This window comes from Puntigrus tetrazona, chromosome 23 (genome assembly GCF_018831695.1).
Source record: "Puntigrus tetrazona isolate hp1 chromosome 23, ASM1883169v1, whole genome shotgun sequence".
Lineage (NCBI taxonomy): Eukaryota > Metazoa > Chordata > Actinopteri > Cypriniformes > Cyprinidae > Puntigrus > Puntigrus tetrazona.
In genome coordinates this window covers 7,447,339-7,519,427 of record NC_056721.1, presented here as the reverse complement: position 1 = coordinate 7,519,427, position 72,089 = coordinate 7,447,339, and the positions used below count along the sequence as shown (strand labels likewise).

At 36.1% G+C, this 72,089-nt stretch overlaps 1 protein-coding gene across 1 annotated transcript; it reads right to left on the bottom strand.

Annotated features, from left to right (window-relative positions):
* Positions 1-31,891: 31,891 nt before the first annotated feature.
* Positions 31,892-59,930, bottom strand: oprl1 (opiate receptor-like 1). The gene is made up of 4 exons (XM_043224105.1): positions 59,642-59,930; positions 58,285-58,501; positions 39,400-39,752; positions 31,892-34,415 (listed from the first exon to the last, which is right to left on the bottom strand). The coding sequence occupies exons 2-4, from the start codon at positions 58,491-58,493 to the stop codon at positions 33,892-33,894; spliced, it is 1,086 nt and encodes a 361-aa protein (XP_043080040.1). The 5' UTR covers positions 58,494-58,501; positions 59,642-59,930; the 3' UTR covers positions 31,892-33,891.
* Positions 59,931-72,089: the final 12,159 nt, after the last annotated feature.

Sequence of the window (72,089 nt, the reverse complement as noted above, 5' to 3'; positions counted from 1 at the left end):
GACTGACTCATGTTGCCCACATGCAGATGCGGTTTTAACAAGCTCCCAGCCTGTCTGGCTGGCGTCCATTCACGGCAATTAACATTTCTGTAATGTGGCATTGATTCAGCTGTAAACAAGGCATATTCTCCTCTAGGCGGAGGACAAAAACATTAGACGCATAATGCAAAATTTGCAACACAGGCTCTTTGGAAATAAGACAGACTCTGGCTACATTTCTGTAAAAATGCTCCCACGCTCTTGAAGATTAAGGGTATTTGGTATTGATGGTTCATGCAATCTTTCTATTACTCAAAATGTTCTTTATAGTGGAGAAATGAGTAACACTATACGACGTACAAGTCAACTAACTCTCATTAGAATATTAGTACACCGTCTGATCTCAATATTATGATGGTTTCCCAACAGATATTCCACTACTAACTTTGCAAGTAAATGTCAACTCATTCTAACCCTAACCCTAGCCGTCTACAAATACTCTGCGGACACCCTAATGAAAATGTAAATATGTAAGTGCAAAATTACTTATAGTCAACAGAATGTGTTAAAGGGACCATCAAAATAAAGTGACACCAGAAAAAGATTATTAAATGTTTTTCACACCAATCTTCGTCATTCAGAATTGGAAGGAATTTTAGTTGTAGCTACACCGTGCTAGTAGAAGAGTGCTTCACAAGATAACCAAGGCACATAAAAAATGCTTCATTTTGTGGACAGTGATCACAATTAGCTATGAAAGCTAACAGCGGTCAAAACTTAGTGTACGGCCCTTGCTTTGAATGGCTTCAGCACATGGGGCCAAAGGACATGACTACTGTAGTTTCTTCTGCACTCTTCTAACAGTCTGCTCCACAGTTCGGTGTCTGTAGTGGGTTTCTTAGCAATAACTTTGTCACTAAGGAGTTTCCGGAGATAGGGTATAGATAAGGACTCTGGGCTGGCCATTTATTATTTTATTGTTTCCAGCCTCAAGAAAGCGCTTCGTGATGGGGCTTTGTCTTGCTTGAACGTTGCAGGCAGGAGGTTAAAGTAAATGCGAAAGATAAACACTTGCATTCACGCTGCCATGTAGCTGCACAAGAGACCCAACTCATGACGTAGAAAACATCCCTCAATCCATGACACATCCTCCTTCACCTTTCACCGACTTCTTTATGCAATCTTTTCCCAGTTTGATGACAAACATGTTTCCCATCAAAGTTAAAATAGCATGTTTCATTAGCATATATGCTATTTGAACTAAGTGCAAACAGTATTGTATTCTATTTACACTAGGTGAAAGTTTTTTTGTGTTATTTACACTAAGTGAGAATAGCATATGTTCTTAGCATAGATGCCATTTACACTAACTGAAAATAGCAGCATTATTTAAGTGCAAATAGCATTTTCTGCTATATTATAAAAAAGAATGCAACTTGAGTGTAAATGTTAATTTTAATTCAAATGATTAAATAGATGTCATGGTTGACACCCTTATTAAGACAATAAAGCCGTCCTACACCTACCTTAACCCTACCCAAAATAAAAAATATGATCACCATACGTGTTACCATCTGCACCACTGAAACCGATTCTCTATATACTCTCCTCTCATGCATTTTTCTTCTGTGTACAACCAGCCTTTATGAAGGACTTGAATAAATTAGTGCCATTGTAAAGATGAAAACAACCTACTTCTTTGCTGCAGATTAACCCCAATGTAGGAGGTAGCTGTAAGTGTTCTGTAATTTTTTTTTCTTCAAATATCAGATTTGTTTTTAGTTTTTTTTTACCGTGGTTATATTTCACTCATGCTTTAAAAAAACTTTCACTGCTGCTATAGGTTAACTTCAAATAGTGTTAAGCAGCGACATTGAAATTTAGAACAATGTAGTTTCTTTTCACTGCAGTTTCCAGCTAGAAAAAAACCACTAGAAGCATTGAAACACTGTTTTTAAGAAAGACAGCATTGCACTTGAGTTGAGGATCTTGCGGATACAAGTCTCGAGTCAGATTCTTGTGGAACAACGCAAAAATTACAAGACTTTAGCAAATGCTTTTTTGTCTCTTTTTGATTTGATTTTGCCCACATTATTGGTTTAGCTTTTAGTGTAGGGGTTATGTTCATTTCACACACACACGATTATTAGCTTCTCACCGGACACTATAATGTCGTGATACATACATTAACTAATAAAATATTTCCACAATCTTTTTCTGAGAAAATCAGTTGATATTAGCCATTAACCTATGTATTATTTTTTCTATACTATGGAAGTCAGTGGTTATCGGCATTCTTTAAAATATCTTTGTTTCTTATTTTGAACAGAAAGGAAGTCAGACAAAGTCATATTTGATTCTATTAAGCACGATTAATAAAATTTTCATCGATAACGCTTACACTACTTCTGGTAGATATGTAACCCGAACAGTACAGAGAAATGAATTTATTTCACGTTTTTAAATGTAGGTGGTAATTTTAAGGCTCACCGAGACATTTGTGTAACATTTGCTTCTGTCTTCTGTCTATTGATCTGGGAAGACTTATTAAAAACAAAATTGATCACAAACTTACAAACTGTTCAATGTCTAGGTAGTTTGCCCTTATCCAGAGAAGACAAATAAGCCTGCTGGTAAATCCATAATGCATCTGGATTACAGGGTTTCCATGGAACCCAAATCACTTATGAACTTCTGTGAAACCTTAAATGACTTGATGTCTACATACTCTACAGTGGCACACATGAATTATATGGATGTGTGTAACATTTCGAGAAAGCTATCTGTGGTCTTTGCTTATAGAAACACTCACTCACTTTGCTTTTTAGACAGTCGAGTTATAAATGCCATGTGATGAAATACCACAGGATCATTTCAAAGGAACAGTTTTATATCTTAAGCCCATTTATTCCTGTAATGCAAAGCTGAATTTTCAGCATCCTTATTCCTGTATTCAGTCACATGATCCTTTAGAAATCATTCTAATATGCTAAACTGAAAAAATAAATAAATAAATGTGTGGCAGGTATTTTGTGACCTTTTTACAGGAATCTTTGTTTAATAAAAAAAAATTGCATTTATTAGAAAATCTACTCTGAATAAAAGGACTGATTTCTTTATAAAAAAAAAAAAAAAAAAAGAAAAAAAGGTAAAAAAAAATTATAATAATCATCATTACATATAATGTGGTCAAAAACATTGTATGCGTTCCCCTAAATGTCAGTCACCAGCAAAATGTGCAATATAATATAATGTGAAATATCACACCCGTAGATGTGTGAAATGACTGTATATCAGCAGATCACAGCATGATATTGTGTTTACACAACAGTCAGACTACACAAGTGTGTAAATACATAGGAAACAACATTGGAGCGTCTTTAAAAGCCCTCCTCTCTGTAAAACTACTTGTTTCCACCACAGATTCAAATCTAAAATTTAAATCTGCACCTTAAAATTATGGCAGCTGTTGCTAAAATAATTTTTGTCAGCTGCTAACAGGCATTGTTCAATACAGAGACCACATTTTAAAAACCGTTCACACAGTCTGCACTACTAACATGAAGGATGGAAATGCTGCTTTTCTCATTCATCCTTTGTGCTGTAATGCAGTAGGTACAATTAAAAGATGTTATTCTTATCCAATAATTAAACGAATCATTCAAACTTCAAGGATAAAAGTTAATAGATTATATAATGCTCCCTGTTTTTAGCGTTTTTAAATCAGTGTGTTATGAATGAAATGTATGTTTTCTGAATGAGAACTGTTTGCAGTGTTATGATGAAACAAGCTCATTTTGAGACCGATAGGCAGTGTTTTGTTGGTCTGAGTGAGTTTTGCAGGCGAGATGAACCCTTTTGTCAAGATTCCTGTTAGTAGTGCAGACTGTGTGAACGGTTTTTAAAAGGTGGTTTCAGTATGGTCAACTACTAACAAGCATTTCAAACAGCATACGTAAGACTTTACAGTTGAAATGACACAATTGTAACATTTTTACAGTGTAGAAGATAGAGACTGACTCAGTGAGTGCGATTATCATTATCTGTTCCAGCATTCATTCTTCAGATCAATCTCATGATCTCAATAAATCATTAGTTTGACTGTCCAATAGGCTCCTACTATCCTTTCATCTATTAAGGGTGATATCCGATGCTCAGATCATTTGGAGAATAAAATGATCTAAATATTTTCAATAATTTTCTCATAAATTGAAAGCAGGTGCTGACATATTGCGGTCGTGACACAAGAAACATTAACATTAGGATTTAAAATGTTTTAAAATTCTAAAACTTTGCAGAGCCTGACTATGATACTCTTCAGAGGATGAATGTGGAGAGGGGGCCTTTGAGTGACAGCTGTCCCTGATATTCCCCGATTTTATTACATTTTAATGAATGTCTGACGGTGCTGACAAAAAGTGGGGACACGACTTTGAAACCTTATGAAACATGCATATGTCACTGAAAAACCACCATGCTTTTATACGAGATATTATTAAGCTTTGTTTTTCATAAAACAAGGTCTTTTCCATTATTAAAAAAGGCCATATTATATAATATGAATGATTGAACCCTTCTCAGTGGACACAGACATGGAGCTATTTATATAAATAAATCTATGACACTTATTGTCTTGTCACTACTATCTAAAGCTCAGTGTGTCCACCCATCCATCGGCACAAAAACAGTATTTAAATATTTTTTTTTTAAAAATTTTATTTGAGTATGCCCCATGACTCTTACTGTGACAAATTATTTGAGGAGCTCTGTTATCACTTTAATATTGCGCTCTCGTCAGCCAATCAGATTCGAGAACCATAAAGAACTGTTGCATATAATAATATAATATATTACAGCAAAATATTTTAGCAAATTAGCTAATTTGATCAAAACCAGGACCCCTTGAATTAAAGGGCTGACAATGGTTTTGATTTGCATAAAATAATGGAAAACGAAAAGGAATTTCATCTCAGCCATATCCCATGAGCACTTATCTGTCCCGTTCTTATGAAAATAACAATTCAGATAACAGATAGAGATCCCATCTAAAACTTAAGTGGAAAACCGTATCACACCAAGGTGTTAACCCCGCTTTATTCGTAAGGTTTTTCTTCAGTGTTGTAAATCAATCCTCTGGGATTTGCGGGAAGCAGAATGAGGCGAATTTGAACACAGCAATACACTCCCACAGCCCTCCTGACCTGTGTGTGGACCCCAGACGCAGCTAATACCTCCACAGCACACAGAAGAAATATGCCTCCCTGCTGACCGCTGAATTATGGGGGTTGTATCCCTCCGTTTTGCCTTGGGACATGGAGGTGTGTACGTGTGCATGAGCGAGGCCGCATAAGCATCAATCTTCTGTGCCTTTTATTACCTCACACGTCTTCTCGCTGTCACCGCACTGCTGATACTAAGACATCTGGCTGGGTTCACTGTGACACACACACACACACACACACACAGCACCAAACACACAAGTTGATTTACATCAGACAATCCATCTATCCATGGCCCGTCATCGCTTGATGTTGTTTAAGCCTCCACAACTTCATCCCTTGGTCAATACTGAGCACACACCAAAATCAACAGTCACAAACGGTATTATAACCCGGTTAGGGGACTGGGTTGAGAAATGACAAGGTGGAGAGAGGGGGAGGGAGCAAGTGGGAGTCTGCGCTAATTGAGAGGAGCAGAGAGAGCTGGTGCACTAATGAAATGGCCGTATGTGACGGCAGAGGGTGGTACTAGAATAAAATTTCCCCCGGTGGGAGGAGATGGAGCCTTTCTTCAATCTGTTAATGTGTGACAATCTCTGTGGGTCGTGCATATCAAACAGGGATGGAGCTTCGTATCATTGATGTGTCAATATTCAGACAGGTGAATAAATCAAGACGAACGCATTATCATTTTTGTGAATGCCTAAATCGTATCTTTGATAATCCGTGTGCATGCTTTCGCGAAAACATTCTCACGAAATTCAGCAGACACATGGAACTCACCAATACCTACAAAAAAGTACTCCTGTACAAAGTCCAAAACCCAACAGGAAGTTTAGAAGTTTCGTGTTTTATGCAGTTTTTGCCATTTTTGGGCATTATATTCAATGGTGGGGTATGTATTTTTTTCAAAAAGCGTTTTAGAAAACTGAATTGAGCCGAGTAGCAAAACAAACTTGTAGCCAATCAGCGGCGAGGGGCGTGTCTACTCATGATAGGGGGAGAGAGCTCTCAGTGCACAGATATCAGCCAAGTCAAGCGACAGAAAGATAGAGATTACGGATAATAAGCAAAAGAGGAAAGAAGGGGAAAAAAAAGAAAAAAAATAGTAAGACCATGTCTATATCGGACGCAACAGCTAAAGTCCGTCGCAATAAAACACTGGACGCAATAAAGTCACCATTGTAAATCATTTGAAATTTGTGTCAATACAGCAAAAATATAATGCGGGAGCAGTTTTTTTTTGTTGGGGATTTGTTGTGCTGCGCTGCATCCAGTGCAGACTGCATCACTGATTATAATGACTTACAGTATTTTTTGCACCCCACTGCTTACATCCAGTGTTGACGCGGTGATTGGTTTTTCTTTGTTTCACAGAACTAATTGTTCCCTGGGTTGCAAAATAGGGGTGAGACCCTTTTGAAGTAAGGGTGTTTGTTTTGGTGAGATTAACATTGGCTACCAGAAATCTCTTACTCTACCTTTAACAGACCTCCTTCTAGAGATAAACACATCTACATGTCCATACTCGGTCAGAGTCATAGCGCCGCAGCTGCTGGCAACAGGAGGTGTCCGATTTATGGTCTAATAAACTCTTTTTAGGTTTAATGACCTCAGCATTATATTTTTTCATTGAAAGCAGCGTCCATGTTTTGTCCATGCTTCTTCCATGAAACAGGAAGTTGTTACAACTCAACAATACAATGTCTCACTGATTTCGTAATGGTCAAGTTTTAGTTAAATAGGACTAACATTCCTTTATAGCTTGTCCTTGCCCATAATATATACACATAGTTCAGGCTACAAAGAGCCTTGACGTTGTGTGCTTGCTCTGACAAACGTTGCTGACGCATACCATGCATTTAATCCTCTAAATTAAACGCGTGGTATGACAAGTTCATCGCATTTTATTCTTTCTTTAAAATAAGCCCTTTCCTTGATCTTCGTCTCAAAAAAGCAGATTCAAAAGCACCATGATTTTCTTTGGGGTAGATGATTACATCTACCTGTTTTTGAATGCATGAAGTTTTAGTCTCTGTGCTAATTCTAGTGCTCAAGTGCTCAAGCATCCGTTCCAGATGATGGAAGTCTAAAATGCATGTATGGCTCAGTGTAAGAAGGCACTCTAGAGTCTCCTCTGTCCTCTGAAATTCATCCAATCTGATATTCAGTGTAATTTACATGTTTCCCCAAGGAATCTTACTGAAGGAATTGAATTCATGGATTACTCTCAGTGCGTCGCGTGAGATTGGTCACCATTCATAACTAAATTTTGCTCTGAAAAGAGGAGAAAATACATTCACGCGTTCAGCGTATTAATTCAGTGAAAATAAAAAAAAAAGCTTTTATGGTCTATGCCAGTTATTCTGTCGTTTACTTTACATTGTTTTCCATAATCCTCTATTTCAGTGATTTTAAGAAGAACATTGAATGAGTCAAAAAAATTTCAAAAAAGCAACGGCAAAGTCGTTTTTTCATTCTGAATTACAATTCACCCAGTTTACCTTTCGCTAAGATACATACCAGACAGTCACACAATGCCATGTTTAATTCAATTCCACAGTTCGTCAGTTGGATGAAAAACTTATCAAGGTCAAGTATGAAGCACAGTCAATGTTTTGTTACCAAGCCTATGAATGTCAGCTAATTAAAGTCATTCTTGGTTTATATTGCTCTGGTCCTGCCTTTAGACGTCATTCTTGCTTTGGAAAAAAAACAGCATAATGTCTCTCTGAAGGGCAAAATTTAACACAGCAACAGCTAAACCTCAGCTTTCAGGCCTTCAAAGCTAAGTCTTCCTCAGATCTGCTAACCTGGCAACCTTGTTGTTGTATAAGCTGTCTATCTGTGCATTGCTGCACAGTGTAAAACAGGCATTGTTTCACTGACTCTTGTGGGCTCTGCAGAAGATCTGCTCATCTTAAGGACAGAGACTTGACACTTGAGTGAATGATTTGAGTCACACTGGTTTGAGTCATTTTCTTTACTCCCTGCTTCTCATAATGTGCAGATTGTCCGGTTGTGTTTCAGTGCATGCAGGATTTTTTTTGGTTTTTACTGTAAAGCAGATTAGCAATTAATAAAAAAAAATAAAAATTGTAGTTCTTATAGATGCATACTAATATTATACTTATTATAATGGCTTTCAGAAGACCATGTCTGTAATCATTAGATTAATCAGCTGCCTGTTATCTTCTGATAGGAGGGGGAATAAAATGAGAACAGTCAGCAATATTTTATGGTCAATTTTTAATTAAATTCTTTTGCTTTTCAAGACTAATGACTATAAAAAAAATTATAATTATAACATAATAAATATAGATCCACAAATGATAATTAGTCAAGCAAAGCATATCTTTGTGTGAGAAATTCCAGCCTGACCTCATGTTTATATGTAGGTATAATATACAACGTATATTTTTGTAAATTTTTACTGATGCTGAAATGTACAATTTAGATGTATTTCAACGTTTAAAATGTACAAGTTGCTGTTTATTTTTGGTAAAAAAAAAAAGGCTAATATATGCGTATCTTTTGTAAGATATTCGTATCAGCAATTTCTTTTTAATTTTATTAATAAGCGATTTTCGACTCCTCAATCTAATATAAACTGACAAAACACGATTTAAAAACAAAGCATTTAAAAAAATATATATTTTTAGCAGTACCAAAAGTCCCTAATGAGAAAGTTTTGCAGCCACAGTCCTCTCAGGTGGAATAGATTAGGTTTGTGTAAGGTGCAGAGCAGAATTTATGTTAATCGCTGAAAATATCCAGATTATTTTACAGATACTCTCTCCGTTAACTAGTGAAGAAGCGCGTGCCTCATTCAAACACACCTGACCAGAAACACGGCATGTCGCAACAATCTGTGACGAATGCAGGCGAGAGCCAATGAGCATTTGAGTATTCTGCCATAAAGCCTGTTGTTTTAATAAACTGTAAAAAAAAAACTGCAGTTTCAATCTTATCAAATACAAACATAAAGGCATATTTACACTCATGACACAGAGTTAGAGTATAATACAAACTCCCGAATCATTATTTTTTTAGGGGGGCTGGCCTTTATTACTCTATTGTATTCTCTAATTGAGCATATAAAGCTAAATGCATCACAAAAGACATTGAAATATAAAAAGCGGCAAAATTTGAATATGTAATGAGTGAGTGGGTTTTACTGGTTACGGTCACTAGTCTCGCTGCTTATAATAGAGATGAAGATCGCCAAACAGGCTTGGATCTGGATTGCAGCGCACGAATACATTTTTTTTTTGTTTAATGATGCTGCGTTTTGTGTATTTTATACTTCTATTGTCAGTCACAGCATGTCAGAGACAATGCCTTTTGCGACCCATGGCACGTAGACATTAAATGACAAGTAAAGGTTAAACAATTACAGAAACCGTATACATTTTTAAGGGTTTGGTTTAACATTATATAGACCTATTTTTGAAAATGAGCTGGCAGCAGAAATCCCACAGAAGAGAATGAAAAGGTATCGTTTCTCATCAAGCGAACGGTATAATTGATGTGACAATAATAAGAGTTGCCTACATGGATGTCGATAACAGGTTTTCTTCTCACGCTTTAGAGAAAGGATCAGAAAAGAATAAATGGGGCATGAAGAAAAATAAAAAACATGACAAAGTTGATAAAGCTTCGAAAAGTTCCAGCGGCTCACAGGAGAGGGAGGATAACAAAGCAATCACAATGATGTGGACGTGTAGGGCCAATCAGCAGGCGCTCAGCACTTACATTCATCCCTTCCTTTTTGCTCGGATTCATGCTGTGCTTTTATTATAGGACGTAGATATCAGATACCCGCTGGCTATTGGCCCTTCTCCATAAGCTTAGCTCGATTCTGGAATGGAAAAACCGCTGCTTTATCCTGACCTGGGAATACAAAGCCCTCTTCAGTATCGATCGATAAGGTTCTGGCTCTGATAGAGAATAGGGCACTAGATCCTTCCCTTGGTAATAGAGTTTACATCTAGTGCTTTTCCCAAGCAGAAATCACTCCGTTGCCTTTATCAAAACGCAGCAGTGTGATATAGTTTATTAAAACGTCACAGCAGAAGTTTCAGAACAACCTGTTTTGGGCCAATGGCAGACACCAGAAACACACCACAACAACAACAACAAACTGACAAAGACTTTTGGAAAATTAAAAGCAAAAATCAAATGCAATAAACTATACGTAGGATGTAAACTTCTCAACTATAAGAGGATATTAACAACAATGGTAATTATTATACAACGGCATAGTAATTAATAAATGGCAACACAAGGACACGCATGGTCCCAAATGCTTCATTAGTGATTGCCAATGATGTTTCGTCAAAGGAAGCAGACAAAAAAAAAAAAAGAAAAATTAAATTAACATTCTCAAATAAATATATGACTAAATAGACAATAAAGTAAACATTAGTTGTTTGTGTACAGAATTGTTTACTTTGTTATTTACTTGTTTTAAGTAAATCAAGTGGATAAGTAACAAAATAAATAAAAGTAAATATAAATAAATTTAAGAGTCAAGAGTAAATGTTGCACAGCAAGATAACAGCAAGATTTAAACCAGTATTTGAAAAAAAAAAAAAAAAAAAAAAAAACATTCTGAGATTCTGCATTCCAGAGAATTATTCATGATTTATACTGTAAACAGAATAAGGAGAACAAAGCATAAATGCACAGTATTTATCTTTTTCATACAGAATATAAAAAAAATTCTAATAATTTCAGAATACATGCAGGATACAAAGGAAAAGAAAAAAAATGATGCCTGGAAGGAGCTCTTGCCATAGATATTCATGAAAAATACCAAGCATTCTATTATTATCACTATCATCTGAAGAGAGAACATGAAGGAAAATGTACAGCTCGTTCAATTATTTGTAGTGCAACTTTATGATTTTAAAAGATTTTTTTCAACCTGCTCTCATAAAAATGTGTACCTTTGTGCACCGTGTCTCTCAAAGTCTAAAACGCAGCAGGTTTGCTATAGGGGAAAAAGAAGTGGATATAGCCCAATCAATGTGAGGATGTTTGTCCAAATAATGAATGACTGCTTGATATACGGTTGAAAGCAGTCTTTTTTACATTGCTTCATTCTTACAAACGGTTTATGCCAGTGGTGCAGACATTACATTAAAAAAGGCAGTAGAAGCAGGGCAAACGTTGTTGGTTTTGCACAGAACCGTTCTATAAATCTATTAATAGGGAGCTGCTCTTGATTGTGGTTTTCAGATATTCATTTTAATATTTTAGCAAAATCAGAGCAATCATGAGTGCTACGGATGTATTCTACCCTGTATATGAGCAGATAAGAAATGTCAGCCTGGCATCAAGGTCTTCAAAGTGAGACTACACTGTACATACACACACACACACACACACACACACACAGTGCCAGCTAAGGGCTATTCCCACTCACTTCAAACAGAAACTTTAATAACAAGCACCCAATGAATCACTTCTCCTTTATTATTCATTTGTGTGTGAGTGTGTGTGTGTGTGTGTGTGTGTGAGTGTGAGCGCGTGAGTGTGAGTGTGTGTGTGTGTGTGTGTGTGTCTGTGCTGCAGTGCGGAGGCTGTGTCTGCAGCAGTCCCTACAGCTCTCTCCATCATACCCCATCAAACCCTGCAACACACAGCACTACTGTACATGATGGCAAGCATCATGCGGTGGGATATTCCAGAAACGTGATTCATTTCTGGACATTATGAGTTTATAATCTCATTGCAGGAATCCGTTTGGGGCGCAACAGAGGAAAACTGTATTCCAGCGGAGACACGGGTTCTGTTCAAACAGTCTTATTTGTGGGGACTTTGGCTTTATGTCACCTGTACAGTGATATTAGAGCAAAGAGACCCATATCTTGTGTCACGTAATTGGCTGTTTGCACAGTGTGAACCCCGGTCAGTGAGTTATTAAATGAATCAGACGCAGTAATTGAATGAGCACTGTCCACAGTCCTCTAAACCTGCTATAGCTTAAAGAGGAGTAATTAAAACAAATATATAATTATTAATTAAATTAGCCCAGGCTTCATTTTTTTTATGCAGCAGGTGTGTTTCTTTGTTACACTTTCAACATTTTTAATTAAAGCATGCTATTTTTTTTTTATTTTATTCTAATGTTTATATTTTATCTAAGCATCATTGTCCAATAGAAAAACATGGTAGATGTCTGAGTAATGTTAAAATACAAATGCAAGAATGCTAATAAATAAATCTAAATGTAATATAAATATATTTTATAATAAAGTCATCGTTTTTTTTTTGCGCAGTGCTGTTTTGTGTACAGCGTTACCAGGGAAACGGCTATATTTACCTCTCCAAAAGCAGCATCTAGTGACAAAAAAAAAAAAAATTAATCTGCATTTTCATTCAGACCAACGTAAAAGTAACTAGAAGTACGGGGACAGTATGATAACGTTTCATGTTGACGTCAACAAGAAATGTTCAGGATTCGTTTTGGAAAAAGACTTGTTTCAAAGATAAAGAGTCGACTCTTTCTTCGAGAGACGATAGCTTGCGCGATGCACCTTTGGATGTTTTCGATCCCTTTCATTCAGATCTGTGTTACACGCTGCATGAAAGCTCATTTTCAAAAATCCATAATAGGGCCACTTTCAGAAGTGTATCTTGTAGTAGTAATAATAATAATAATAATAATAATAATAATAGAATGTGACATTTTAAAGTATGTATTATTATTATACATATATAATAAAGCCAAAAAGTGCATTTAGGTATAAAATTTAATTATCCAGTGAATTATGAATTGTCAATTCTCTTGATAGAAGAGAAGATCGCTCTTGATCGGTCATACATAACCGATTGGTTTTTGTCCCCATTTTCAACCGCTAAGAAGTCTTTCATAAAGGAAAACACTTGATGCTTAAACACTGCTTCTAGAGCCTCTTAATAGATTTGAAGACAGCGTAATCAGCTTAAGCATGTGCTTTAATGTTTCATAATACACAAAAACACACTCATCTCCACCTAGATTTGAGTCAGAGTGGTCTACTGCCCATAAAAACGTAGTAACAACTGTCTACGTTATAGTTAACTACCTTTTTATTAGAGAGAAAAAAAAAAAAAGTCCTGTGGTTGAGTAGCTGCACACACACTCGGTTGTTTAAATATTTCAGTGACACGTCCAGCCTTAATGTCAAACACAGAGCTCTTCTGTGGAGAGTCTCCGGTCACAGAGCAGCTCTTAAAAGCACACCTTTACTAGCCTCCTAACTGGAAACTCAGGAGACCCGCACACGGCCAAGCCTCATTTGTCTTGCTGAAAACCTGCTTGTTCGGCCCAAAAGAGAGGAAAGTGGGATTAATTTCCATCCCGTCCCAGTCCGATCCAATCAGCTCTCATTGACTGGCTACTTCCCCTCGCAGACGACACAGATGAGATCCGGACACTGCTTAATGTCACTGCCTGTTGTGCAATTGTGCTAATGAAACGATAGCTGCCTGCAGATGACAGGAAGCAGCTTTGAGAGGGGAGGGTTGTGCTATACCAGTGACTCCAGGGAGACTTCAATCTAATAGAGATAGATAGCAACAAGGCTTGTCAAATCGCCAGAAAGTTCGGAGAAGAACCGAGATAAATAAATAAATAAATAAATAATACATTTTAATCTAATCAAATCAAATAAATTGATGTCTACCAAATTATGAGGTTAAATGGCATAAATCACCATAATGTCGATATTTTTTTTTTTTGTTGATAGCTATGGATTTTGTTCCTTATTAGGTTTATACATCTAGGTATACGCAGATGTATACAGAACACGCGATGTATTACAACTTTAAAAGTAAATAATTTATAATTAATATACTTTAAATAAATTAGTATACTTGAAATAAATAAATTCATTAATATGTACCAAATTATGATGTTAATGACATAAATCGCAATTAGTTTAGTTACTGATTGCTATGTTTTGTATTGTTTCTTAATAGGTTTATACCTAGGTCCAAAACCAAAAAACATAAAGAAGCAAACAAGCTATATATTTATTTATTATTCAACAGTAAATACTTATAAAAGTACTTTATTTAAATGAATAATGGAATTCTTTAAAATATATATGACATTACAATCTTACAAAAGTAGCAACATTTCTTCTTTATTAAGTGAAGCAAATTCTGAAAAAAAAAAAAAGAGTGAAGAGAGCTAAAGGGTGTCATCAAAGAGGAGTATGATGTTTCAGAGAACATCTATTATCATCATCATCATTATTCTTCTTCTTATTATTATGATTATGATTAGTAGTAGTAGTAGTAGTAGTTTTGTTATTTTTAGGAAAGAAAAAAAAATACACTTAAAATAAATTAAAAATAAATAATTAAAAAAATAAATAATTAAGAGATACTATGCTTTTTCATTTCCCACCAACTTAAATATAGCTGCTTCTTAAGGAAGAAGGTCGCCATCAAGGGGAACATCCTATTTGTAGGTGTTTGCCGTGAAAAAGTGAGTACATCTAGTGATTCTGAACCGACTGCCCTGCAAAAGAATGGAACAGCAAGAGTGCCGTGGCACAGACCTGTAAAACACACACCGAGCGGGGGATGAGATGTGATTTGAGTTGTATGTCACACTAATGCCACTCGCAGACTTATTAAGCTCTTCACCATGGCGACGATGAGTCATTCCCCAGCTCCAGACCCTTGCCATTGTCACCGTCAGACAGCTTCCAAGAGAAAATAAATAAATTAACAAATAAATTCAATGTTTTTAAAAGCTCATCTAACCCTCCTACATTAGGTCCACATGTCCAGTTCTTCTCAGTCTAAAAGGCATGAGACATTCACATCTTCACGTTACATTCATTTGGCTGAAACTTGTGTCATATTACATCCTCCAACGTGTTCAACTCAGCCCATATGTTGGTCAAACCAGTATATTTTTTACTGAATAACGTTTAAAAAGGACATCAGATAACGTAAGTGTTTATTGACCACCCAAATGTTAGTAATTACGGCCAATGCCAGCAAATGTTTACCAAGGACTATAGTTATTTCCATCAATATGTGAGTGTGGCTGACAGGCTATTTTCATGAGCTGCATGATGCACTGCCAATGTTGATATAACTCACATGTCATGCATTTTACCTCGATGCACAGTAATGACTGCCTTTCATGCAGCATGGGTCACAGCGTGCCGATATGTCATTCTCACCACCTCTACAGCGAGACTGTGAGGATTTATAGCATCATATCACGGCATTCTCCAGAATTCATGTCATTACCCACCATTCATCACGCATATATTGTTCACAAGGTCCATACGCATAATTACCTGTCAAACAGGCTTTCATATGCATTCAAATTACTGCTGGTATTGCTCTTTATCATGTTGAAGTCAGTGTTAAGCTCTTAAAATACGTAAATGTAAATATTAATATTTTTGATTAAATATAAACCAAAAAACTAATTAGAAATGTAACAAAACATTTCAAATGCTGTACATTAAATCCTAAAAAAAGCATCAAATATACAAAAATATGAATCCGTGTATAACTATTAGTATTTTTAATAATAATAATAATAATAATAATAATAATAATAATAATTTCTTAAATTGCAAATCGGCATAGAATGATTTCTAAAGGATGTGAAGACTTCAATAAATTTTTGCTGAAAATTCAACTTTAACGTCACAGGAATAAATTAAATTTTAAATTGTAATTAAAATATAAGCTAAATTTAGTTTAGTAATCGTATGAGATAGCTGTATTGTATCTTTCATGCACTGTGTAAAATAGCATGATAATTGTGACCCTGGACTACAAAACTTTAACTAAGTCACAGGTATATTTGTGGAAATAGCCAACAATACATTTTGTTGGTTAAAATGATCAAATTTTCTTTTATGCATTTCTTTTCTATATTTCTTTTCTTTTATTTCTTTGTTGTAGTAAATTTACTCCTACTGCTTATATATATATATATATATATATATATATATATATATATATATATATATAAACTTTATTTTTTTGATTAGCAATATGCATCACTAAAGACTTCATTTGAACAACCTTACACGCAGTTTTCATAATATTTTTTTTTTCTTATGACTGGTTTTGTGGTCCAGGGTCACAAAAGAATTTGTCTCTCAAAAGGAAAGACGACTTCAAAGAGCCTAAAAGAGTGGTTAGTAATTTGAATTCCATTTCTATAATGGCACATCAAGGAGTAACAGGTTTACATAATGCTCGCAAATGTTGGCCAGTCATGAATATCTCAACCCAGCCTTAAACACATCATCTTACTGATGCCTGCGTCTCTAATCTCCGGTAGTTCAACGCAGGATTCACAAAACGCTTGCTCTTGAAAGGTGGGTTAGTACTCATTTTATTTGGACCAGCTAGCTCCACTGAATCAATTATGAAAATTTTTTATATTTTCTATTAAACAAAACTTTGGAAATGGATGTACTTTTTTTCAGACTGGGCCATCTAACCAATCAAAGCAGAGTAGGCTCACAGAAAGGAGTTTGCGGACACTGAATTTTACAACTGATTCAAAAGGAATAGTTTGAGAATCACTGGAAATGAAATAATATTAAATGCATATTTTGAGAAACCGAAAGCGTTATTTGACTTTGCAAGTGCGTAATATTGTAAGAGACTGCCAAAACAATGGACCTTAAAAATAATATGATAAAAATAAGGATAATATGTACTGCGGCTAAAATAAGTCTGAACACATCACTATAGTATACATCAAATGCTAACGGTTCCAGATCATTAGCCAACTGAGAAATGTAGCTAAACTACAGGTAATAGCTTTGCTCCTTGTAGCGACACAACTGCTCGACACTGATAGGCAGTATTTCCTGCAGCCTCCATTTCTGACACACTCAGGAGCACAGCCATAATCTCCTCTGTAACAGCAGGTGATAAGCTAAGCCATTGGGGTAAGAAAGGATATGATCTCAACTACCTACCTGGACGCTTTTCTTAAGACCCTGAGCCAATCTATTCAATTTCTTGTTAAGAGTTTGAGCTGAGCAATATTCCCTGCTGGGTTTATGAGGAAAAACACATCTGAACAAACACAGATCTCTGACTGAGGTAAAACTTCCCACTATTGCATTTTAAGAGGCCACACTTATGCAGGTATGCTAATTACAGATGCTGAAGCCGTTTCAATCTAATGAAAATTAATTTACCCCTGCCAGGAAAAAGATATCATCCATTTTGGCATGGGTATAAGGAACCCAGACAAAGGAAAAAGCAATTTATTCATGCCTGACATATCTGTCCACATCTGCAGAGGTCAAGCAAATAAAATTGCAAATTGATTCCCCCTCTATAATTGGGAAGCACTGTGTGTGGAGGAGAACCAGATGCAAGATCTCTGAAGACTGCCAGTTTCAATAAGTGTCAAGGTGGACTTTCTTGCATCCACGTCAGCAGAAGACACTTCTGGGTCCTGAAGAAGCCTCTTCAGGTGGTCACTGACAAAAAATATGAATCTACACATACACACAGAGGATCAAGGAAGAGAAGAGCTGTAGAAGTTGAGTGCTTCTGAAGGGATGAGCCTGTACAAGTGTGTGTTTTTGTGTGTACCTGCTATTAATGTACATTTTAAAGTGCATGAAGTCTTTTGAAAATCTAAATTATCAGATGGTTTTCTGAAAGGGTAGATTTACTGTGAGTGTTGGGTTAGTGTGAGTCATAAAATTCAATATAAAAACCATTACATCTAGGAAATGCCTCCACAAAAAAATTAAAACCACTAAATTTACCCATAGACTCTATGATGTTTTTAATGATCGATGTTAAACTTTTTTTTTTTTTTTTTAATCAATGAGTTAAAATTAGCCAAGCATTTAGTCCATATGAGATGACATTGGATTAATGAATGCAACTCAATCTGCCTGGTTAAAATTTTTAACTTTACTTTCTGGGTTACTATATTTTGGGTTAGTAACTCAACATATGTTCTGTCCATTATGTACTTAGTGCTGGGTTGTCAATTTGGTTATTTTTAACCCAGCCCCTTTTAAAATGCAACAAAGGAAAGGGGAAAAAAACCCCAAAAAACAAAGTTTTATACCTGAACAAAAAATTCAAAACTGCATGTAAATATTTATACTGTCCTACTATGCTGTGTACTAAGTAAAAATAGTAAACCAAAACAAACAACGGCACTAAATCATAGTGAAAATATGCAACAAGATGCACCTTCCGTCAATGACAGCTTCACAAACTGTAAAGTGTCCGGATTGCATTCATACCACTCAGAACATGCTTCTATAATGGTCACAAAGTAAGTTCCTAATCAAACGTTGTACTTTCTCAGTGATTTTGTCAAACTAAAACTCAAGTAGGGTAAAGGGTAAAAAAACAAGGGCTTATGATCAAACTCTGCTCGGAGTAGATTTGTGACAACAAGACAGACATCCCTGAGTGCTGATTGGACAAGAGGCACACTAAAGTGGTTTGAGTAAATGGAAATGTATAAGTAAGCAACAAGAGTAGTCTCATACTGATCCAATGAAAGAAAGAAAAGATGGGAGATTAGGTAGATAATAGTGAAGAATTGAGAGATGTGTTACACGATTCAGTGGATGATATGAAGTGGCCTATTTTCAAGGGATAGTTCACTTTGAAACTAAAACGTGAAGTTTATCAGCTTACCCCAAGGGCATCTAAGGTTTAAGTGACCTTTTTCTTCAATTCTCAATTTTGGGATTTTTTAAGACAAACCGTTGACTGTCAATCATGCAATGTTCAGTGTAGGAAACTTTCCTAAAAAAGTTTTTTGGAAAAAAAAAACAAAACAAAAAAACACATGCATAGAGATTTAAACCAAATTAAACCATATCCCATTGTCAAGATACATAGATGACAAAAGACACAGTTTGTGTGAGAAAATGAACAGTATTTATATTGTTTTTTACCTCTTGTACACCACTATGACCAAATGATCTGAGGGCGCACATGCTTCTGATGTGTGACACATGAGCACGCTCTTGCTTAGTCAGGCAGTTGTGTGCACACACGTCATGCACCGGAAGCATGCATACCCTTAGATCATTTGAACATGGTGGTGTTCAAGAGGTAAAAACCTATATAAATACTGTTCATTTTCTCACACACGTTTCAAAGTGAACTATCCTTTTAAGTTACCATGAATGTTCTTCAACAGAACTGCAATGCTGGTTTACTGGAACAAATATGGCTGCCCTATATAAGAACAATTTACACAATCTCCATTCTGTTCAGAAGTTTTCACCCCCAGCCCTAAATTCATTGTTTTTTTCCTCTGAAGCATCAAATGATAATTTGCACCTTCTGTAAAAAAAAAAAAAAAAAAAACCTGTTGTGGATCATTCAGCTAACAGCACAGTATTAAGAATCATAAGGCATGTAAACTTTTGAACTGGGAGATTTTTATAAATTCAACTAACGTTTTCTTTTGTGGACTGTGGCTGCGTCGAAAAGTCTAGATTTTTGCAGGTACCTTATGAAACTGATTTCAGACAGGCTTCTGGGGCAGTGTAATGGTTTAGTTATACACAAAAAAAAGATTTTTCTGATAACTAAAATTACCATTATACTTATTTCTCACTAGAAATATCGTCAAAAGTATCAAGAAATACACTTTTAAACACAAACTGCCCACCAAATACAACTTTCATCAATTACAACTTTCAAATACAACCATCATGGACTACCCAGGATTGTGGGATATCCAGTGACTTTTAACACTAGTCTTGCATTGTTGAGGAAAGATCATTATGAAATTAATAGTAACCACAATAGAGGTGCAAAAAATTAACATTTTACAGGATTAAAACACAACTGATTGCAAAAACCTGGTTCTTTTCATTTTATACTGATTATTAGTTGTTTTTTTCCCACAATTTTTTCAATTCCGCGCATATTGATAGTGGCTCTCTGTGCAAAAAAAAAAAAAAAAAAAAAACATTATTAGCAGGTTTGTGTGAGCGCGAAGGGATACACGTTTTGGAGGCCAGCTAGTCATCACAGACAGACTTGAGTCACACAACCTGTGCCTGGTGCCTTTCTTCTTTTGTTCTTCCTAAAGACATGGTGCATGTCATCTTCACTGATCTAGAGTGCAGGTGAGGGGAAGAGGGGTGGGTGGTAGGAGTGGTGTATGGTGTCTTTTCAAACTTGCAATAACCTTGTTCAGATCATCTTCCAGTTGTTGATTCTCCACAGTGCTGAGGGATTTTTCAGACCTTTCCACACTGAAGCTGTCACTAGAAGAGAACTGAATCCATGGCTTTTCAAAATAATTCCTCTATGCCACTCTGTTCTGCGTATTTGGCCCGTTTATGCAAGACTCTGTCCCCCCCATTCCTGCAAGCATCTTCTTTGGCCTGACGGAGCTGGCTGAGTTTTACAGTGAACCATGGTTTGTTGTTGTAGTAAGTTAAATGAGTCCTGGTAGGAATGCACATATCCTCACAGAAACTGATAAATGATGTTATAGTCTCTGTGAGCTTGTCCAGATCATTTGCCACAGCTTCAAAGGTTTAGCTGATTTCAGTTTCTGCTTGAATGTCAGTATGAGAAGAACCAAAGTGATCAGAGAGCCCCAAAGCTGCTCGTTGGACAGAGTGATATGCATCCTTTATTACTGTGTAACAGTGATCCAGTATATTACTGTCTCTGGTGGGACATGTAACATGCTGTCTGTATTTTGTCAGTTCATGTGAGAGATTTGCTTTAATAAAGCCAACGAGAATTATTTAAACAGTCTGGGTGTTGTTGCTCAGTCTCAGCAAGTTTCTGTAAAGCCAGGCTCACATGTGCTTGCGGAGGAATGCAAACACTCACCAGAATGAATGATCAAAACTCCCACGGCAAATAGAAAAGCTTACAGTTAGTTAATGAAGAGCGCTTATAGATCAGGATAGCACATCTTCTTTAACACAGTTACATCTATACACCACCTATTGTTGATGTAAAAGCACAGCCTGCTCGATTTCCTGGTTGATTCTATTTTGCGATCTGCTCTAAACAGTTGAAAGCACAGCAGATGTAATGCACCGTCTTGAATGGCATGACTCAGCCAGGATTACCTGAAACACAGAGCAGCAGAGTTTGAAAAATCCTTGTTAATCCAGGTGAGCAGAAGGAGTTTGTCCGTTTTGTTGGGTAGAGGGCGGAGATGTGTCAGACTGATGCTAAGCAATGGCATTCGAAATTCACCTTGTCTGAGTTTTATGAGCATGCCGGCTCACTTACCCGTCTGCGAGTCCTGAAGCGTTTGATTAGCACTGCTACTTTGCTAAATACAATGATCAGAAAAAAAGTCTCAAACTAAATCTGGTAAATTTTGTAAAGTGATCTGACAAATGTTCAGCAGTTCTTCCCTGCTAATCTTACAAAAAATAAAATAAAATAACTGGAAAAACTAACAAAAACAATTGAGAGCTAAGCACTTTGGCTGCCATGCATGGCACCATCTTCATCTGTACTGATAGATTAGGTCCACAAAACAATACAATTTGCATGCTCATAGCTAAAAAATTTTTGCTAATATTTTGGAAGTACATTAGCATGTAGATCTAAATTAATGCTATAAAGGTTAAATTGCAAAGACAAGCTGAATCCAGTACACCAGGGCAATCCAAACTCAGTCCTGGAGTGCCGATGTCCTGCAGAGTTTAGCTTCAACCCTAATCAAACACACCTGAAGCAGCTAATCAAGGTCTTACTAGGTATGTTAGAAACTTCCATGCAGGTATGTTGAGACCAGCTGGAGCTCAAATCTGCCGGACACTGGCCCTCCAGGACCGAGTTTGGACAGCCCTGCTGCACCATTATTTTGTGGTCGTTAAGAAAAGCCCCAGTGGTAAATCAAGGTTAAACAGACAACTTCACTGATGATGCATCTTATTCTCATGCTGATAATTTTCATCCCCTCCACTCGGTCTCCACCTCTTCTATACGTTTAATGCAAGCTGGAGAATGATTTAATGCAGCCCACAATACTATCCATAAAGATTAACATTTCCTATTTTCAGACCAAGACCCTTCCATGTTTTATTCATGGAAAAGCTTGAGCTGTGTGGTCCAGAATTCTGGGAGATTTAGGTGGCATACCAGTCGATTTGATCTGCCCTCCTACTCTTTTATTCATAAGCATCTCTCTGTTCTTCAGTGTTTGAGGAGGTAAATTAGTGGCCACTCCGGCTCTGGTGACTATGACTCTACCACACAGAGAGCTGAATGACAGCAATTTGTCTTTGCAGGAGCAAACATAATTATTGAAAAGTAGACAGTGTGCTTGTGTGAGGTTGAATGTTTGAGTGCGTATGCCAAAGCGCACACACACACACACACACGAACGAACAAACAAACCATGAACCATAAGAAGCCATATGCAGTTGACTGCAAACATAAAGAACTAAACAATCTGGTAAAGACATATGCTAAACAGCTGACAGAAAACAAAGGAAAGAGATGGCCGACCATCTGATCAAAGATTAGCATAACTGACTACACACTGATCAAAAAAATTCCAGAAAAGGTCAGCAATAGGATAGCTTTAACATGAACAATTGTGATGAATGGTTTTATGTCTCTGGCAACTCTCAAGGTTATGTGCATAAAAAGGTCAAAGTCACAATTTAACATCTGTTATTTATTTGCCCTTGCGTTGTGAAAAAGCAGAGATGTAGCTGTCTCCTCCAGACTCTGATCAGCCCCTCAATCCAAAAGGAGGCGGGGTTAAGTTACAAGCTTTCTCTAAAAATTTGATGATCTAATAGCATTACAAAGTTTTACTGACAAGCTCTTTTTAACGATTGCCACTGGTTAAACATTTTTAAAATCCTCTGATTTAAAATAATAAATTACAAATTCTATTAGAGATATGAAGTATGGATGATTTTTCACGGAACACTTGACTGAGCTAGGGCATGGCAACTGTCATTCTCTTCCATATGCAAACGCCTGCCCTTGTGCTTTTTGGCCAGCCATCAAGTGTGTTGCGACTGGGAAATATCTTGAGCATGTAATGGAAATTTTATACACACAATGTCTCCACAACATTGCGACAGCAGCAACAACAATACAACCATAAGTTCTTTCTCTGCCTAAACATTTGTGTTATGCAAATCATCCAACATAGTGATATAGACATGTAGGGGCATGTTTAAATGAGACTTTTAGGAAGGCATGGACTAGTCTTTTGGTTTGACTTTAGTCTTTGCAACTTTTTGATCATATGCAGCTTCTAATAATACAAAAGGCAAAAGGAAATTTTCATAATTTTGGAAACCAATAGTGTACCAATTTGGGAAGCATTTTTCATTCCCTTTATAATCAGCATATTTATTAGGCTGTCACATCTGTACTTTGTTTTTGTTGATTTATTAAATTTTTTTGGCTGTATGTGACCCTAACCATTCTGTGATAAATATTTGGGTCACAAACCACCAGCAGAGAATCATTGCCATACATGGATCAATAGTCAGGATTGTGAGAGGTGAGAGTCATGTGCTGTCATCATCTTTACTCCTGAAGGAAGAAAGATACTAAAGCAAGGCAGGAGACTGATTCTCCAGTGACATCTCTAGGGGACGATGGCTCCATTTAAAATAAAATGTCACTCAGCAAAACAAGCTCCTGCCTCACATGACCCAAATGCACCACTGTTAGTCAACAAACTGCTTGTTTCATTGCAAACTGCAGCAAATTATTGACGCATCTCTCTTTCAAGTGCTTTAAATTAGTCTAATTTATTATTTATGTAGCTACTCGGTGCGTTAAAAGTGAATTCATTTATTTTATCATTATAAAACCTTTACCTCTAAACAATTTAATCATCCTTCCGAAAAAGGTTTAAATTAAATTACATTCAAATATTAAATTACTGTTTATAAATGGTTCGGTAAGTCAGAATCGGTTTTTGATAGCAAATAACAACCTTGACGTAATTTATTTAATTTCCTCTTTTATGTGATGTGTGAAGGTGAACATTCATGGCAGTAACTAAGTTACTGCATGGAATTAAACCAAATGTGATTAAACAGGAATCAAGTCATAGTACTTTAAAAAAATAATAAAAATAAAAAAACTCAGAAAAATGGTTAACAAAAAAAAAAAAAAAAAAAAAAAAAAAAAAAAAGGCACAAATATGTAATTTAATTAGCTAATATGTACCAATTTGTATTTGTTTGATGGCAAATGTCCTACCAGCAGCCAGAGGCATTAAATGAGAGATTTCCTGCTGGCAGCATAAATACGTTAACATGACCATATTTATCCATCATTAAAAATACACAAAAGGACTATCCGAAGTTGGTGATTTCATTTAATATGGTTTAGTTTTAGCCATAATATGCAATACTATTCGAGTCAAAGTACAGAAAGCTTTCTGTTAAGGACCATTAAGCACATGCAGTAGGTGTTTCCTTGGTGCAGTGATACTGTAACGGCAGCTCTTACGCTCACTGATGTGTGACTGATGTATCTGCATATAAACATGATGCAGACCATAGGGAATGCTGAACTGCTTTAGAGAGGAGATAAAAGGCATATAGTATGAAGGTCTAGCTCACTTACAATATCGGATTGTACTTTGATGAACTGATCTTTATTCAAATTGTTTGAATTAAGATTTGAGATCAAAGATCGCAAATGAGATTACACTGTGTGTTCTGCACCCCCACAGTCCTACCTGATAAGGCTGGAAAATGAAACTGGTAGAACAACTAGAAACGTGGAGACAAGTCAAACAATCCTGAAGCAATATGTACATGACTTACATCATAATTGTGAATCAATAGGACCAAATATGAATCTTCTGAGAATCAAGAGGAGAGAAGAAGGACACTTCTGGAAAAACAATTTACAAAATTGAGATGGTCCTTGAAAAGTAATTGCAGGCCATCATTTTGATAAACTTTGACCATGTCAAGATGTTTCCTTCTCTAAACATAAAAAAGAAATGTTTTCTCATGTTTTCTTTTTTATATTATTGTACACTTTGCTCACTGGTGTATATAGAATCACAAATGTTTTCTGTGAATTTTTAGATTTTCTTTGAAGATCTCAATTCTTTTCTTTTCTGGGTTTCACCATAAATTAAAAAAAAAAAAAAAAAAGATAATTGCAGTTTCTCACAATTCTGACTTTTCTTCTCAGAAAGCTGTGAGATTTAAAATGGAGATTTTGTGAGAAAAGTCAATTTCATACATTTATTCACATTCTTTTTATATATAGCATGATGAATAAGCTTCTGTAAGAATCCCAATTAGGACACTTTTTTGATTGGTTCAATGTAGAAATTATGATTTTTTTTTTATAGGATAAATTGTACAAAATGGAGATGGTCCTTCAAAGTAATTTGATGAAAGCTTTATTTGTGTGATGTCAGAGTGACCAGGACAAGATGTTTTCTTTTCTTCTGTAAGGACATAAAGGAAAAGGAAACAAAGCTCATGTGGCAATCTCCTTATAAATAAAATAAATAATGATAATAAAAAAAGATTCTCAATTTCTTCCCACAAAGTTTTCTTGTAATTCTGGAAGAATTTTTTTTTTGGACTTTTAAACTTGAGATTTTTGGAGTAAAGATTAGTGAAAAAAAATTGATTTATTAAATTTACTTTTTTGATAAAGTTCATTAGTTAACATGAACAATACTTCAACAGCATCTATTAATCTTAGTTAATGTTAACTTCAGCATTTACTAACGCATTAAAATCCCAATCTTTGTTAACATTAATGCACTGTGAACTAAAATTGAACAAACAATGAACGGCTGTATTTTTCACATTATTAATAAAGAATGTGAAATGTTGTGTTCATTGTTTGTTTATGTTAATTAATATATTGATTTTAACAAATGACACCTTATTGTAGTGTTACCACTTTCTTCAAAACAAGCTTCTATAGGAATCCCATTGGACTACTTTTAGGACTGGTTCCATACAGAGCTTATAATACATTCAGTAGGATTCTTCTGACTAGGTCTAGGAATAATCATCTGAGAAAGTTCCTTCACTCAAAATTATGTTTCATACATTAAAATGTTCAGAATGTCACGTCAATGCATCAGAGAGGAAATTCATACGTGGGCTGAAGAACTCTAAAATGGAAAGTTAAGTTAACTCCAAAACACCTTCTTGCACCACAAGTCTGTGACCGGAAGCATTAGCCTTTAGAGTCCCATCACTTAAAATTTTACAGCAAGCCATCCCTGTTATTCCTCTCCTCAGGAGGTCGTTAAAGCTTGTCATAATCAAGGAGAAAGGCTCCGTGACCTTCTGCTTTGACATTTCTGTCACTTGGCAAATGTATCCAAGAACACCTGAGGGGGAAAGGCATGCAGAGGCTGGTTGAGACAGGGTCTTCGCTAGCAGTAATTTGACATTGGGCGATAAGTGTAAACACAGTACATCATTCAGAGATGCTGAAAAGAAGGAGAAAAACAGATCGTTCCATCACAGCCTTTATTGCATGAGGAAGTGATGGCTTTTATGCCTCTGCGTGGTTGGCTTCCCAAGTGGTCACTTAAAGGTCTGAGCTAAATGCATCAGAAAATTAGACAGGCACGCTAGAAGAGTAATCTTGTCAAGTTTGGTAACCTCAATTAGATCTCAGAGACAAGAAAATAAAATAACCATCAATTATTGTGTTTGTGTTCTCTCCTTTCAGCACGTTTCTTAAATGCTCTTCCTGCTTTCCATGGGATAATGAGAGGAGATAACATGGTAAAGCATTTGACTGCTCATGAAATCATAAGAGCTCGCTTTCAACGCCATTGTCAAGTGAAAATGACCTGGTGGACATTAGCCAATCAGATTCTCCGCAAAAAAAAAAAAAAAAAAGATGGTTTAATTTTAAAACTTATTAAACCACTGACAGACATATTGTGTGATTTAATTTAAAGTGACTATTTAACAAATGCATGCACTTTAAAAACACCACTCACTGATTTAATTTACCATCCGAGTAATATTTAAACGAGTCTGTCTGTGTGCACTGTTTTTGAGGGAGACATTTTCTTAGAAGGAAAAAAAAACAAAACAAAATGCATCATATTTTGTAACTTTGAAATCTGCATGACCTTGTTTTGTGGAACACAGCTGGAGAAATAATATAAGCGAATGCTGACCACAGCTGTCAAGAAAGATTCCTGAATCTAGACTGCCTGTGAAAAAAAGTTCTACAATTGCTACATTTAGGTTTGGGTTTGTTAGTTATGATACGGCTTTAGAGACATCAAAAACTACAGCAATACAGTTCACAAGTTAGATGGACTACTTATAGAGCTCCAAAAAGGTTCATATAAAATATTATATTTTTTAGAAAAAGAGAAACATTGACTTTCTGCTAAATGACTCCTTTTGGATTCCAGGAAAACAAATCGTAATGTTTGGAATGACAAGATAATGAGTAAACGGTAACAGAATGCGAATGTAACTTTTTGAGGGAACTGTCCCTTTAACTTTGCTAATCTATTAGTAATGTTGGCAAGAGAGACTGATAGACGGCTGCATGCAACACATTGCACAGGATATGACTAGGTAATGAGCAACAGGGGAAATATGACTTCAGACATGACATTTTGTGTTTATGTGTGCGTGGCATGCATATTTAATACTGTAATCCAAAGGACTCCTCATTAAAACTCGATATTCAGACAAAACAGGTGGAAAGGAAAGCACCAAACAAGCCGTGCAGCATTTCAGCAGGGAAATATTAGAGCTCTCCTTGCTCCCCAACTCAGCCTGATGCGAAAGTGGCCATGTTATATCTTAGCAATAAGTTAGCAGTCCGGCAGAAAATACAGGGAAGCCTATTACTATGCTCTAATGCACATAGTGTGCGAGTACAGCACGTGAGCGTAATGGTGCGCGCTGCGGCAAGAGTTTGATGCTGATGCCTGCGGGCGTTGGAAATGTAACCCTAGGGGAACAATCTACACATGATCAAAATACATCAGAGAGATAAAGTGATAGCAGGAGAGAGAGAGGATAATAATAGCCACAAACAGATTTGGAGAGCCTTACATAAAATAAAATAGCTCTAACACAAGCATGCACATGATGTAATTACTCACTAAAGTGAGGCAGGTGGCCAGATCCAAGCTCTTAATTGAAGCATTAGTGAAGGTTGCTTGTTACCGCAATAATGATTCTGTGAGATCAAGAGAGCGTGAACAGGTCATAAAAAGGGTCCATAAATAAACTTCTGTGTAATTGAGTCCCATGGCCTTCAAACATCTATTTTTGGTTTTTTTTTGTCGTGCAGTTACTTTGAAGAAGCATCATATTTACATCCAATTACTTAAGGTCACGTACACACGGCATACTTTGCAGTGAGGCAACTAATGATCGTAATTTCTTGAACAAGAAACTTGAATGACAAGTTTAACTTGAAAGTTAATTTTTAACTAAAGTCATAAGTTACTAAAGATACGAAAGATAACCACAGCTGACAGATGAGCTATGTTGGGTTTATGTCTGTAAAGCTGCGAATTTTAAACAATACAATCTGTGTGTATGATTTCCATGAAGAACTGAAGGTGAGGTCAACTACAGTCAAAACAAAGTGTGGCAACCTGTGAAAAAGAGAAAAACGTACCTCTGTGTGTATAATTGCCTATGGGAAACCAAAACGACAAACTTATGCTAAAATTGCAACACTAAAGTGATGAAATTATGGCACCATGTGCCTTTTCAAATACGTTTAACATCATATTATCGTCTCAGCAAATATGTTAATCTGACTACAAACAACAAAGAATGTAAATGTTCTGCTAGCATTGTTTCATTGTGTCAAGCGAGACTTCCGTGCTCAGAAAAAAGGTGGTGAAAAACAGTATGTGAAAGAGTAATACAATATAGGCAGAAAATACCTGGATGACTTGCTACTTCTTAAATGTGACCCTGGATCACAAAGCCAATCATAAATTGCATGGGTTTATTTGTAGAGTTAGGAAAAAAAACAAACAAAAAAGCAAACACTGTGTCAACATTGACAATTTTACTTGGATGTAAAAATCATTACGATATTAAGTAAAGACCACATTTCATGAAGATATTTAACAAGTTTTCTACTGCAAATATCCCAATATTTAGCTTTTTCTCTGCCAAATACTGTTCGATCCTAACAAACCATACATCATGGAAAATTTATTTATTCAGCTCTTATAATTGCACATTATCCAACTATACTGCTTTAATAAATGTGTTTCACAAGGCCATTGTATCAAATAAATTAAATGCACAGAGACTGAACCCACCATCTCAACAAATTAAAATATGACAATATGCCAATCAGCTAATCAACTCAAAACACCTGCAAAGGTTTCCTGAGCCTTCAAAATGGTCTCTCAGTTTAGTTCACTAGGCTACACAATCATGGGAAAGACTGCTGATCTGACAACTGTCCAGAACACAATCATTGACTTCACATAGAGGGTAAGCCACAAACATTCATTGCCAAAGAAGCTGGCTGTTCACAGAGTGCTGTATTCCAGCATGTTAACAGAAAGTTGAGTGGTAGAAAAAAAAAAAGTGTAAAAGAAAAAGATGCACAACCAACCAAGAAAACCACAGCCTTATGGGGATTGTCAAGCAAAATCAATTCAAGAATTTGAGTGAAACTCACAAGGAATAGACTGAGGCTGTGGCCAAGGCATCAAGAGCCACCACACACAGACTTGTTAAAGAATTTGGCTACAGTTGTTGTGGTCCTCTCAGACAACATCAGATGTGTCTTACCTGAAGAAGAATTGGACCAGTGGTCCAAAGTCCTCTTTCCAGATGAGATCTGTATTTCACTTGGAAACCAACGTCCTAGAGTCTGGCGGAAGGGTGAAGAAGCTCATAGCTCAAGTTGCTTGAAGTCCAGTGTTAAGTTTCCACAGTCTGTGATGATTTGAGGTGCAAAGTCATCTGCTGGTGTTGGTTCATTGTGTGTTTTGAAAACCAACATCAAATTTTGGAGCACTTCATGCTTCCTTCTGCTGACCAGCTTTTTTAAGACGCTGATGTCTGCAGGATTTGGTGTAATGAGGACGAGTCCATATGCAGGGTTTATTAAGAACAAACAAAGGACAGAAATCAGAGGACAGGCAGAGAGTCAGCAAGGTTAAGGCAGTCCAATCAGGCAACCAAGTCAAAGGGGCAACTCGAGTAACAGGCAAAGAAATCAATGGAATGCTTGATAAGACCGGTAAACTGGCAATACTTCGCAATGAGTGAAACATGTGCTCTGGCTTTATGCTGGGCAAACAGGAAGTGAGCGCGGAGGGAGTGGAAACTAATCAGTACACAGGTGAGGGCTCCCTCTGCTGGCATGGCATTAAATTTGGCACCTGTCCACACCGCCAAAAGCACCAAAAGTTAAATTAGGTTAAATGACCATGGTGTTAGTGTGCTTGACTGGCCAGCAAAAACACCAGACCTAAACCCCATAGAGAAAAAAATGGTGTATTGTCAAGAGGAAAAGAAGAAACGAGACCAAAAAATGCAGATAAGATGAAGGCCACCATCAAAGAAACCTGGGCTTTCATATTTCCTGAGTAGTGCCACAAACTGATCACCTCCATGTCACACCAGATTGAGGCAGTAATTAGCAGAAGGAGCCCCTACCAAGTATTGAGTACATATACAGTAAATGAAAATGCTTTCCAAAAAGCAATTCCAACAATTCACTAAAATTTTTATTTTTTTATTTTTTTAAGATAGTGAATTAAATGTGAGCCAAAATCATCTGTAGTTAATCTTTATTATTCATCTAACTAAAGTAAGATCAACACAAGCTTCAGAAAAACAGCTGAGACCTACTTCTAATTTAATCTCTTGTATCACAAACTTATATTTTCCCCTAGTCCACATTAATGGGAAAAAAAACATGGGGCTGAGAAATCATGTTGCCATGGCAACGGAAATGAAAACATCAAATATTGATGAAATGCAACAGGAAACGGGGCTTCCTACAGTTGGGCATATGTCTCATTTTGAGAGCATGATTGTTTGATTTTGTAGTTAGCACTTAAACAAATGACGCATGTATGGGTCACAACCCAGCTACAGCCGTCAATCAGGTTCTATTTTAATATGTAGGAGCAATATGAAAAAAAAATATATATTTTTATTATATGTCTAGCTTGGAGCTGCAGAACAGCAGTAGGTGACAGGTGCATATGAAACATCAAAATATACAGTAAAAATGACTGAGTGCAAAGCAACAGTGTACATAATATATGAATGACATCCTAAATAAATGTATAGCTGCTTCCCTGTTTTCATTATGAAACTGTAATCACCAAAAGAGTGTAACAGGGCGTAAAGGTTAAAGATCTGGGCTGTGAGCCTAAAAATTGATGGTTCCAGCTGAGGGAACTGCAGTGGGGAGTGCTGGGGATGCCGAAAATCGACTGACAAATGATGACTCTCAATCTCAAAGAATATGTTCACATCAAAGGTTTTGTTTGCTTTTTACAAGCACAAAATAATGTTAAATGAAGCCCCATGGCAGACATACATGCTGTGCAGAGCGATTGAGGTGCCATTCAATATGAATGCATCTCATTTATACAGTTTTTAGTCGTGAAATACAGTTGCAAGATAAAGTATGCGAACCCTTTGTCATAAAATGTTATCTTCAGCTAAGTCATAGAAGAACACAGTCTGCTCAAACCAACAACACACAAACAACTATACAGTTTCATGTATTTATTGAACCCGCTGTGTAAATGTTCAAAGTGCAGAGTGGGAAAAAAAGTGTAAATCACTAGGTTTGGAGCCCGGACAGCTTGTTATCATTGACAAAATTAATTAATGAATTCCCAGTTTATCAGGAGAATACAAGCCCATCTGTCCTCTATTTGAATCTCAAGAGAACTTGGGTGATGCAACAGAACAACGACCCAAACCACAGGAGCAAATCAACAGCAGAATAGCTTCAACAGAAGAAAATACGCCTCCTGATGTGGCTCAGTCAGAGTTCTGACCTCAATTCGAGTGAGATGTTTCGGCATGACCTCAAGAGAGCCACCAGGCTTCCCAAGAATATTGCTGACCTGAAAAGTGGAGCAGTGCAAAATTCCTCCCAACTGTTGTGCAGGCCTGATCCGCAGTTGAATTGAAATGTTTGTGGAGGTTATTGTCACTAAAGGTGGGTCAAACTGTTATTAAATCCACCCTGCACTGTGTAAGTTTACAGTATGCTACCAAAAAGCTTATAAAAAACTATAAGCTTATTTATTTATTTACTTTACCTGACTGACTTTGTTTGACCCACCAAGCCCAATTTATACAGATACCCAAGGGTTCACTTAGTTTTTAGTGCAACTGAAATCAACATTATCAGCTTGTTATTCTGAGATATATCATTGGGATCTTTCACAATAACATGCTGTAGGAGTTTTTAATCATAAGCAGTGCCTTGCAGCCATAGAAATGCATTTTAATAACTGCTCTTTAATAAGCGTGTAGAAGAGAAAAGGATTTCCCATATAGGCTGTGTAAACGTCCATAGCACTAGCTGGCATTTAATTTCAGTCCATCAGAATATGGTCCCACCAGTCAATAAATATGCAAGTACAGGTAGATGATTAGCCAATCAAAGCAGCAAGTAAACAAACAATCAATCAATCACAATATCAAGTTAAAGTTTACAGGAATAAGCATTAGGTGTACAATATATCTATACTTCACTGACACTTTCTATATATATATATATATATATATATATATATATATATATATATATATATATATTTAATTTATATATATAGTCTTTTTCACATTCAGTGGTCTGTGATGTAAACCCATGACAATGCTGGCTCTTTGTTGTCTGTCTCAACGAGAAGAATCCATTATGTAATAGCAAAGCAAGATACAGAGCGAAGCGGAAACATTCGAGAAAAAATTCGAGGTAATGCTGACTGACGTCTTCAACAATGCAAAGCCTCGAATATGATTAACTTCATTTTATGCACATATATAACACTACAGCAAATGTTTTGCAATACCTTTTCATTTCTTTACAAGTATTTTTTAAGCTTTAGTCTGTGCTACCAAACATACATGTATATAAAATATTTTTGCTTATTGTACAGTCAGACCAAGAAAAAATATCATTTTTTATAACAATCAGGCTTTACAAGTCTCTGTAGTTTAAGATTCAGTGTCATAACTGTATATAGTTACATAATACATAGTACAGTCCATTTACTATATACTGTTTATACACTATAAATACTTAATAGTGTATATAGTACAGTCCAACACTTGGCAATACCACAAAGAGGACTGATACACTTAATTCATAGGTTCAGATGTATGTTTAAGGCCATGAAATTCTACAGTCTCAAATTTCAAGAAAAACATTGATTGTTGTAAAGAGAGACAAAAAAGCATCTGTACAAGGCTGCAACACTGAACAACAAAGTGTAATAATTCTCAAATAAGAACAAAACCGTGGACAAGAACATCCAAAACCATTTAAGACACTAAAGTGAGCCCCTTTGTCCCTAAAAGGGCGTGTCATTTATCTTGACTCCGCCCTCACTCCTAGCCCAACCCTTTCCCCCGCCCACCTGGCGGAGGTGACTGTGGTGCTAGAGTGTTGTGATCTGAGTCAACTCAGAGTTTGAGTTTCCTGTCCCTGGATTAGGTTGAGGCTCAGGGCTGACCAGGGGCAGCTCCACGCCTAGTCATGCGGGGTTACTGTTCCCGTCTGCAGTCTTGCAGTTGTAGGCCACCTCACGTGCGATGTTGCGCATGCGGCCCGACTGCTGTGTGTCGAGGCCGAACGGTGAAGGATGGCAGAACTCACGGAAGCAGCGTTTGAAGTTTTCGTCGAGGAACGCATAGAGGACGGGGTTCAGGCTGCTGTTGACGTAGCCCAGGGCGATGCAGAAGTGCATGAACACCACGGTCTGGACGCTGCCCAGGTTGAAGCCCAGCGACTGCGCCAGGGCCATGATCTGGATGGGCGTCCAACACACGACGAAGGCCGCGACTACCACCAGAACCATGCGCGTGATACGCCGAAGGTTGCGATCTTTCTCTTTGGAGCCCGACAGGATTCGGACGCTACGGAGGCGCTTCACCATGAGGCTGTAGCACACGCTGATGATCGCCACAGGAACCAGGAAGGAGAGCAGGAAAACGCATGTCCCGAACACTGGGTCCCAATAACTGCGAGGATCCGGGAGAACCAGGATGCACTCAATGCCTGTGTGCAGCAAAAAATATACATCAGAAGTTATTTCCTAAATTTTTATTGAATTTGATTTGTGGTAGCAAACTGGATGTAGAACTGTAATTTAAGTTTGAATGTAAACAGAGTCAAACAAATGTATCTATGGAAAACCTTAGGATAAAAAGATTTTTTAAAACTTTTGAACAGACAGACACAATCAGCAGATAGATAGATAGATAGATAGATAGATAGATAGATATGAATTGAAATTCAGAAAAATTCCTATTCTTGTCAGTGAATTTAATTTTGATTTTGAAATTAAATATGAATTTGGAAAAAGAAACATTAGAAAATCTCTAAAAGATCACATTGTATTTTATTTTAAGATAATAGTGCCCCTCAATAATATTGAGTTCTTTACAGTTTCAACATGCCCTTTTCAGAAAATGTTGTTTTTCACAGTTAATCATTTTCTCCTTGCCACTCCTCTTGACATTTTTGACAACCTACCTCTGAGAGCATTAAAAGCCTCTCCATTCCTGAAATGTGTGAATTCTGACTTACTGTGAGCTACATCAACACTCCCATGAAACAGCTGTCAATCGTTAATGCCAAGAGGTGGTCTTTCACCCATTGGCTGAAAAGCATTACGGTTCTAGATGTTACTCAGATTTTTAAAATGTGGAATCTGATTTTACATATTCATGCCTTGAACTGCCTACTTAAAAAGAAAACTCCAGACAAAGTGACCAACCTTAGCTTGATTTGTTTTTAAGAAAATAAAACTCTTCAAATAATAGGTTCCATAAACAGATGTACAGAAAATACAGGACCATTAAACATTTTTCAAAAGGCTTTGTTATATTTTATTAAAGAAGAATTCAGGCCATGAAGCCCCTTGAAGGGGGTTAAGGACTGTGCTAATGTAACACCTACAAATAAAACTCACAAAGTTAAAGGTCCAAAGTTACTTCCTATTACACCTGCACACAAGTGGTAATCTGCAATCACTGCAGAGAATATATTCTTTTTTTCCCCCCACAAAAGCCAATCATACTGCAGCCAATTTAAGATCGCTTTGTATTCTTTTCATCTAAACCCAGTCACTCAAATCACATCAGTAAAACAGCGGCATTTTGACAAGCACAAATCTCCATACGTCTTCAAAGACTGGTGGAAACAGACTGGAAAATATTATCCCAACTGGTTGGCATTAGCTTTATGTGCAAACAACTGAATTACATGCAAAACCATGCAACTGTCTGCGATGTTTTTTTATAATCTCACAGTATGAAATCTGGAATTCCAATTTATCATGTTGTGACCGAGCAACTCCCGCAGAATCGAGAGCTTTCACAGTGATTTACGAGTCATTGTTGCAAGTCCGCTTGTTTGTTTGAAAGCTATTTTGAGATGGAACAGCTTTGCTAAGAACCTAAACGTGGCTTTAACAGCTACACTGCTGGACATTTGTTTACAGACATTCATCCACATCCCTGTACCTCTGAATCTCTGTCATCCTCCCTCCCTCTGCTTCTGTCTGTCTTTCCCTGCAGTGTCAAAGGCAGCAGAACGCAACTTGCATGAAGTGATGAATAAATAAATATGTTGCAGCCTGGCAGTAGAGGAGAGGAGAGAGAGAGTGTTACGAAAGAAAGCTGTCTGAACATTCTGCTGGGAGGAACACTGATCATCTAAGTACTGCGTGTCCGAAGAATTTGAGTTATTTTCATCCAATTCAACATACAGTAAAGCTCACTGGTATTGATTGAACCTATTTAGGGGGGCTTCTGTTATCTGTCTTTCATCTCATCCCCCAAGGATCTGCAATTAATTCAGCTGTCAGCACCCTTAAAAATCTGTGATTATGTGATTTTCCTTCACGCTTGGTGAACAGAGGTGCAGTAAGCTATCAGAGCAATGGTGCATTAAGCTATTTAAACTTTTCATCGCTCTGCCAATGCCTAGAAGAAAACATAATACTTAAAGCGATGAACTTTTTTAAGGCCCCCAAACAACAACAACAGCAAGCATAGGTAATGATAGGAAATAGTCTTGAACGGCCCGTCAGCAAGTTACTGTTTTTGTTTTGACCCACAAAAACGCTAATTTGTTAGAAAAAAAAAATTATTTAAAACTAGAAGCTGTCGCCATTTTAAAACCGTAATTTCATTACACAGCAAAAACGAATACTAAACTAATATAAGCAAAATGTTCTCAAGCTTACTGAAAGCAAGTAAACATTCTTAATTATTAAGTACAAGCAAAAGGATATATAAATATATCAATCATAAATACCAATGAAATTGTTTAGGTTTTCCAAATAGGTCTATATAGCAATACAGAAACATCCCATAGACATTTAATTTAAGGGGTTAAATGTGGATATGTTATATGGGGGTTTCAGGCTTTCGAGGAGTGCACATGTGTATGCAAAGCCTACAAAATCTTACATGCGATGGTCACTTCACAGAGTGATTTCCATTTGTGATTGTGTGATCGGTTTAGCTTTAGTTTACAGTATGTGTACTTCCCTGGTACATGCACGGTAAATATATCGTACCTACGGGCAAATGAGTGGAAACACAAGGTACTTACCTTTAGCGTATCTACATGGTAAAAAACAAGAAACACGGCTGTGGTAACAAACAAGACACACACTGTATATGGTATATATGTGATTAATATGCAGTACTTGTAAACAAGTGATGTTAAATTGCTCTCCACAACAGTGTTTGCAAAGTTTGAGAATTGGTAATTACTGTGTAATATTTGTGCATCGGTATTGATCGTCCACTTTAGACATTCTGCTCACAAGTACCTTTGCTACTACTTTATGCCTAACATTTACTAACAATTGTAATGATTCCCAGTATGGATGAGCTGATCTGATAGTCAGTATCGGTATCGGTTCCAATACCGTCATTTTCTTATAGATTGGGTATCGGTCAGATGAGAACTATTTATATCTGATATTCTAGATATACTATTCTGTTTATTAAACTCAATGAAATGCACAGAAATATTATAAAACACCGTAAAGTTGCTGCTGCTGTCTGTCATCCGCCATTCAGCATTCAAACCATGTGTAACGTTCGGTACCACAGTCACAACAATGAACCTCCCTCTAAGAGTGCATATTAATGCAAGTTTAAAACTGTTAAAAGAAAAGGCTCAGTAAACTATCGCATTGATATGATAAACTACGCATCATTATCTCTTCTCTTAATGCTCTGTGACTCCATGTTGCTTCAAGCGCGTCATTCGACACAGGGGATGCACATAAGCATTTTTATGCCACTCTGGATTGGTACTTTGATATTATAATAATTTTGTGCAATGAAAGATTATTAATAGCCTTTCTTGTCCTGTCCTATCTATCATATGTCTTCATTACTGTGTTATATATCTAAAAGAAATGTTTTTAATTGATAGAATATACAAAATGTACAAAGACCAATATAACATTTTACCAGATTTAGTCATGTACTCATGTTTAGATACTTATTAAATTATTGTGTACTCATGAATAACTTTTGCTCCTGAATTCTCTACTAATCCAGTTTATAATAGCATATTTGTATAGATTGTAATTTAAAATGTTCATTAGTTATTTTTCTTTAAAGATTCTATTTAGTAGATTCTGTTTAACACACAAACAGAAGAAAAACTTGGCAGAGAAACTCATGAGGCACTTATGAGGTAGACATTTTTAAATGTATACTTTATATAAAGCAACTGTTATAATGTAAAAGCAATATTGTAATTATAATGTAAGTGCTGGTTATTTCACAGAGATTGAACTGGAGATCAGAGGTTTTTCTACACAATACAGTTAAATGGGCTTATCCACTATTCTTCAGGATCTTTAGGTTCATAAATAATGGATTATGAAAGAGTGTTAAAGGGATGTCACAGAGGGCACAGCAGAGATTCAGGATATATTCATAAATACAAATGAGTGGACATAAAGAGAACAATGGGTAGCACATCACAAAATATGTACAGTATATGATAAATAATAAAAAAGGCTACAGCTTTTAAAGAAATGTTACATTGACATATTTTTTCAAATTGTAAATAATTCTTTTTTTTTTTCAATATTTTGTTTAAAATATTTTCCTCATGAGATTCACTTTTTTGCACTTATTCAAAAATGCATTGCACACCCACATACTGTACTGAATACACGCTCACATTTATATGCTTAATAAAAAAAGAGACCTCAGCATGGCGTTAAACCTGTTTCCTGCTAATACAATTAATGTAGCAAAGTACTTTCATGCTCTTTTCAACTAAAAAGAAACCCCATTCAATTAGGAAATGTTATGACTATCAAGAGCTCGAAGCCACAGGGAGGAAAGGTCTTTCTGGGTCGCCCGTGGTTCTGCTTTCAGAGCAGTGTTGCAGAGCAATTACTGTAACCTCAATGGATCCAATAACAGCAAAATGATTAACACTGAAAAGCTTTGGATGTGCTTTTTAACGTCTCTTAATAGTGCATGCATTATTGACAAACAAACCCTACACACATATACAGTCATATTACCATTCCCCTGTAGGCCTCAGGTGTTGCAATTTGTTATACTGCGTGCTGGTGCATCCTGTGATAGCTGAACGGCTGCTCCCAAATGAATGTTGCACAAATGTTTAATATTCACTGACTGGCCTGTAAGCTACTGTGATTATTTTCACATTTTCTGCTGTTGAGGGAACCTTCTACATTAAAGTCAATGGGAAACAGCTTTTACAACCTGTTTTACTTTCATCATTTCATATATATATTTAAAGACATCTGTTTTGTTCATTAGGGCTGCATTAATTTGATGACAAATAATAAAAACAGTAATATTGTTATTGTTGAAACTAAAATTGCAATATTCAATGAAAATTATTACAGCACTTACTTTTGTTAAGGCGGTTAAGATAAAATAGCTGCAGAGAATATTAAGTAAAATTGCAAGAATGAAAATAAAATTAAATTAAACTAAAGGGTCATAACTGTAGACATACTCACCGTTGTCATTTTCCACGTCTCCAAGTACCATAGCTGGGACCCCTATGGCTGAAGCCAAGACCCACACGCAGATATTGACCACTTTGGCCTTGTGGGGTGTCCGCATGTCCAGTGCTTTCACCGGGTGGCACACGGCCACGTATCGATCCATGCTCATCACGGTCAAGGTGAACACACTGGTGAACATGTTATAGTAGTCGATGGAGACCACCGCCTTGCACAGGGCATTGCCAAAAGGCCAGAAACCAAGAAACACATCCGTGCCCTGGAAGGGCAGCGTAGCCAAAACCAGCGCATCAGCCAGTGCCAGGTTAAATATATAGATGTTGGTAGCTGTCTTCATCTTGGTATATCTGTGAAAGTGACAGAGAAGGAGACGACAAAAAAAGAGAATGAAAATATAAATCAGCATGAACAGCTAAACACATTTATCCTGACAAAGTCTGTATTTGTGAGAAAACAGATCAGTTGTCGCTCCCCTGGGCCTTCCACAACAATGGCATTAAAATGACATTTCACATCAAATCCTCTTCGCTTTTTAATGGTTTGTCGGCAATCTCTTGTTTTATTTGAAAACTACAACCTGTGATCCCCACTGTAGAAGTGCAGCAAGATTCATAAACAATTACAAATATGAACAGAGCACTTCCATGACAACGCATGAAAAGCTTGAATTATTTGGTTGGCAGCTGTTTTATCATGTTTGAAAAAGGTTCATAGCTGTTGCTGTTCTGTGCCAACAATCATATCCTTCACCACAGCTCCACCTCCACAAAAAAACGTATAGAAACGAAACCCTTCTCAGGGATTTTGAGTGACAGGCGATCTGATCATTCATAACACTGAATCCACTTTTGTGAAAAAAAGCAATTGAAGATTGAAGAGTTATAATAACATCGGGTGGACTTGAAAAATGGCGTGCATTGATGTCATTCCGCATCTGAAACGAGATACAGTAACTTTCTTAAGTCAAGTCAACTCAAGTAGCCTTTATTGTCATTTCAGCCACATATAGCTGACGCAGTGCATAGTGAAATAAGCCAACATTTCTTCAGGACCATGTTGCTACACAAAAACAACACTACTACATGGGCTACAGGACAAATAAGTTACATTTATTGTTTAAATTTTTTTTTCCCGTAAGAAATTACAAAATTTAAAAGGGAAGGCTTTGTTTCATGGCTTGTTTGTTGTCACATTTTCAGTTTCCTCTGTGAGAGTGCCTTGGCTTGTCGGGCATAGCAACAGTAACCAAGCTGGGGCGGGTCTTTGCAAAGTTCAAAATAGAATCGGTCACTTATTTTGAGCTAAAAATGCAGAGCCAGTGTTTTGCGGCATGAAGAGATCCTTAATATATAAGCTTGGTCTAATCTAATGGTTTGTTTCTCATCGAAAGAACAGTTAAGGGTAAAAAGTGGTATTCAGACTGGTTCAGCAGGTAAGAATGTGTGTCTGCTTCTACTATCTGTTTGGATAATACGCCTTTATTTGTTTGTTTTTTATGAGAGTTCTCCTTCATATAATTTGAAAGAATTTGAATATAATTAGCATAATGAGGTCCTGCTTCTGACATCGTTATGCTCCATCAAGTCCAATCCTTTCTAAATCAGTTTTGCTGCATGTAAGCATGTATAAAAAATGGATGAATTGACACTGAATTAGCATAAGTACACACACATTTTTTTTTACAGAAAAACAGAGAAAATATGTACAAAATAAAGCAATGATTTGAATGCATTTGCAAAACGGTTTTCCTCCATTGGTCCAAATATGCATTAACACTAGCTTTTTTTCTTACTAGGTTTTGGTTAGCAGTTTATTCGTTTATTAGTCTCATTTTCAATTTTCTGTTTTAGTGCACTTTAATGGCATGCAAAGTAAATTAAAGTATAATCCCAACAGTGCCAGTAAACAGGTAATCAACCAGTGAATACCAAATAAATAAATAAATAAGCATAATAATAATAAAGAAAGTGTTCTCTAATACAGCGACATTAGAGGATGACACAATGCTTTTTCCCTCCTCTGCTGTCCTTTTTCAGATTGTTATGCAACAGCCGAGAGAATGGTGAAGAAGTAAAGAAGAAAGACAGCAAAACATCCTCCTCCAGTCCTGAGTCACGCAGGTATAGAGCCGTTTTGATCATCCAACACCACAAACATCGCCACAGAAAAAAATAAAATATTTAATAATCAGATGAAATACAATCAAAACTGTGGATCCAGCAGTAAGTACTGTCAAAACTTATACCATCAAATAAGGTACTGTTAGATTATTTGTTGAACCTCCTAGGAAGTGGAACATGAAATTTGAATCGCATTCTCTCAGTGTTTTCGTATCTCCCGCAGTAAGACAGTACAATACAAACACTGGCAGACACTGCTGTGAAATGACACAAATGATAATACTTTCATTGGACTTCATAATCCTAATTATGAATGTGTATGTAAGAGCTACAGCAGCAATATTAGCGCACCGCTTATGAGTCCCTTTGGGTTTATTGTGACAAGTTAGCCGGCAAATGAAAACAACACCCTGTTTTCACGGAGATATCATATTTAATAAGCAGTGAAGAGACTTCATTGTTAGAAGTTGATGGTAATTCTCTTTTAACTCGATATTTTGATGACAGCACTGCACTTACAGTTCATTAACTCAGTGACTAAAAAAACATATCAGCATATTTCACAAATATGTATGTAAATAAGATTTCAAAAATGATTTCAAACACAGAACATGACTAAAAGAAGAAGTTAAACCTGTTTGGGCAAACTCACTTTACAATAATATCTTGACAGTCTTTTAAATGGGTTTCAGAAAATGTATATGCCAGTAAATGATCTGATTTAAGATGTTTTGACTGACGCTTTGGTGCAGCCTCCAACTTCTCTGTCTATTTTCTTGAATTTTGTGTTTTTATTACTCAGTATATGTCTGTACTGCCTTGTCAGATATCATAGATTTTGACAAATCAGTTTAAACCTAAGCAAATCTACCTCACCGGAGCCTGTGTGACTTTATTAAACTCTCAGCAGGTGAAATATGGAAAAAAAAAAGTACCTCTGGGATGAAGGCTGACTTTGAAATGACTTGATTTCATAAATATCTGATGATGTTGACAAGAGGGACAGAGTTTTGAGACCTTATTAAAGTGTTATATTCTGAAACTTCCCGAAGGTTGTCAAATTCCAGCAGTAATGATTCTATAAAAGATGCATATCATTTAGTCGTTCCATACGATTTTATTATTATTGACTTTCTTCCATCTGTTGAACACAGAGACATTTTAAAGAACGTGCCGGTCAGCCTTTTCTGTGAAATTTGCATTTACAGTGTATATTAGATATATTAAACATATATTAAGTATAATTTTTTGGTAGTTGACATAAAAATTGGTCTGTGTTCTATGTTGTATCTTCATTCTTCGAGTTGCAAATAGCATTAGAGAGGTAAATCTTTAGCGTTAGAGCTACCCATATATTGTTAATTTACATTTGAATATACATTTCGTAAAGGTTTTTTGTGGTCTCTTATTGTGTGGAGTGAGGACAGCTGGATTTTTTGGGGTAGTGATTGATATAATGTTATGTTATATACAGTATGCAATAAAATAAAGAGAAGATGAAATGACACGGACAATTTGTGTTAAGCATATTCTTACGATAGTCTCGGGTTCACTTCATAGTTGAAATGCTGCTGCTTTCAAACCGAATGGCAAATAAAGCCATCGGTCACGTTGCGTCCCATGTGCTTGTCACCAGCCGAGCTGATCAAGTTTGGTTTTCTGCAGGGTTAGCAAGTCAAACTAAAACTAGAGAGATTTAACATTTCACAGCATGGTTGTTGCGAGAAAATATTAAGTTGGATGAGTAAAAGAAAATCTCACTGGACGGAGAGAGTTTGCTTTGAAATGTGAAGACTGAAGGCTGAGAATCAGTCTCTGTTAGTCTGGGATGGATAGAGGAAGGGACTCGTGAGAATTGTGGTTGATCTTGCACTGACAGCATTTCAACTCCTTGAAAACCAGACTGGGATCAGACGGTGCTGAAACTAGACCCTGAGTCTGAGAGCAGCAGAGAGAGGAGTGCAGAAGAGAGAGATCAATGAAGTGGAGGGATGGGGAGAGAGTAATCAAGGTTGAGACATCAGGGAGGGAGAAGAGCGTTCAGATCTGATGAGGCTGCAATGAGCTTTTGGGGAAACCACTGGGAATACATTCATACACAGCAGCTCCTCTCTCGCTCTATAATCACGTCTCATTTACACAATCTCGGCCTGGATGTCTACAGACTCTTTTGGGCTTGGGCCAGACTCAGGCTATTAACTGATGTTAGATCTAAGAAGCGTAAGACCAAACAATGAGTTTTTTGGAATGCTTTTGGATCTTAATTTGTACTTAATTGGTACTTAAAGGAATAGTTCACCCAAAAATGAAAATTACCCCATATTTAATTCACCCCGAAGCCATCCTAGGTGTATATGACTTTCTCCTTTCAGACGAACACAGTCTGAGTTTTTAAAACGTTTATCCTTGCTCTTCCAAGCTTGGTAATGCTCGTGGATAGTGGCCATTATTTTGATGCTCAGTAAATCGTATATATATATCCGCAAGTAGTGTGACATAAAACTAACCTATATGCCTTCAGGGAGTTATCACATGTCCTGAAGCAGATTGATGGGTTTTTGTAAAAAAAAAAAAAAAAAAAAAAAAAAATTCTAGTTTTAAAATTAGAACTTAAAATAACTGACTCGTGTTTTGTTCTGCGAGAACAGCAATATTGTAAACTGTCGAGTCAGTTTACAATATAATTTTAAAATTCTAAATATTTTTTTGTTACAAAGACCCATCTATCTGCTTCAAAGGACACATGGTAACTCCCCAAAGGCGTAAAAGTTAGTCTTACATCGCAGTACTTGCGGATGTTTCTGCAAATTATGAAGCAAAATAATGGCCACTATCCACAAGCATTTACAACCTCGGAAGAGGCAGAATAAATGAAAAAACTGTGACTGTGTTTGTCTGAAAAAAGAAAATCATATACATCTAGGATGGCTTTGGGGTGAGTAAATATGGGTTATTTTTCATTTTTGGGTGAACTATTACTTTAAATATTGTACTATAATTCAGGAATATGCTGCCTTCTGCATCAAAGAGCATCACATGTATTCTTCATGAAGAGCACACTCCCAGAACACTCAAATAATACATCCAAAAGTAGTAAACTATATTATTTGACAAATATTACAGCTGTAATATTATTCTCAACATTTGTGGGTCATCAATGCTTTCATGCAGTAAGGACACATCAAATTGACCAAAAGTAACAGTAAAAACATTTATAATGTTACAAATGATTTATACAGTATTTCATATAATTGCTGTTCTTTTGAATATTCTATTCAATGGGAATATCCTGAAAACAGTGTAATATCCTGCAACCCAGTGTTTCACAATATTGCAGTTTTACTGTAGCTTGATCTAGCAAATGCAGCTTTTGAAAACATAAGAGACTTTTTATAAACTAAGCCCGAACCAATGCACTTCAGCTTATAGTTCTTAATAACTTTTGATCATCATCAAACCTGAGACTGCTCACTGTAAATATACGTTTGCTGATCTGTAAGAGATCTGACAGTGCTTTATTGTTCTTGTATGAGATCAATTCTAATTTTGGTTCATGAAACAGTCTCTTCACAGATTATGTATCCATGCAGGAAAAAAGAATGAATAATCACTTGATCTGCTATAAATATTATACGACCTGCCACGTTAGATGATATATTTATGTTAATTGTATAATTTTTTTTGTCTTGCAGCCACTGAAGTCACAGGGGAAGGGCTGAGATTGCTGGAATTTAATTTCATTTTCCGCCAAGTAATATCTCAAATCTTAATAAAGCAGTGGAGTTATGCAGTACCGGTGAGAGCGACTGAGTGTGTGTGTGTGTGTGTGTGTGTGTGTGTGTGTGTGTCGTCAGTCACTAGAGACTCTCACTCCGACACCTGATCTGCAAAAGTCATTCACGGCTTTAGTGAAGACCTCCTGAGCTACGATTGTTAAGTAAATCTGAAGAGCTGAAATAGTAAAAAAACCATGTTTTTGACATATAAACCAGCACAACTGTTTTCAACACTGATAACAATAGTAAACGTTTCTTGAGCAGCAAATCAGGATATTAGAATGATTTCTGAAAGATTGTGTGACACTGAAGACTGGAGTAATGATAACTGTAATTTTTTGCTGTATTTTTATAAAAAATCAAACCTACCCTGACTTTTGAATGGTAGTGTATAGCAGATAGCAAAATGCTGTGTTATAAACAACTGGATTTTAAAGAGCCCATAGAAATATGAATGTATTTATAGTGCATTTTGCTGATGTTGGAGTACAGTAGCAGACATAAAACCCACACACACACAAGGGATATCTGTTTGTGTTACCTCATCAAATGTTTTCTCTGGTTTCTGAAACCAAAATGGATGTAATATTAAGTAAAGCGCATAAGCCATATGCGTGTCATTAATCATTTGTGGCCGTCACATGTACGCATGATATAAATGCAGTTACTGGTGTGTAACTTTCCATTTGGGAGCTATAACAAATTTTACTGTCTCCCCACAGCAGCCAAAAGACAGCTTGATTCATAAATGATGGATGACTTATTTGAATTGTCAACATCCAAAGACAATACATATCTCATAAAAAATATTTCAAAACAAAACTTTTACGAAATATCAGTTGCGATATCAAATGCTGTGCAAAAGAGGGAATTTTTTCATAGCATTGCATTAAATGCCACTCGTTCTGCATGAACTCCAGCAATGAGACAAACAAATCCTCTGCTGAAGTAGTCATCATGTAGATGTACTTGAGTATAATTATATTTACTCACTATACAGGATAAAGATGACTGTCCTGTACACAGCCAAAATCAATTGAAATCACAGAGTAATTGGTTCTTTCAGATGCTGTGCAAGATGGCTTTATGAAGAAAATCTACAAGGACGGCTATATAAAATGATAAAGATTGAATGTGCTTTGCCAACATGTTTCGCTACACTCATATAGAAATATTGTAGCTCACCAGTGCCAGTCTGTCACTGAAAGACAAGGAATAAAAAAAAGCACACTGAACTTGAAACAAATTTTTCAGTTACATGCATGGTTGTTAAATTGTATCCTGAGCATATAGAGATAATAAATATGAATTTATTAATAATAAAAATGATTCTTGAATAAAGCATACTTTTTAGTGAGTAATAAAAAAAAAAGTAAAAAAAAAAGTATTGTTTTGATCACACAAATGCACACAAAAATATATATATATATATATATATATATATATATATATATATATATATATATATATATATATATATATATATATATATATACACAAGCAATTTACTTGGGTAGTGGTGCAATAATTCTGAGCCCAAAATGGGCAACTTGAGGGACAGCCCCTTAAGGACCACATTAATCATCTCAATACAGACTAAATGAACTGGGGAGAGAGTCAGGATTGACAAAATGACAGGCAGCACACAATGTTTTGCCAAAACTAGGCAAAACAAACTGCATGACTGGCACCATTAGCCTAATGACAATCATTATAACTAGGAGGACAGAAATTCATTCCCTACAACTTTGGATGGCCTCAGTGTAAAAAAAAAAAAAAAAAAAAAAAAAAAAAAAAAAAAATATATATATATATATATATATATATATATATATATATATATATATATATATATATATGTGTGTGTGTGTGTGTGTGTGTGTGTGTCTGTGTATGCTTTGGCAGTGTCCTGAACAAACGTGTGAGCAGTAATCAGCTAGAGCTTCCCAGTGTCCCGTGTTTTTTTTAGCTAATCAGTTGCATTCAGGCCTAATTCTTAAAATGTAATGGTAAAATAATTATTGAGTGGCATTTTTGTTTCTGACACTATAGTAATGCAGAATTGTAAATGTTTAATCAAAAGCTTTGTGGCTCCAGACGTTTGCTGTGCTGTTGTACACATTTCATGTCATGCTGGGTAAAGCCCATCATTGCTTGTGCAAAGCTTCTGCTTTGATTGAACATAATCAAAAACCAAATTTCTTATGTACCAGTCCCTGCCAGTGGTTCAGATAATACCCAGCAGGCCCTGAGAGGATTACTATGCATGGAAAAGGACAAGAGAACGGAGAGACAACAAACAACTCAATTAAAACTGTGTGGGTAAAAATCAAACAAGCATGAAAAACAAACTCTTCTGTTTTCAAATATCAATCAGCATTGTTGAGAATTCTGCACGAAACCATTTTGGGTAATAATATGACAAATTCAGAGTTCAACAGAAACCATAAACTGCATGTTATTCAGAGGTTTTGAAATGGGTGAAATTAACCTAATTAAACTAAATCAAATCAATTGCTTGTCAGCAACAGCTCGGTTATGCAAATTAAAGTTCAAAATTCTTTTCAAATTAATTGCACATTTTAACTTGGTATTATTAAATCAACTTGCTATAGTAATACATGAAAAATTAAATTAAATATTGAATGAGAGATAATAATATTTCTACTTCAACCAGTCTCAACGAATATATATATATATATATATATATATATATATATATATATATATATATATATATATATATATATATATATATATATATATAAAATAAAGATAAAGTGGGGATGACGTAAAAAGGAAAAACTTGGTCTCTCATAATTTCTTGTAAATTATTAGGGATATAAATCCTCCATAAGCCAGATAAACTATTATATACTGTACAGTTAATAAAGCATGAGATAGGACATTTTACTACCATTCAGAAGTTCAAGGTTAGAAGGATTATTTCATGTTTTTGAAAATCTTTTATGCTCATAAGGCTGCATTTATTTGATCAAAAATACAGTGAAAACTTCACTATATACTATATATATATTACTATATATTTCCACACCCTTTTTTTCCTCCACACTTTTGTTTCCAAACTCCAACACTGAGTGCTGCGTGACAGCTTAATTCACTTTATGCTAATATATAATATGTTACATTTCGGTGTAGTGTTTTATGATCTATTTAATTATTGAGTGTTGTTAACATTTTATTGCTACAAAATATTCACACGAATCAGGGATTGCTAACAGGGTTGCCATAAGTACATAAAATAAATGTAATTTGGTTTGAAAAACCATCAGCAGAGTCAACAAAACTTTTTCAGGGTTCTCATTTGTTTCCTCGTAATGGAAAGCGAGAATTGCTCCTGCAGATACATTCACATTAACTGAGTTTAGATTCCGTAACAATTACCCAGAGACTGAACACAAGCCGTCAACCGGTGGCATCTTTATTACAGACACGACATATCCAGTGGCTTCAAAAACAAACAGCCTGGAAAGGGAAGTGAATTGAATTAGCCCCTGCCTGTACATAATTAATGATTTACACATCCAAACAGAACAAGTGCATGACTGCACAGATTTTCAGGTCTCTCATTTGGCAAGGAGCTGCTGGGAACCACAACTTCATGTCTGCCAAGCGCATTTGTGTCCGACTGCTTCTGCGTGCTTTGCCAAACGCGCTACATTATCAACTCACACACCTGTACGTAAGTGTTTATGCACAGTGAGTCCTGTCTGTGCGCATGCTGGAGGCTGAAACAAAGTCTGATGCAACAGAGCACAAAAGCGCAGCGTTTTGAATTCAGGCAGGGCATACAGAGAAATAATCAATTGGGAAAACTATAACCATTTCATAAGAATAGCTCGTATTAAAACAAAAAACTGCTGAACATGTACTAACCTTAAAGACATGCAAGATATAGATGAGTTTTTTCTCCATCGGAACATTTTGGTTGAAATTTATCTTGATAAAAAACAGCTGATCACAATAATCCACAAGTAATCCACACGATTCCACTTCAACAATTAACATCTTGTGAAGTGAAAATCTGTGTGTTTGTAAGAAACAAATTCACAAAGTAATAGTGCATAATAATACTGCTTTCTCCAGTGAAATAAATAAAAACTGTGGATTTGTGAATTTTTGACGTTAACTGATGGGTTTGGTTCAGGGTGGATTGCTTGTAGACTGTTTTTATCAGCTGTTTAAACATTAATTCTGACGGCACCCATTCCTTGCAGAGAGCTTGGGACACAGTGAGGGTCTGCAGGCACACTGGAATGAAACATTCCACATTGCGTATAGTCATAAAGTGTAAAACAGATTTCTTTTTCCAGTGGTGCATCAGCTCAGCGCTGGACCCATTTGGGTGCAGATAACAATAAAGTGGATGACGGGTTGTAAATTAAAGCACTTGTAATTGCACAGCTATTCCCTTCTGAATTTATTTTTTTTTTACTTTATGAAATTGGTATTTGGATTAGTTGAGGTTGTTGTGGTTTGACAGTCACTTTACACAACCTCTTTTAGTGTTGAGTTCTCTGTAAACACTGGGTCTTATTCTCTAATGCTTAGTGCTTATCTGTCTAGCTGGCTGGCTATTCTCGCAGTCTTGGAAAAACAGAATATATGAGGAATCATCATTTTAAAAGTGATAGTTAAAAAAAACTGTACTGTACAGCACTGTACAGTCTTAACAAGAGTAAAAACACAGTTTTGAAGCATTTTCACTTATTGAGTTAAATATATTCTGAAACACTGTATAACTTAAATCATATATTTGAAAAAGAACTCACAATTGGAGAATGCTTTCAAATGCCTACAAGTTACTGTTGTTAATATGGCACCTGGTGCAAATTTGATTAATTATTTAACAAACCCAACTTTTTGCTGACTTTGCCAGGTGGTGAGCCATTTTAAAATAACTGAAACCCTCCTACAGCAGGCTGTCCATATGAAGGACAATAGCAGAATAGCAAAAAGAAGCTGGTCATTTCTAATCTGTGATTTCTGGAATAAGGTAATTTTGCAAGTTCCCTTACTCATGCAAGTCATGCAAAAAGGGGCGGTTGACCATAAAAGACAATTGCATGAGAGGACAAGATAGGAGAATCTCAGTGGGGAATCGGTTCAGCTCTGCAGCTGGAATAGCTCGCCAGTTCAGCTCTGAACAGGATCTGCCTCCATTGTTGGGAAAACTTGGACTCACTCTCCCCCTCGTTCATCACCCAATCAGCCAGCGTCTTTAATGCAGGGCAATGCTCCTTGTCGCACAGCAAAATGGGTAAAGGAGTTCCTCGATGCTTAACGTTTTGAAGTCTTGTGCTCAGCTGTTAAACTGTCAACTTTATATTTGAATCTGTGGTAGAAGAAAGTAGTTCTGCACAGAAGAGGGGCAATTAACTGTTATTGTTTGTGTATTTACACACTTGTGCCATCAAAATTTCTATGAAGGCAAGATCACACTCGTAGAACTGAGATAACGTAGGCTGCTAACGCTGTTATTACCTTCAGCACTTGGCCTACACAGTCGTGCTGTTATACCGCCTTATATCATGTTTACAAGTGTGATATGTCATGTGTGTTTGTATATATTAATCTTCATCTTATTCTTCTCAATACAGTACATAACTAAACAGGAAGGCCAAACATATCACATTCCTAGTTACGCAACTAGTCCTTTCATTCCCATCTGTTAAGAGTCATGCTGTTGTCATCTCCCTTTATGTGATGCACCACTTCTCCACAATTTGTTCTGTCTGTTTAGTTTTTCTTAGAAGATGACTCAGTCACTTGCCTTTTTTGGCTAAATGACTTTCCAATGCTTGGTCATTAAGTGAAATTGTTTCCACCAGGGTGAACATTACTGTTAAAAACCTTCAGAGTCATTATGGATTCTTCTAAATGTTCAACATCAAGCAACCGGCTTCATTTCTGATGATCCGTGGAATACAGCCGAAGCCACAGAACTAAATGTGCGTGTGCCTTCCAACACTGGGATCTCAAAGGATATTGTTTTATTCAAGAGATATGATTGAAATATTTAGGCTGAATACTGTGTGTTTGATCTGAGATAGTATTATGTGCCACAAGCAATTCCGGCGTTCCTTTTCAGCGATGCGGTTTTGATCACAGCTAATGAATTGTTGTGCATAGGAGCTCACGATTCACATGCAACAATGCAATTACTCATAGAAGCCTTTTATTTTTTGCAAGACACTAAGAAGCAATTGAGCAAAACTAATAATGCCAATTGTATTGACCGTCCACCTTGTAATGAAAGTCGCTTAGAGAAAGACAGTTAAGATAAAAGCATGTGCGTAATGACAAAGTGACCACAGAAAGAGAACAAAGTCTCTTTATGTTTTAATTAAGAGGTTGGAAATCTTTGTCAACCTGTGTCTCTAATTAAGACAAAGACAATGAGGTGAATGTAGACATAGAATAAAAGGTTTAATTAAATTTGATTTCATTTATACAGCACTTTGTTTGCTCAAAGACTATCATAAGGTGTCGTGAAGCATGCAGAACTATTTTTATACACTATGAAAATATTAATTATACCTAGACCTTTTAGTCTATAATGTAAGAAGGAACCAATGGTCAGTCGAAGGATTTCCTATTCAGTGATCAATTACTAAGGTAACCCGTGCGTTGTAGTAATGCAAGGTCCTGCTTGTTGTTTATAGATTTTCAAGTACAGCACTGCTATACACAAGAGGGCCAGGCATACGTGCATGAATGTGTTTTTCAGCATTTTGAAAATAAAGGACCTGGCCTCAGTGCCCGCAAGGTGTTTAGGCCTTATAGCATCACTGAAGCAGTAAAGTCCAGGGCAGAAATCATACAAGAAGGTGATATCAGCTGCTGTGAACTCTGATTCAACAGCTTACCCGGCACTAAAGTGAGAAATTACTCACTCAGGTATGGACATTCACATTCTAAAGCATGGACATTCATGCTCTAAATCTGTATAAGTTCAAAGAATGTATTTAACTTTTATTTTCCATTCAGTTATATAGTAAATATGGACTACACTTCAAAATTTAAGGGGCAGTGATATATTTATTTATTTATTTATTTAATTTAAGGATGAATTTTAGCATACTTTTTTACATTTTTCATCCCAGGTCAAATTTTTTTTAATGGTTTTTCATCTGTATTTCTGTATTTTAAATGATGCAAGCATTTTTATTTATTTATTTTTATTTATTTATTTATTTTTTGATTGAACTATCCTTTTAAGGCCCCCTGCTCTGTCCAGTGCAAACACATTATTAATCTGGAATCAACTAAGTGAACAACCTGATGTTCTGAATATTCAGACTAATTCAGCTGACAGAAATTCACTGATGTGGTGCCACTGATGGCCTCTCAAGTCAGGCTTCAAAAGAATTCCCTGAACTGAATTAATGTAGTTCATATAAAAATGACATATCTATATATGTCATCGCATTGAAATGACATATCTGCATTAAAAAGGCCTTAATAAATGCACCATAATCCTGATGACTGATCATAGATCATGGGATTCTTTTGAAATCTGTGGTGGTTTTATGTTTTAGTTAACTGAGCAGACCACACTGCAGTCAGAGATGTCTCACTACTGTATATATTTCCAGGCACAGAGTAAAAGGCCTTTTCACTTTCCTTTATGCATGCCTGATCATACAGAATACACACATGTATAAATTATAATCATTCAGACTCTGCATATTCTATTATGCCGACTACTGTCTAGTGATTTTGCGAGCCCTGCTAATTTGCTGGTAACAATTGCATTGCATCAGCTTTAATAAGGGTAAGGGGCTAATTGCACAAATCTGCATATAAACCCATATATAATGAGCCAATGAAGTTAGACACCCTGAGTCGCTGGCACACTGACTATGAACCCATGCATGAACAAATAAAAGCACTGATGTCCAGTGTTGGATAGACAAAAGCCATTTCTGAAATAAAGGACTGTAAAATACATTCAACCTGAGATTAGCCCAGACTAAATAAATAAACAAAAACATAATGAGATAAAACGAATCATGCTTTTAGTGGAAAACTGTATGGCTGTTCTTGTGGTGCAACTGCACCTTATACTAAATGGAAGCCAGCCATAACGTGATTTAATTACATTAAAAACATTTTACACAGAAGGCCCAGCATAAAAAATGGAACTCTGATACTTAGGATGAATTTACATCAGTCACAAAAGCATCACTACAGCCAAACAGCATTTACACTGAATTTAGGGCACGCTGGGGCAGTGCTAACACTGTTATGCAGTTTCATATTCATTCCTCCTTGTAATGTACTGTCTTGAGTCCAGTGAGAGAGGATGAATTCATTACAGCTCCTGTATCGATCCGATAGGACCCAGCTGAGCCAACTGGAAGAGAACTCTCTCCAAATGCCCATAAGCACACCTTTACCTCAAAGCTGTTCCAGAGAGTTTAGAGTAGGATGATGGATTGACAGACAGAGAAATGAGCAGACAGGTGGATGTACATACAGATTCATGAAAAGACAGATGAACCAAGGAAAGGATGGACAAACAGACATGCATGGGTAGGAGATAATATTAAGAGATTTACTGATGGATGGATTGATGGATGGATGTGCATGGATAGACAGACAGTTCATGAATAGACAAGCACATGGATCTACAGAGAGATTAAAGGATGGACAGATAGATGGATAGATGTATGTACCTAAATAGACAGATAACGCATGGACAGATAGATGGATGACAAACAGGATGGCAAACCCATGGATGGATGGACATATGGATAGATAAATGAACAGACAGATGTATGGATGGATGGATGGGTGGATCCATTTATGCTTGGGTGTGGATAGACAGATAACTATTGGATGGAGTAGTATGAGATTTATAAATGGATGTAAGGATGGATGGATGGACGGACAGGCAGGATAGCGTATCTGTGGATGGAGATAGACACCCAACCAATGGATGGATGGACATATGGATAGATAAATGAACAGACAGATGGATAGATGGATTGATGTATGCACCTAGATAGACAGATAACCCATTGGTAGGATACTACGTGATTGATGGGTGGATGGATGAATGGATGGTTAACAAGTGATGGTTGATAAATTGATAAATAAAAAAAAGTTAATAAGTGAAGGATGGCTGGACAAGACAACCCACGGAAGGACAGATGGATGGACAGACAGACAGACAGGCGGATGGACGAATGGATAGATGGATGAATGGGTAGATGGGCGAGGGTAGAACAGACGGACAGAAACATGAATGGATGGACCGATAGACAAATGGATGAATGTATGGATGGATGCAATACACATATAGACAACCCAAAAATGACAGAATCTCTGGAACAATGAATGGAAAAATAACTGGACTGATGGGCAGAATTAGCAGACAGGCAAATGGATGAATGACAAAGTAATGAAAGTATGAATGGACAGAAAGATGGTCAATGAAACAAATGGATGGTTTAATGGTAACATCTTCCAACATTTAAATTTATCATCCTTTATACTTAGGCACTCTTGAAATAACCAGCCACCAAGTTACTTCCTCAAACATCTGACACTTCAATTAGTTTTAACTGTAAAAAAAAAACACTAGTCAATGTCATCAGACAACTTAGACACAAACACATGGAAATTGCTCAAGCATTCCAGGCAGGACTACTTTTAAAAAGTGGATTGACTCAGCATTTAGGCCAAAACAAGACAAACTGATTAGAATGATGCATATACGGTTTCATTCTGCCAGAGGGTCGATGCTTCTGATTGGTGAAAGCGCTGGTCTGGCAGGAAAGCTCTTCTCTTAAAGAGGGAAAGAACAGCACGGCAGAAGTAAACCGCTTACATCCACATTCCTTCACACCAACACACGATTGATTCACACGACAGAATGTGCAAGAAAGAGACAAAACAATACATTATGAGAGAGTGAACAGAGAGAGAATGCCACAACCTTCACAGCTGAAATCATCAACGGCACTCATCCAAGCAAAAGCAGTGATACATCAGACGCGTAATCATACACTTTCCCTCAGTGAGGGAGGGACAGTAAACACATTTGTGGCCTCCACGCATGCTGGCAGATGGAGAAGGTGGGTGAGCTGGGCCTGAGTGGGTGACGGCCTAAAGACTCAGCACAGAACAGGAAACCTAGGCTGCCTGATGATTAGTCTCTGGTACATCACTATGCACCATGTGCGGTACAATATCATTATAGGACAACCAGACGCAACCAGATGGACAGTTCAAACCATGTTTGTATATAAAACCAAAATGATGCTGCCTTCTTGAGCAGTACAGAGGGGAAACATAAAGAAGATATTCTTAAGAATGTTGATAAACAAACTATTCAGCTACATAGTTTGTTTACGCTGGAATGACAATTTAATTCAACATTGTCTTGACCATATCTCTACACCTAAACCTAACCTTATGCATGAGAAATCTCTAAAATCAGATTTAATGGTAGATGAATGATATGTACAAGCACCAAACACTGACTTTAAGCCTCAACTTCACAAAAACTAAAAACCTAGGAACTTGTCAAAGGTTCTGCTTTGGTAGCCATTGACTTCTATTGTATGTGTATATATATATATATATATATATATATATATATATATATTTTGATTCAAATACAGGGACACCATAGTAGAGCCATTTTAGATCTCTCAAATAACCTCTTGGAACAGTTCTTAAAAGACCTTTTTTTTCTTTTTGTCTCTATAAAGAACATTTTAAAAGTCTGAAAAAAACAGTTTTTAGTTTCCACTAGAAAGAACTGAACATTTCTGTGGCTATTAAAGATTCTTCATTGAACCACAGAAGCCAATAAAGAACCTTTATTTTAGGAGTGTATCTGCTTTAAAATAATCATTCAGCTCATTTGAATTTGTTTTAGATCATTAGACATGACCACATGGAGCCCTAAAAGGCAGACTGGAACCAGATTTATTAAAAGGTGTCTTCGTACAAAAGTGCTGCCTGTTAATGCGCTGACTGGGCAATGAAACAGCAAGGCAGCTGCCTTTGGATTTGGACGCAGCCTAGATGTCTGAAACCAAATGGTATTAAATTGGCTACATATGTGACCTTGACATGAAATCCAAAGGACTATCTGCATTCTGTCTGTTTAGCTTGCAGTGTGTTGGTTAAACATTATAAATATTGGGCTCCTCATATTTAAATGACTTAGAATGGGATAGAAGTATTAACATGTTAAAACCATCGATAATAATTACAAAAAAATTGTTTTTGGCCACTACAGTATACAAACTGCTGGAGATCGTGAAGGGGTGATGCAAAAATGTCTTTGTACTTTCAGAAAGTATATAAAATGGGGTAAACAAGAAAGACCAGAATTGGGAAAGAGAGACAAAGTACAATGATTAGTTACAACACAGATTTTCGACCCACTGTTGCAGTGTTCATTCATACAGTGAAACTCCAGGACCAAAGCACTTACATTTTGAATAATGAAACAGGAATGGAGATAGAAAGGGTTAAGGTGGGGGATGAGGGGGTGGATAGATGAGGTAATTGAGAGAAAGCATGTAAACAAACAGAAAGAGCGAGGATGGAGGGTGAAAATTAATTTCACATCTCTAGGCCCACCGAGCTGTGGATAACGATCAAAGCCTGCTGGGTGAGAAGGTTGTACAATGGGGGTCTCAGCGGCAGTACACTGGGGGTTAAATGTGGTGTTCTGCACTATACCAACCAGCTATGAGGTAAATCACAACACTACACATTTTTATCTAAGACAAAGCAACATTTAAAAAAACAGGCAAATATACAAAACTGTGTAGTTAATGACTGAAATGAAGGAAAGAACTATAATTTTTTATGAAATATAAAACTAAGTATTTGTTGTTGACTGTGACGATAGAAGCTATATATTTAAGTTGACTGTATATATAACATGTATGTATTTATATTATTAATATATATATATATATATATATATATATATATATATATATATATATATATATATATGTACATACTTTTTTCAGAAATATGTACATGCATCTGTTTGTATTTATATATATATATATATATATATATATATATATATATATATATAATTATACATAATACACAATCAATCAAGTAAACAAAAACTAGTTAGCGATAATATATATATATATATATATATATATATATATATATATATATATATATATATATATATATATATATATATATATATATGTATGTATGTATACAGTATACACAACTATTGAAGTGTGCTTTGATCACTGTGACTCTGCCTGTTGGCATTTTCTCTACAGCCTTATGGGTAATGTATTTTTTTTAACCACAAATTCCACTTTTAACATAGCATAGTTATTTTAAAAACAAGCTGAATTAATTCAAACAGGTGGCTTCCATAAAAGCATACACAATCGATTAACAACCTTAGAGCTCACAACTGATCTGTCTTTAATGGATTGTCAGGAAATCAATTTCCATATGGAGTTTGTACTTCAGAAACCTGATTAAAAGTTATGCAGGTTTGGGCAGAATTTTTTTTTAATTTTGAATGTACCGTACCTTTAACACCTCTTAAAGGTACAGTACCTAATTTGTGAAACATTAGTGGCACCCAACAGAACTGCAAAAATGATGATGTTCCAACAAGAGGTTAATGGGACAATAAAAGGAAAGATAAACAAGAAAAGAAAAAGAATGATCACTTTGAGTACTGAACTGTCCACTGCACCAAAAAAACAATTCTGTTTCTGAGCCGAAGGTCATGACCCTGTGGTCTGCTGTCAGAATGCAGAGCTTTTTACTTGTGGCTCTCAAAAAAAGTCATGCAGTGTACTATTACCAAACCTATAACCCACAACTCCTCATTTTATTATGAATAATATTAATACATAACAATACAGTATATAACACAAGTTCCATCCTGTTTTCCATTAATTTATGAGGTTGCATCCTGTTTTGCCCTGTCGGCTTACCTGATGATGACGTACATGACCAAGCAGTTTCCCACCAGCCCCACCACACAGACGATCATGTAGACCACTGCTATAGTGATCTTGACGCCCCTTGGGAAGAAGCTGTCAGTCTCGTTGAAGGCGCTGAAGTTGTTCTGGAACAGGGACTCGTTGTAGAGATGGAAGTGTCTGGGGTCAGCAAAGCCGATGGAATCATTTGGGAACTCCATGACTGCAGCTATTGGAGAAAAAAAATTACATAAACATAAATAGCTGTCCATGCTGTCTATATCTCACATCCACGACTAACATGTTGTTCCATTTCTGAATTCTGAAAATCCTTTGTCACAATTTGAGGTATTTAAAGTAAGGTTACGCTTGTAAGGTGCTCTTGTTATTTATGAATTCATGCATTTAAAAATAATGAAAAACGTGTACTTATTGGAGGGTTAGGATTCATTTTTAGGGTTAGTTGCATGTAATTATGCTTGATGTACTGTTATTACTATAGTATGTACATAAGACAAGGACGCTGTATGTTTACAAAAAATAATAATCTCTTTTTTTGTAGGATGTTTTGGATAAAATCATCTTCTAAATGTAAATGTGCAGGAAAGTAATGCTGTTTAAAATATTATTTAAAAGAGTTTGTTCACCAATTTAAAGTCAGTCCGGTGTAACCAACATGCAGGCAGCCATTTTGTTGTCATGTGACATGACAACAAACCACTCTCAACTTTTAAGATGTTTTGAAATCTAGATATTAATAACAACCATAAATACATAAACTGTAAGGTCAGGTCAAATGAAGTAACTCTTTATATTTATGAATCAATAAAATTATATATATATATATATATATATATATATATATATATATATATATATATATATATATATATATATATATATATATATATATATATATATATATATATATATATATATATATATATATATATATACATATTATATATAATCTGTGTGTATGCACCTTGAAGAATGTTTGGAAAATCCTTTAAAACCATCAGGGACATAAATTTAACATTACCATCAACTTAAAACGTGTGTTTTATATTAAAGATTTTTTACAGCTGTCCCGTTTGTTTTAAAGATGTCCCCTCTGAGAACATTCATCATCTTTGACCTAAATAGATTTCGCTACAGTTGATGAGGTCGATGTGATACGCGAGGCGCATGGTCAACCATCTACTGTACTGTCAACAGTTTGCGCATGAAATACATCACACAGTTTGGCCATACAGAAAACAAACCAGACGTGCAAAAATTCCCGGTAACGTTCACAGCGGACCAAACAAAAGTACACAATCATTGAAATCACATCGCGCGAGGAGGACTGAGATAGAGCAGCACATACCCGTGTGATCGCTTAAGCGTCCGACTCCTGCAAGCACGCGAGGAATTCTTGTTTCCGCTATTCTTTCTGTTTTAAGCAGTCTCGGAGCTCTGTTTCCAACAGCACGCAGATATTCACATCACTGTGTATCTCAAGCAAAGGAGAAACATGTTTTATGTTTTTTTTTCCTCTCTCTAAACGAGCGCAGTGGGAGGGGGAGGTGCGCTAAAGCACTTGCTTGTTGTTGCGAATCTTCAGCAGCGACTTACATCTCCACTAGGTATCTTTCAGTCTCTCTCTCTCTCTCTCTCTCTCTCTCTCTCTCTCTCTCTCTCTCTCTCTCTCTCTCTCTCCCTCTCTCTCTCTCCCTCTCTCTCTCTTCCTGGCACGCTGATTACGCAGCGGTGGCGCGCGCATGCAGGTGTCAGCGGCGCGCGCGCGTCTGAACAGGTGTCTTATGCTGGAGATTTCAATGTAACGTAATATTATAAATATTTTTTTTTTTTTTTTAAATATTGTCATTTGTATAAACAACTAGTATTTTTACAGTAAACGAGAGTGAACATACACATATTTTAGAAAAAGAAGAAAAACACGTAACCCTGACAAAAAAATAAACATGACCCAGTAAATATACTCGTAGAACATTTTCTCACCTGTTTACTTGAAAACTAAACTAAATATAACATTCTTAAAACTAATATTTTCTTCTTATTCTTTTTTCTTATTAAGGCTTACCAGTTTTATCTTGTACAGCATTAACTGACAGCATCTATCTATCTATCTATCTATCTATCTATCTATCTATCTATCTATCTATCTATCTATCTATCTATCTATCTATCTATCTATCTATCGAAGTCTTGGGCTCAACCGTTAAAGGGCTGTCAACTTATATTTGAATCTGTGGTGAAAGGAAGTAGTTCTGCACAGAAGAGGGCTTTAAGGACAATTTATATTATATAAATATACAAATTATATGACATAATTTTTTATGTATTTACACACTTTTGCCATCAGACTTTTCAATGAAGACTCGTACAATTGAGATATGACTGATCTATCTATGTCTATATAATTTAGTAATTTATTTATATATTTGTAGTAATTTGCTGTATGGTCTTGTCATTTTTTAGTATTATTTTTTGCTAACATATATATATATATATATATATATATATATATATATATATATATATATATATATATATATATATATATATATATATATTCTATGTTCTATAAAATAATAATAATAATAGCTGTTACTATATTACTAAAAGTAAAATAAATATAACTAAATAAATGTAACTTCATACTTTTTGCAGTAATATAATGTAAGGTGTTTTACCCTTATCTTCCATTGTATCTCCTGTTTGCTTATCAGTATATTTCACAGTAACATTTCACAGTTTTTAATGAGCACAACCACAGGCACCATGCGGTTCTGGAAACCCTCTGGAAAGCACAGCTACCAATTTTATTAACTATAAATTTATCTTAAAATACAGGGCAGGGCCATTAAAAATTCTATACTAAAAATAAAAGGAACATGAAATGCTGAAAGGCTCAAGATAAATGGTGATCAATTTCACCACCTAAAGTATACGCTTTCATTTGAATGCAAACACAATTGAACCTAAAATCCCGATGCTGACAAATAATGTCAACTCCTTTAACGTGCCACGCACTTGAAATATGATTTGCCTCTCTGATCTCAGCTTTCGTAATAATTGCAACAGATTTCATGTATAAGTCATTAATGCTGTCTGAATTATTTGCAGGATGCGGCCGATTTTGTATGCAGATTGTTTCATCAGCCGTGCAACGGAATTGAGAAGCGCACAAATGCTTTCTCAGCTGAATGTCAGTGATGTTGCATGTGCTGCCCTTAAATGTTTCAGCAACTCGTGAGCATAAATGGGAGTGTTGGCTACAGGGGGAGCTCATGTTCAGGTATCAACGGACCGGTGATAAATCACAGCGTTGTTACTTTGACAACATGTCACACTCATCAGTCACATAAGCCTTGGCTGATTCTTGTTTTTAATGCCTGAAAGAAAAATGTGTTGGAGGCTAAGAGTACTTGGTGCATTAATGTGGTCTCATTAACATTTTGCTCCATGAATTTTATGCTCTCCTAAGCAGTTTCTTGCACTCTGGGCCTAGTTGAGTTAAAGAAATATGCAAAGTGCTATATATTAATAGAAGGCAATGTCTAAGCAATGAAATGTTACAATTTGACGTGCTTTATTCCTGCACTGCCGGTGGAAACCTGTTTACTGCAGAACTGTCACGATGGTCACTGTCCTTGGTACTGAAACCTACAAAACAAATACGACAAGCAGTTGCTCATAAACTACTTAGCAAAAAACTAAAGATAGAGACCATATACGGTGAAGGGGAGACCAGGGGCAAGCCGTCAACTAAACAGTCAGCTTACGTGCTGCTAAATATTTAGCTTTTAGTAAAGGTCTTGTAAAGGAGCAATTCACACAAAAGTTTTAAAACATAAAAATACTCAAAATGTGAGATGCATGTGAGTTTGTTTCTTCATTAGAGCACATTTTAAGTTCACCCAGCTTCAAAGAGCGCGTTAACATCGCAAGCTGACAAAACATAAAAAGTCATGTTTCCTAACGAACAGAATATTTTTTGTTTAATGAACACAAATAGGCCAATACTAATTTATCAGATGCTACCTAAATAGTCAAATTACTTTTTTGCTTGATTTAAACAGTTTTGAGTCCAATGCACAACAATGTAGCATTACGTAATATTACAGTCAGTTACTAGCCGAACAAGCATGCAAATGCTGCTGGGTGAATCTATGTTACGTCCTTAAACAGAATAGCATGGTTACAGGTGGGAGAGATGTGAAAGCGGCAACAGCATCTTCGACCACAGAAGGGTTTTGGTCCACAGGATCAGTATCCTGGGAGAATATTAGATCAGAGGAGGGTATTATTGTTATTGTTTTGTAAATAAACTGAATACGTGTAAAATATATATAGTTTAAAAAAAAGAATTAGACATAGTAGGGTATTCTGATAGTTAGATATCCACAAAAATCACTCATTGTTTCGAAATTGACCAAGCATTTCTTGTGACGTCGTTTAAAATACATAAAACGGCCATTAAAAACAATGTTAACCATTAAAAGTCACTGTATGTGAATGATCTTCCCAAATATCTGGTGTTCTGCAGGGGAAAGGAAGTCGTGATGGTTATGTTCCATCTGATTCCTTTTTACAACATTAAAATGACAATGTAGTTTTAAACATAACTTTACATTGTACGTCTTACTTATATATAAGTTCAATTAATGTTATTGGGCTTTACTGTAATGTTTCAGTTGTGTATGTTGTGTGAAATGTCCATATTGATATTATTATGTTTTACTGCTATATGTTAAATCCAATATACCTGTCTACCTGTGTGTGTTTGCATTCCCCAGGTGCTCTGTGACCTAGTTTCTGTCTTCCGTGATCGTGTCATTATGTTCAGGTGTGTGTCTTTAATTATCGTCATTATCTCCCTTTATAAGTTCAGTTATTGTCGTCCGTTATTAATGTTGATTTGTGTGTGTGTGCACTACCCTGCCTGTCGGATTACCTGTTGTGGATTTATTACATACTTTATTTGAGAGCACAATTCACATTTCATTAGCGGAAGTCCAAACAGCAGATAAAAACACCACCAGTAATGAGTCAATGCCTCGAAGTCAAGCTGTCTGTTTGTAAAAAAAAAACAAATTTATTATTAAAATGTTTTAGCTTCAAGTTGTTGTTTCTGGCCAAAATAAGACTCCGTAATCCATACTAACACTTCGTCCAGCTAAAAAGTCCATCCTCTCTTGTATTCTCGCATCAATATCCACCAACGCATAATCATTTTCGCTTGTAATCTAAGCATATCTCTCTCCCGATTCAGACTAGACAATATTATAAGTAAAGTGAAAACCTGCCTTGATATATTTGTTTCTTACAAACACACAGCTTTTCACTTCACAAGATGTTAACTGATGGACTGGAGTGATGTGGGTTATTGCGATTTTTTTATCAGCCGTTTGGACTCTCATTCTGACGGCACCCATTTACTGCATCGTTGGTGAACTCATCTACATCTTGGATGGTCTAAGGTCTAAGCAAGTGTAAAACAAAGGTAAATTAACACTTAGCTGTATAATAAAGATTGATTTGAACAAAAATGCCAAACAACGTTTTTTGTTTTTGTTATTGCGACAGCCCAGCCTTCTATTATGGCTTGTATAAATCAATTAAACCATATTCCTGCTGCAATGTTACATGTATTATTTGAATCTCAGCTGATTAAACTTGTTAGATGTGAAATATCCTGCTGTGCTTTTACAAGCCAGGAAATTAGCAGCATGTTCTGCTTGGATTCATTTGATCACTCGTACCGTCTTATATGTAGCAAATGTGTTTGCATTATAAATGTCACTCTGAATGATAATGTGAAAATGTTGCACCACACAAATGCTAATAAAATCCATCCTTCATGGTGTTGTAAAACCTGGCAGGATCAGACCAGAGCTGATGTAATCTCTGATGTCATGTACTATTATATATCTGTTATCCTCTCTCTTGTGTACACTGAGGCAACAGGCCCACATTTGAATCACTAAATGCGATAATGGTTCACTTAATAGGTTTCAGATAAGCGACATGTACATTTACACACACCTTTTACGACCTACCAATCAATAAATTAATTTATTCATCTATTCTTTAGAACGAGGCTTTTTATTATACAGCAGCCATGCAGATTCACTCATACAGTACAGCTTTAATACTTTTGCATTTTCCTATTTCACATTAGTTATATTATATATTGTATTTTCAGATATGTAGACATCTGTTCAAATCTGGTCAGTTTTTTTTGGTTTGATTTTGAAAGAAGTTTTTTATATTGACCAATGCTAAATTTATTTGCACAAAAATATAATACATTTTTAAACATCACTGCCATATAAAAAATGTTTTTTTTTTATTATTATTTGAATGTATATTAAAACATTTATTTCTGTAATTTAAAGCTGAATTTTTACTATCATTACTCCAGTCTTCAGTGTCATGTGATCTTTCAGAAATAATTTTAATATGCTGATTTGCTGCTTCAAAAGAACAGCAATTATTTAAAACGCAAATATTTTGTAACATTATAATTATCTTTGCTGTCAGCTTAATGCATCCTTGCTTTTAATATGATAATAAAATTAGACATCATGATACCATAAGACATTTCCAAAAAAGTGAAATAATCCTGTTAGTTTATGCTTGAGGAGTAAGTGTAACTTCTGACATTGGGTTTTGAGGGAATCTGAAATCTCTGAAAAGGAGAAAGAATTACGGGCAGTGCAAGGTAAAGAGAAGGTGATGGAGCATTGAGGAGCAGAAATGAGAGGTAGAGAGAGGAAACCTGTGGGGGGAGGATGACTGATAACAATAATGGCTGCTAGTGACATGGTGAGAACAGAAAATGGCCAATAATTGATGACAAGAAACAGCAGCGGTTAAGTGCTATAACATAGTGCTAAAACAGGGTGCAAAGACACTGAAAGATGGAAGAAGGTAAAACAATGAGGGACTGCTGAGAGAGTGATGGAGTATGGGTGTGATGCCTCATTCAAGCGACTCAAAGCTTTCCAAATGATGGAATAAAAAATGTGTAGCAGCATTGTTGGTTATACCGCTACAAATACATGAGCGTGCTTTGAGATATTATTGTCCGGCACGAGTTAAAACAAGGTTGTTGTCAACAGGAAACTGTAGTTGCAGTCCATTAACATAATGTAATGTAATTAACAAGAGTCAATGAGAAAGGAAACACTGTTAAACATGAAATTGTGGAGTGATTTTCTTTAAGAAGAATATGGGATGCAGCTATACCAAAATTCTGTCCAAAACTGTTAATAATGTTGCAATCTAGGCTCATTGGAAATGGGTGCCTCTGCAAACATTTCTCAAAATCGAACATTCTGCGACCAACGAAAACGTACTTGGCATCATATGTCCAGCTTCATATTTGTGAGTTGCTCAGTAGCTCACGCGATACAATGTTGCAGCCCCGGTACGAATCTTTGAAACTACGGTTCCACAAGCTCAGATCCACATGAGGAAGTTAAAATAGCACGGCTGCATCAACAAATACTTTTCCTATATCCTTTGCATTTGTTAACACTATCGAATAGGTTTAACATTGTGTTTTGGTCATTTTCAAGCAATATTTCCAACAATAACTAATGATATATTTGAATTATGAACCACCTCAATACATGCCCAAAGTGTACGGGTAATACAAACAAAGCAATACATTCTTACTGTATACCAATGTATCTAAAATGTGCCAGGGTTCACATATAGAGTCTGTGTTTTAGTGCCACTCAGTGGATGTTTCATTTTGAAGCTGCCGAAAAACATGCTGTAAGGTACGTAATCACCATGCTTCAGAAATGTATTTAGAGGCGCATATTTCGAATGAGCCTAGGTTGCTTTTATTCAATATTATGACCATTACTGATAAATGGTGAGTGTTACAATTGTAATGAAATATAAATGACTAACAACTAAAATCGAGTCTCTTTTGCTCACCAAGACTGTAGGCGTTTATTCAAAAATACAGTAAAACTGTATTTTTTTAGGCTGCCTGACAAAACACTTTACACTGAATGTAGGACAGGACTTATTTGTCCGTTGGGAATTATCTGGATTTTGAAATGGGGTTTCTGCATCACACTTGGAGGTGAGAATCTGAACTATAATAAGAGGTCGTGGTGACATCAAACAAAATGTATTTTAGATTTAGAGGCATTACTTTTTGATGAAAAAAGGCTTTTTGTTCTTCTTTGGAATAGCATGCACCAATAAATTGTTCATAATGACAGCATGAACATGCATTAGTAAAAGTAAAATGGTCTTAGACCATTCTTCCACAAATCCTTGACTGCAACGAAGTTATTTTGAGAGGAACTGAAAGATGTGCTTTGGAATAGAGACGTGGGTGGTTGCATCAGCAATTTCTGGTTATTAGAGGGGATAAAAGGTGGGATGGTGTTGTGAAGGGCCTACAGAGGCAGGACAGGAGTAATTAGTGGTGAAATGATGACTCTGAAATAGAGATGCAGCATTATCTCCTTTAACCATTCATCCTCAAAGACAGAAACTCTTCATCTCAACCTTCAAACCCTCCAGCCTGGCTCACTCTTTTGCCATCTTTTGCATTCCAACAACGCATTTGAAGAAATCTCTTCACAGCAACAACGCAATCTTTTTAGTCTATTCATATCTTTTATCCGATAAGGTTTCAGGATTCGCTTCATGGATGACTACGTAATTAACAAAGCCCTTATATCTCTTTTATCACTTTTATTCAACAAGCACTGAAAGATTATGCAGCTGATAAGAGAATAATTGAAGACTCAGATATGAAAATCATAATGTATGCTTATTTATTTCCCATGGGCAGATGATTGTGCCACTTCAAAATTCCATTCATTCCTCAAGAGTTCTTTAAATGAGTATTGAGGGTGTCAGAGCCATTCTTGACACCTGTCTATCAACGTCATTGTCGTACACGATTTTGTCAGCAGTCTGTCATGTTGTCATTGGCCACTAAGCATGTCTATAAACGTCCTGCAGTATGACCTAACATCTCGTGAGGAAGCATAATGTCCTGTCGGAAAACCCAGGAACATAATATGCGCACATATGACCTATTGATCAAAGCCAAGTGTGTATGACGAACATCATAAAAGAACAAGGAGAATGGAGCTGTGTGACATTGATTGAGGAAGGCGGTAGGAGTGTGTAGACTGTATTTCTTCAGAACAGCACACTGAATTCGGCAGATGAAGTTCAGAGAATGTCAGCATGGGATCAATTTCATTTAAATTCAATTAAACAGACAAAAGAAGTGGAAGCAGTCAGAGACAGAAAGAGATAGGGAGGGACAAATCATTACAAGTATATTCCAACTCTATTTCCTTACAATTTATGTGCTTATTGATTTATATCCTCATTTAAAGTTCAAAACTACTTTCTTTTGACCGTAAATGCTAGCCAAACAATTACGCACTTTAAAACTCCATTAAACCACATTGATTCACATTCATTTGTCACAATTGAATGACAGTCAAATAGTTTAAGCAGTGTAAACAAAAATACTAGTTAATATTAAGTAACTAACATTTTAGATACAATATTGTGCCCCTAAACTAAGCTGAAAATTTATTTGATTAGTATAACTGTAAACTCAACTCAAAATCACGTTGCAAAACCGCATTACCCTGAAAAAAAAAGACATAAAACATTTTAAGGCAGTGGGGTTTTCCAGAATATGATAATAACAGGATATATTCAGAAAACAGCCACAGTTCAAGCTATTTAATAAACAATTAGCTATAATAATTAGTCACCTTTTTTGTCAATACTGTTAATTATTGCTCCAACTATGAACATTTTAAAACACAGCCATAGATAGTCAATGAAGTGGTGTTTCATTCCAAAAATACGAATAAGTAGGTTAAGCGAACAATTCAGTGATCCATTTTCACTTTCCAATTTCACTTTTCTGGATCTGTGTTTTTGAACAAATCATCTGTGCAAACAAATCAATGACCCATATTAAGACACTGGCTGTATCAGAGTATGCATGCAGTAATTTCCTACTAAATATTAGACAAAAAACACTACGTACAAGGAGCAGTATGTCTGAATTCACAGTATTCAGATCAGTAATACACTCCTGAAGAAAAGCTTAAGACCAGGGGAAACTTTCCAAGTATTCTACAGTGGTGGACGTAACTAGGTTGTAACTACTGCTTTAAAATGCCAAAAGAAGAAACAGGACCAAGAGGCAAAAAATAGAAAATAGGTATTAAAACTCAAACAGGCTGTTCATCAGCTGATCAAAAGTTTAAGACCATAGCCTTAAAAAGTTAAAATCTGCACAAAATCATGGCTATTATTTGGCTAATATTGTTCTTCAGGCAGTTACACTGTCACGATTTCCTGATGGCAAAGACAAAAAGTCTTTCTGTCTTTGAGTGTGGCAGGATTGTTGAGCCCCACTCGCAACATGCCACCACTGACAAGTTTGAACTCAGCAAGACAGTTATTTAAATTTTTAAAAGAGTTATGGGACAAAAAAAGTCAAATGGTAAAATCACCTGCTCTGTGGCAGAAAATCCAACAGGCTGTCTGTGAAGACACAGGCTGATCCTCAACCCAAATTAAGGCCCTTACTGATGCTGACTGCAGCCCAATAACCATAAGAAAGCATCTGTGATAGAAAGGTTTCAAGGACAGAAAACGTCTTTAAAGGCCATGTCTCCTCCACGACACAAACTTGAACATGTTGCAGGGGCATCCCTCTCATACTGAAGCCCTGTCTGAACTGTAATGACTGGGTCTTTCAACAGGACAGCACCGTAGTTCACAACAACCGCCTGATGAAGGGCTTTTTCCAGGAGAATAAGGTTGCTCTTTTGGAAGATCCTGTATGTTCCCCCGATTTTTTTTGGTTCTACAACAAAAATATTTTTCACAACTATCTTGCTGAGTTTAAACTTGGCAGTGATGGCATGTTGCGAGTGGTTCTCAACAATCCTGCCACATTCAAAGACATTGTTACTGCCTGAAAAACAATGACATGAAAGCCATATTTTTGTGCAGATTTTAACTGTTTCTTCTTTTGGCATTTTGAAGCAGTACTTACAACCTGGTTATGATCCACCATCATGAAATTTAAAAACTTGTAACGTTTCCCCTGGTCTTAAGATTTTGTTCAGGAGTGTATCTAATGTGACCATGGGAGATGAGTTGTAAATGGCATGATTCAGCAAAACTGATGCTAGTAGGTCAATTGGTTAGACACTTTAGTTCATGAATAGTATTTTAAACTAATTGGTTGAGTGAATGATACAATGTAACTTTCGGAAAAAGTCACTGGAAAATCCCCATCACTCCACACAAAAATCACACACACAAGGAAAGTGAATTTAATACATGTATCTATGCTATTAAATATCTGTATTCTTCGTATTCTGTTTAGTGCTGGTACAAACTGCTTTGTACATAGTCTATAAAATGTGCAGTTAGACATATCAGAGCATGAATAAAATTGAGAGAATTCCTAGATGTCTAACTCTAGGTCAGGCATACATTTCAGCTACGGACAAAATGATAATGCCCAGAGGTGCTATGGACAATGATTCGGAATGTATTCATAATTTAGTGATGCATTCAGCTTGTTTTTAAATGTGGTTCAAATTTCACATCGGTCAGACGGGTTAAGCAGACTCAAGCAAATGTTTCTCTCTTCCATTTCAGCTAATTACAAACACTCCTACGCAAACACACCAACACATGCAGAAACAGACATGCACACACTCTTCTCTTCAAACTAATGACAAACAAGACAAACAAAGCAACTAGCTCGCCAGCGGGTGGCCTTTTGTAAACAAAGCGGGGCTGACTCTAAACTAACGAGTCCCACCTCACCACCAATGCTCAGTTAGCAGCCCTGAGGCTCAATTAGCACTGATCCTGTATTTAGACACACACACACACACACACACACACACATACACATGCACCTCATACTCTACAATTACAATACGCACAAATCATGGGTCCCTTTTGTACCACAGTGTCATACTGCTTTACACAATTGTCCATTCAGGTTCTTCAGAATAATATTTATTAGGCTCTTCTTATGTAATGAATGTGAACACAAATTAGATAGACTGGAAAGCAATAAATAATTAACTCTAATATTCTGTATTATGTTGAATTTTGTTACATAACATTGTCATATGACATCTCTTTTGAAAACTCGTTTTTTTGTAAAAGAACAAACAAACAATGAATCTTTGTATGTGTCATTTAAGGTATGTTTAAGTTAATGTAATAATAATAATAATAATAATAATAATAATAATAATAATATTTATATATTTATATTTTAGTATTTTATATATATTAGTGCTGTCAATATATATTAATCCTATATTAATTGCGATTAATCGTGAAAATATATTATTGAAATTATTTACATGTAATTACTGTACATGTATATATTTTATATAATTTATATTATAGAAAAATATTTATACACATACTTATAATAATACAAATTACATATATATTTAATACTATATTTATATATACTTACTATAGTTACTATATTACACACACACACATAGTACATGCAGAACAGGACTGTCAATTAAAGTGCTACCTGTGTTTTTCTTAAATATATACATGCATGTGTGTATTTATATGCAGTACACACACACACACACATATTATGTAAACAAAAACTTATGGATGTAAATAGTCATGATTAATTGTTAAACAGCACTACATATATATCAAATATAATATATAAATACTGTAATATAAATAATATAAAATATCTAAAATACTATTAATATTATTACATTAACTTTCACTTAAATGCGATATAAGTATATAAGTAAAAGTGAATAACAATAATAATAATTATAATGATAATTTATATATTTTATATAAATTTATATTTTGTAAAAATTTTATTCAAATTATTTTCTGTTCCAAATATCTGCTTGTCAAATAACGGCTTGCTATTTTAATATTCTGCTATTTCATCAAATAAATTGTTCTGTTTTAAAATAGTTTTACTTTTGCTCAAAAGTGTCATCACTTTTAGCGAAAAGTGGGCTGGTGCTCATCTATAGTCTTTACTCCATTATATTTACTCACTATCCCTGGAAAATAGAGTCAAGAAGGCTTGTTAGAACTAGAACAATGTATCAGCGTGTCCAGAGACACTCATAAACACTGCGATTAGAAGAGTAAACCATTTGGCTGGTAAATCAGCAGATGGACACGTGTAAGAGAAAGGAGGACACAAAAGAGTCCCGTCGCTTCTAATGGACTAAATCCAGCCTGGGGGTGAGCAGTGGGTGTGTGCATGCGCTCACTCTCTCTCTCTCTCTCTCTCTCTCTCTCTCGATGATGCAGACACACACTCCCGCACAGATCTCCAGCACGTCACTCCTGTAGGCAGGTCAGCGCCTGTCCATCTGTCTGACCTATTGGAGAGCAGTGGAGGGGAGAGAGACCGCAGAGACAGGCAATTACACAGACGCAGAGCTTGACGGACAGCCGTGAAGGTCAGAATGCCAATCTGCAACACAAATGTGCAAAAAAACACTCTCATCTAGAGCAAGGCTTGATGGTGTTATCTCAATCTAGGCACAACGCCACCTCTCTAGAATGGAAGGAGAGGTTTGGAGAGAGCGAACAGCGTGATACGAGTCAATGCAGTACTTAATTAATACTTTTATTCAGAAGAATGCATTCATTGATTAAAAGCGAATAGCGTTTGCATTGTTATAGGTTTTATAGTTTAACGCGTTGAAATTATTTAACGCCGTTAACGCAGGGGCGGAGCTTAAAGTTGG

Excerpts from the sequence above, each read along its gene's own strand:
- oprl1 (XM_043224105.1), bottom strand. The coding sequence starts at position 58,493 with ATGGAGTTCCCAAATGATTCCATCGGCTTTGCTGACCCCAGACACTTC. Across the intron at positions 39,753-58,284 it reads GTCATGTACGTCATCATCAG|ATATACCAAGATGAAGACAG; the intron begins GTAAGCCGACAG and ends TCACTTTCACAG. Across the intron at positions 34,416-39,399 it reads AGACGTGGAAAATGACAACG|GCATTGAGTGCATCCTGGTT; the intron begins GTGAGTATGTCT and ends TGCTGCACACAG.